We start from the raw sequence: 72,089 nt of genomic DNA, 5'->3' as shown, positions 1-72,089 counted from the left end.
TGCAGTATGGTCCAATTGTGACCTTGGATATTTTGAAAGCATTCAAATGACTCTCATAGGTAATCTAAAAACAGGAATGAGTCTGTCAAATGACTAGAATATTACTACGAAGTTTCTAGAAGAGCATCTGCTGCTACTTCATTGGAAAATGTTACCTGATTTTGATCATTCACAGGAATACATTTCAACATTTTCCTTATTTTGTTGAGCGGTCAGTCGTTCTCCTTTCATTAGTGCACTTAATACTTGAAATCTAGGCATACATTGAATATAGCATTCTAGGAGTTATCAGAGCAGTTCAATTTTCTCATGGACATCTTTTATGCTTGTAAGCTTTCATATAAAGATTACAATATAGCGCCACCGTTTTATTTTATGGTCCTGTTTGTCATTTGCATAAAGGTATGCTTGCATTTAGACATAACATATCTATTTCTCATTCGCCAAGAGTCTTACATAAAATGAGTAAGGTTCTGATTTCTCAGTCTCTATCAATGTGGTGCTCTAAGAACCACATGATTTGTCAATTTGTAACGGTGTTTCACTTTCAAACCTAAAGAATCTTATTGCATACCCGTATATCTTTTAGAAGCAGGGTTTTTAAAGGGTTTCCCAAACGAGAACATTTTTAAGCTTGTTATGGTCGGATATTGCTGTTTATTCTTCACAAATCAAAAAAGGTCATATACAGCAAGCATTCGCACATTATTACTCTTTAAAAATATTTTAAATTAGGTGTCACTCGAACGTATTTATCGTCAGGGGAGCTTAAACTATAGACTCTCGCTGTGTTGTGGAACTCAGATATTTGTTGTTACTTAAAACGCAGCAAGCGTTCTGTTTTAGTTTTCGCCTTTCAGATGTTAGAATTACATGCCATGACACCGCGATCTGTTGTGGCATCACATATTCAGGTTTCATTTGTTACGAGTATTCTAACATTTATCATTGTTTAATCGTCGCGTGGTACTGTAAATATAGTCGCTTTTAAGATTCGTTAACTTTAAATCAACATTATATTTAGATTTTCAGGTCGCATAAAAGCGTTCAAACTCACAAAAATTCCACATCTAATCTCAACTTACTTGTCAACACAGTCATTTGGCGTGGTATACAGGAGCCTCTGAGTCACGTGGGTGCCATACTCAACGTGACTTGCATCTGGTGTTGGTTTTAAAATACGTGACCCGGAAGTAAAGACTCATTCTTATTAGGCACTGTTTGGATGTTTAACGGCCATCTTTGATTGTTTCAAACATCATGTATATTAATACCATCAAAGATTCTGTTGTATTCGGACGTCGCAAAACGAGTCAAATACTCTATTTTCTTTTTAACAATATTGTCTGTACTGACATGGTAGTCTCTTTGCATTTTATTATAAAAGTATAGATGTCACATTGAGCCAAATGAATATTGTCGGCCATCTTGGACTATCTAAGTTGATCATGATTTCGATGTTTTTTTTATCAATTTCTTTGTATTTTTATTGAACATAGCAATAGGAAGTCATTGGTACAAAAAAGACATCTTTCCTTTCAAATTTTAACATTTAAACAACTTTCAGACAATTAACAAGAGATAAAAGAGGAGTAAAAGGAGAACGAGAAATTCATCAGGATTTTTTTTTTTTTTTAGTGTCCTCATAACCACCATGTAGACAAAGTACTGTAAGGTCTTACAAAAACAGTTGTCTCAGTTTATCTCATAAACTGGAAGGGAAACGAGTTATCTGGGGGCCATTTTCCCTCAGCCGTGATCTGTCTTCCAAACAGGCACAAGGTCCATGATTTACCAAAATTATGGCAAACATTGGTGTAGTTTAGCAGCCAATTGGGGCCGGGCATGAACCGGTTAACAGCTGTTCCAAAGGTACAAAATATTCAAGTACCTTAGGAGATGAATCATCGGACCCGGGGGGAAAAAAAAAAAACCCCGGGTGAATCAATGGAGCCAAGAAAGTAGATACCAAAACGCCCTTTTGCTATGATTGCCGGATCTAGCCAAGTCCATGCGAGAAGTCTGCAAGGCTGAAGATTGCAAATCCCTAAATGTAGGGGGAGAAGAGTCTTTCCATTTTCTGCATATCTCCCGTCTAGCAAGCAGCATAGCGTAGAATACTAAAGACTTGGCTTGGTTTTGCAGACCTTCAGATACCCCAAATATTACTACAGGCAGATCTATGATTATAGGGTTACCCAATGATGCTGTAAGATATTTACCGATGTCCTCCCAATAGGTAGTTAGAAGTGGACATTCGAAAAACATATGTGTGTCTGATGCGGCAGTCAAACCACATCTAGCACAGGATACTGACTCTCCTCCTACAAACTTAGATAACCTTAGAGGGGAGTAGTATGCCCTATGGAGGGTAAAGATATGGTTTCTGCGAAGCCAAGATGGTTTAACAATCTTCCATAATAAGTCAAAAGAGGTTTTCCAAAGATTTTGCAAGTCTTGATCCATCAAAACTGAGCCCCATGTGGTAACCGGAAGAATAAAGTCATCATCTGACTCCTCCAAAATGAGGTTGTACCATTTAGATACTTCCTTACTTGCTGGCTCGCAGACTACTAGATCAGAGACAAACTGACTATGCTCTCCGAGTTTCGGGGTATTCCTGTTAACGGTTGATGTTTTATAGGCCTCAGTCCAACTATGAATCTGTAGATATTTAAATCTTGAAAAATTGGGGCCGACCTTATCTTGTAAGTGTTCACATGAAAATAAATCCCCTTCAAAGAAGAGGTCTCCCCAGACTTCAAGACCTGCCTGTCTAAGTGGGATAGCTAGAGTGTCATCAAGCCATGTGGGATTTTCAGGTAGCCCCCACAATGGAGTTTTCTCACAAAGATAGTTTAGTTTTATACATTTGGTGACTTCAGCCCAAGTTTTAGCCAGACATTGTAGAGTCTTCAGCTTAACCTTTTTAAAGAATTTAGGATTGCCAAACTTAAAAAGAAAACCGGAGTGATTTATTTTTTCACCATCTAACATAGCTGTGTACATCAGGCCTACCCCAGAACCTTCAGCAACATGCGTGAATGGGATAGTTGAAAGGCCCATGCATAGATTTTAAGATCTGGTGCTGCTAATCCACCCTTATCACGTCGCCGTCTTAATTTTTTCCAAGCAATTCTAGAAAGATGGTTGTTCCAAATAAAGGATGAAATACTGGATTGAAATTTGTTTAAGATAGTATTATCAAAATGTAAAGGAATAGTATTAAATAAGAAAGAGATTTTAGGAAGGATAGACATTTTTACAAGGTTAATTCTGCCAAGTAAGGAAAGGGGCAAATGTGACCAAGATTGGAGGAGCTTACGACACTCTTTAAGGACTGAAGATAGATTTACTTGGACCAGTTTGTTAATGTCCTTTACTATCGTCAAGCCTAAATATCGGAGTGAATTGCCTGCTTGCAACTTTGTTATGGCATTCTCATCATTCCATATAAGCATTTCCGTCTTCGTGGCATTAATCTCATAGCCCGAGATTTGTCCAAATTCGTTGGCTAGTTTCAAAATTGCGAGAAAAGCAGTGGTAACCTCGGATGTTAATATAAGCACATCATCAGCATATAATGCTACCTTCCTCATCCAACCTTGATAGAAAAAGGGTTTAATGGCGGTCTCCTCCCTTAGGTATTGTGCAAAAGGCTCGATGTAAAAATCAAAGAGCAAGGGAGAGAGTGGACATCCATGGCGGGTGCCCCTAGAGATGGAAAAGGGGCTCGACAGGTCACCATTAACAAGAAGACAGGCAGATGGGTTACTATAGAGGAGACCTATTGTCTTACGGAACCTTTCCCCCACACCAAACTTGGCCAAGGCCTCCGACAGGTATCCCCAGTTAACCCTGTCGAAAGCCTTGGTTGCATCTAGAGTAAGGGCGGCCAATGGTAAATTATTTATTGTTACGATATCTATGGCTCCAATCAGATCGTAAGTTAGTTCATAAAGTTGCCTCCATTTCAGAAACCCCTTTTGATCCGAGTGTAGAATCGAGGGGGCTATAGAGGCCAATCTAGTAGATAAAACTGTGGTGAAGATTTTATAATCTACATTCAAGATGGAGATTGGCCTATAAGAACCGCAGGCTTCTTTAGGTTTACCAGGTTTTAGGATAAGAGTGATCGAGGCATTGTCCCATGATAACGGAGGGGAAACCCCTTCTACAGGGATTTGGTTGAACAAGGTCGTAAGGAAAGGGACAATTTCAACTTCTAAGATTTTATATAATTCGGATGGCAACCCATCCGGTCCAGAAGCCTTTCCTTTCTTACCTTTCCTAATGGCTAATCTCACCTCTTCTTCTGTGATGGGCTTATCCAGTTGTTGTGATTGCTCCAGAGAAAAAGAGGGTAAAGTGATGTTATTTAGCCAGCTCTTAATAGCCTCAGAAGGAATAATCTTATCTTCCTGGTATATTCCTTGGAAGAATTACCTAAAAGCTATCCTAATTTCATCATCTGAGGAGAAGATGTTGTCTCCTACTTTTATGGATGCAATGTTATTCCGGACCTGGTCCACTTTGGTCTTCCAAGCCAATAGTCTGCCCGCCCCTTCACTATATTCAAAATAGGCCAGCTTACTGGCTTCCCATCTTTGTTGAACTCTCAAATTTAACGTTGATGCAAGGTTCCCTTTTATAATCTGGAGTTGGTTTAGAAGAGAGTCTAACGTGGACCCCGAGGCTATGCTGTTAGTGTCAATATCTTGTTGGAGACGAACCATTTCTGCTTCAGTAGAGGAAATTTTCTCATTATAATATTTCCTACGATAGGCAACTTTAGAAGTTATAAGCCCTCTTAAACTGGCTTTATAAGAGTCCCAAATCGTTCTATATGAAGCTGAACCATTATTTGTTTAAAAAAAAGTTCTGTGTCTCCAACTTAAGATATAAAATATCTTCTTCATTGGTGAGAAAAGAGCGATCAAAAGACCATATATTTGATGATTTCTTAGAACGGAAACATAGGTCCAGTTTAATCGCCGAATGATCGGAGAGATGAGAAGGAAGGTAATCTATTGTATTGACAGCATCAGCCAGTCTTTGGGTGATTAAAATATAATCTATCCTAGATTTATGGTGATATTTTAGATTTCGAAAAGAGACCCCTTGTTGTTTACCAAACCTTTGTCGCCAGATATCAATAAAACCATATTGCCTCATAGCATCCAATAAGAAGGACCTAGTCTTAGATAAGACCAGAGATCTATTATTGGGGGATTTGTCCAGAACAGGGTCCAACACAATATTGAAGTCTCCGGCCAATATTATAGGTCCTGAGACATTCAATAACTGTGAAAAGACAATTTCTATACTAGATGGATCATCCTGGTTCGGACCATAATAACTAACAATAGTGACTAAGAGCCCAGCCATGAGAATCAAAGCCATAGCCCATCTTCCTGCAGAATCAACAGCCTGCCAGGTCAGCTTGGCTTTAGCTTTTTTCTTAACAATAATTGCAACCCCTCTAGTGTGAGATGTCTGAGTAGTCATACCGGCAAAGTCGATTCATCTGTTCTTTTTGGTCAATTTGGTCAGTTCGCTATGGTGTTAAGTGGGTTTCCTGCAGGACAATGACCTGCGCATCCAAGTCTCTTAAATATTGTAAGATTCTGTTAGCACGAGGGTTGGTGCGCAGGCCATTGACATTCCAGGAAAAAAGACCAATACTACTCATCCAAATTCCCAAATTCCCAAAGGAGTGATAATACTATAACAATCAACTATTTTAGAGATCCCCATCATATCCTCCTTACAGGGACTATAGATAATATAGATGTTACTATTCCCAAGTATGCTGGTTAGGTTATTGAGGACTTTTTTTAATGTTTTAGCCACCCCTTTGCACTCACCCCCCCCATGGTGGGTGCCCCTCCCCGTGAAGAAACCTTGCAATATCTAACCGGAACAAGTCCAGTAGATAGTGCCCCTTTTGGTTGACCTCCAGCAGGAAAAAATTAGCCGCCTATTCTAAAGTGAATCAGAAAAGAAAAATATAGAAAACTACAAAACTACAAAAAGGAAGAAAGAGAAGAGCTCGGTATATACTAAGGATGTGATCCTATGATCTGATGTACAAATTGCATACATTGTATAGATCAGGAGGGGAAACTCAGATTTCAACTTCAGATCGAGAGGAGTTGGAACTTAAATGGATAATCTCTTGAGTATTGGGGATCCGTTATCACTTAGAGGCTCCCCTACCCAACTCCATTAATAGTTCATCAGCCGCTTGTACTGATCGGATGTTAAACATCTTGTTGTTATGCATTACCCTAAGAGCCGCCGGAAACATAAGTTGAGCCGTTGCGCCCAATTTCCTAAATGCTTCTAGGCGCCTCCCAAACTCCCACTGCTTTTCAAGAGTCACCCTAGAAAGGTCCGATCTAATCAAAAAAGTAAATCCCTTCCCAGCCAGGGATTTTTGTTTCAAGGCCAGATTTAATATGCGCTCCTTTAAGGTATAAGTGTGAAAGTTTACCAGAATTTTGCGAGGTTTCAGCCTCTGAGGATTCAGTTTAAAGGGATCTCTATGAATCCTTTGAATATCATCAGACAATTCTGCAGGATTAAAAAGAGAAAACACAGCCGGTTCCATTATTAGGACTTTCGAGAGCCATGTGCAAAAACCGCAATTTTTAAGTAAACAATACCACTGCGACGTGCAAAACTGCAATAAAGTGCAACTGCAAAGTGTGATGCGATCCAATAAAGTGCAATTTTAAAGTGCTAGTGCAAAATAGTGCAAAAACAGTTAGTACAAATCTGCAATCATACAAATAAAGTACAATCTGACAAAGACCCTATTACATTCATTAATGAGCCGGCAGTTAAAAAAAAACTTTCCTTATCCAATCTCGACTATCTTTTCTTTTTCCTGATCATCCTCCCTTCAATAATTCCAGATTCTCAAAATATTTCCAATTTCTTTCAAATCTTACAATAGCTCCCACCCTACCTGCATATGCTTTTTCAAAATTACAAGTTCTCCTCATTTTATTAAACCATTTCAGCTGTGAAATAATCTCCCTGGATTTCCAATTTTGAAGTATCAAAGACCGAGCAACTGCAAAAGATATAAAAATAAATACTTCTTCAGTCTTGCTAAACCTGCTCCTGTCTTTGCATATGCCAAACAAGGCCACCTCAGCTACTGGCAAGAATGTTTTCCCAATTGTCAGCTCAATGTCTGCAAATATCCCCCTCCAAAAAGATTCTAACTTGGGGGCGAGCAAAAAAAATATGATGCTATCCTTCCTGGCCCATAGCTTTGCATCTAAAACACATGTTCTTGACTTCAGGGTACATTCTCTCCAGGGCCTCCGGTGTTTAGTACGCCAGCCAGCGTGATAGAAAGGACATTCTCTTATAGTTAGCTGCCCAAAGTGTTTTATTTCCCAGGTGGCACAATACCTCCCAGTCCTTAACAGAAAGAGTGCACTGTGTCGAGAAGCGTATTTTATCTAAATGTCTATCTACTACTGAGTATGATCTGGCGAAGTAGAGGATTTTATACCAGTGTCCTACACCTTTGTTTTTTCCTCCATACAGGGCTATTATCAGGGCAGTGGGAGAATTAAGCAAACCACTTATTTCCTTTCTAATAAAATAGACCATCTGTATATATTCAAAAAATGTGGAACGCCTAGGGTTATTCGTTCTAGCTAAAACCTCATACCAGCTGATTACCCTATTTTGAACTATCAGATGTCTCAGTTCGCAGTACCCACAAAGTTTCCAGTTCTTTATATGGTTCAAGCTTATTTGAAGACCCATGTTAGAGCATTCGATTAAGCTCAAGTAATTAGAACCATCAGAGCCATGTTTTTTAAAAAGGAGCAGCAATCTTGATGTATACCCTTTCAGCGTCTTATATCTTGCTTTCTTGGGGAGTTTTGCTGTTTTCAGAAAGATTGGAATTTGAGAACCTGCCTCCTGTACCATCAATTCAAGGAAAAAATTGTCTCTCATCTGTCTAGTCCTTAATAATCCTGCCACAATATAAAAAAAAGCTGCTTCATGATATGTCTTAAAATGGGGAAGAGCCAGGCCACCTTGATCAACAGATAGTTGAATAACCGGGAGCTTGACTCTTGAGGCCTTTTTGTTCCAGATAAATCCTCTCAACATAGTTTCGAGTTCTTTAAAATAAGCTAAATTGATTTTGATTGGGACGTTGCTAAACAAAAGAATAAGCAGCGGCAAAACTGACATTTTAAATGTAAATGTAAATGTAAATGTAAATGTAAATGTGCTGGACTTGTAAAGCGCACAGCTGCCCGTAAGCGTCCCGGCGCTTGCTTAGGGAACCCGTCCTGGTATTCCCCTGTGAGAAACCACAGCAGGGTGTCCACAAGGTGAAAGCCAGGCATCCCGCCGCGAGGGGCCGTAGTGGAGATTAAGCAAGCTATTGCCCAGAGTCGCAGAGTGTGACCCAGTGAGTTGAGTAGGCACCAGAGCGAGAATTGTCGAGTCCGTGGAATTTTGAGCCCGAGACCCGCCGAGGCGGGGAATCGAACCCTGGTCCACGGTCGATCTCAGCTTCCGGGTCTGCCGCCTCTAACCACTGAGCCACGCTTCTCCTTAACGCTTCACGCTTAACCAGTGAAACCCTGCCTATCAATGACAAAGGAAGTAAACGCCATTGATCTAAAAGATTCCTTATTTTGCTCTTCATTTTAATATAGTTCAGGGCAAATGTTTATCATAATCACAGGTCACAAAGATACCCAAGTATCGAATTGGGTCCCCTTTCGCAGCCTGAGCCTGTAAATAAATAGGAAGGAAATCTAGACTGGTGTTTAAAGCAAGAACCTCCGTTTTTTTTTCATTAACCTTATACCCCCTATCTTCTCATAATCCTTGAGCTCCCATATGAGGCTCTCAATATTCTCTTTTTCAGGTGCCAGATAGAGAATAATATCATCGGCAAATAATTTTAGTTTAGACATAACGATGATGGGGGGAAAAATAGCCACATTGTCCCTGATTCTTGTTACTAGAGGTTCAATAAAAAAAGTAAAAAGCAAGGAGGACAACAGGCAGCCCTGCCTTGTTCCACGATTTATTTTAATCATCCCGGCCTGTTTAGCATTGATAATTACCTGGGCCGATACTCCCTCATAAATATTATGTAGCATTCAAACTTCCAAAATTTCACCACTCTACCCCTCTTCTGAAATCTCTACACTGGCTCCCCATGCGAGCCAGAATCCAATTCAAGCTCGCCTCCATCACCTTCCTGGCCCGACTTGGCCTGGCACCAGCATTCATCTCCTCCGAGATCGTTCCATACGTTCCTACCAGGGAACTTCGCTCGTCTTCCCAGTCCCTCCTCACCATCCCACGCTACCGGAGAAAGAAGTGGGGAGGCTCTAAATTTGCCACCCTTGCCCCAACCCTCTGGAACTCCCTTCCCCTTGAACTTCGTACCATCACTCTCTACCCACAATTGCGTAAACACCTCAAGACCCACTTGTTCATGAAGTCTTTTGAATAACACTCCTTTAGCTCTCCCAGCCTTTTAGCCTCGGATCCTGTTAGCTATAGCGCCAAGAAACCGCTGGTATAGGTGCGCTCTAAAAGTAATTTTAAACTCAAACTCATTTGAATAATTGGAGCAGGGAATCCAAATTGACCAAGAGACAAAAAAAGCTCTGCCCAATTGACCAAATCAAACGCATTTTCTGCGTCAATCATTAAAATACATGCAGGGATTGAATTAATATTAAAATAGTCTAGTGCCTGTAATAAAAATTCAGTGTTAGCTGCCATATACCGACCCGCAATGAACCCCGTCTGATCTTGATGGATTACCTCCTGAGCTGCAAATATAAATCTTTGTGCCCAAATTTTCATAAGTATGTTATAGTTAGGCCCGGGCGTTGTGGGTGTAGTGGGGCTCCGCGGAGCTACGCGGAGTGGGCGAGAAGCTACGCCCACTCCCGCACTCCGCGTAGCCCCACTACGCACCTCCCTCCCGCTTTCCTCTACATACATTATTTAAGCAAAATAGCCCTAATAAAGCAAGTTTAAAGCACTTACCGTGTCCGGGGCTCGTCCGGGGCTCCCTCTAAGAATCGCGTCATCACGGCCGCCCGCGCATGCGCATTTCTCAGGAGAAATGCGCATGCGCGGGCGGCCGCGCATGCGCATTGGTATCTATGAAGGGACGCTATTCCAAAAGGGAGCCCCGGACGAGCCCCGGACACGGTAACTGCTTTAAACTTGTTTTATTAAGGGTATTTTGCTTAAATAATGTATGTAGGGGAGGGCGGGATGGAGGCGGGTGGCGGCCGACTCGGCTACGCACACGGAGTGGGCGTAGTGTTGCCGGCTACGCTGTCTACGCAAAATGCGTAGGAGGCAACACTACGCCTACTCCGTGGGCGTAGCCGATTCGGACGCCCAGGCCTAGTTATAGTCAAAGTTCAGTAAGCTGATTGGCCTATAAGAATTCACATCCTCTGGGTTTTTATCCTTTTTAACAAAACTTATAATTGTGGATTCTTTGAATTCAGCAGGGACCTTTCCACCTAATCTAATAAAATTAAATAGTTTTTTCAAGGGTGCTTCGAGTTCTTTAATGAAAACCTTATAAAATTCAATTGGGAATCCATCCTGTCCAGAAGCCTTTGCTCCCGATGTTGACTTTATGCTGTCCTGAATTTCAATAGAACTTATTTCGCACCCAATTTGATTGCTCCGAGTTTCCTAAATTTTAGGGATTTCTATATTAACAAAATATTCCTGAATCATTTCTTCCTGTATCTGATATTTCGTGGAGTAAATTCTCTCATAATGATCCAGGAAAATCTTTGACATTTTAGCACTCTGTACCTCCTCTACTCCACCTTGAGGATCTCGGATTGTCACTATGTTGGATGACTCCTGCCTCTTTCTCGTAGAATTAGCCAAAAGCTTTCCCACCAACTGGCTATCTTCATAAACCCTTTGCTGAAAGGCTTTTGAACTATTTATCTCCTCCAGAGTGAAAAAATCCCTCAGCAGAGCTTTGGCCTGCTCCCATTGATTCGGGTGCTGATGAAGCTTGAGGGCATATTCCTTCTCGGCAGCAGCCTGGAGTTCAAATATTTTTTACTTTTGTTCATTCGCCTTAGCACTGGAAAACGCGATGATCTGGCCACGGGCTCCTGCTTTAAATGCACCCCATACAGAAAAGGGCTCAGCTGTATCTTTATTCATTATAAAAAATTCTGTCACCCACTCTTTAAATCCAGAAACTCAATCCTCATTTTGGAGGAGGGTACGATCCAGCTGCCACCTGGGACGCTCCACATCCATTCCTGCTAGTACTAGCTTGACTTCAACCCTCCTATGATCAGAAAAAGGTTTACATCCTATCTGTGTTTTTGGGATCTGAAGAGATCTAGATATCAAAAAGAAATCTATTCTGGATGCAGATTGAAACCGATTGGAATAACATGTAAAGGCCTCCTTATCTACATTCATGCAGCACCAGGGATCCCGTAGTTGATATTCTACTAGAAGTATTTCAAACATGTGTTTTGTCTTGGGTTTTAATTGCTTCTTGTTCTTATTAGAAGTATCCCTCTTCAAATCCTGAATATAATTGAAGTCCCCTCCTAACATGATCTGTCCTGGGGCTCCCCTTAAAACATCACTAATTTCTATCAAACCAGAGATATCATCGAGGATGGGGCCATAATAATTCACAAAATTAAATATTTTCCCAAACTGCTTCACTGCAATCCATAACCACCTTCCTCTGGAATCTCTTTGAAGCTGTAGAATTTCCCATGGCAAATTCCTTGCAAAATAAATAGCTACTCCCCTCTGGGCTATCCCTGCTGAGGAAAAAAAACACATGAGAGAAATATCTCGGCCAAAACAACTTCGGGGCATTTGACTTCAAATGAGTCTCCTGGAAAAAGACCACCTGAGGATTTAGAGTTATTACCCATTTCCAGAGAGCTCCATACTTCTGCCTATTCAATAGTCCATTAGCATTAATAGACAGGATGTCGCATGGTTTACATATCATCTAAAAACATATACAATCTCATCCAAATTACATACCAACTATTAACGAATAACAAATTAATAATCCTATTGCACATGTTCCTTTTTACTGCATTTAGCCCCCCCACCCTGAACCCCCCGGGAATGTGGACCCCCCTTCCCTTCCACGCTTCCCACATTCCTCCCTCTTTTTTCTGCTCTGGATGTCCTCTTACTACACCCTGTTGTGACCCGTTTACCCAAGGCCACCCCAATTCTCGCCAAATTTTCTGCTTAACGGAAAAAGATGTCAGAAGGAAAAAAGGAAGAAACCATAGCATAGTTCTTTCAGCATTATCGGGCACTGGCCCCTGAAGAAATCTCTTTAAGAAGGGATTTTGCCTCTTCTATGTCGGTAAACACTTAGAATTTCCCTTTGACCAAGACCTTCAACTTTGATTGCTGTGCAATCGAGGCTTGGGCACCGTTGGCTTTAAATAAATGCAAAATTTTGACAAACTCCTTACGCCTTTTGGCAGCTGCCGCTGTCATATCCGAGAAAATCCTACACTTTATTGTTTCTGATACAGAGAACTGGCGTTGTTGATAAGCTTTGGACAAAATCATCTCCTTAATCCTGAAATCAGCAAAGTTCAGAAGAATCGTTCTTGGAAAGGGTGAATTTGCGAAGCGCTGTGCCGGAACCTGATGAGCCCTTGTAATAGTCAAATGACCCACTGGATAGTATTGGAGCCTTCTGTTCCCTCCGGAACCCCGATAATTCTGAGATTCAATCTTCTCGAATGATTTTCAAGCTCTTCAAGTTTGTTGTCAAACGAGATCGTCTTCTTAGCTGCCTCCCTATCTTCACCCTCAACCAAATTCACTTTATCTTCAAGGATGGAGATCCTAGTCTCCGCCTCCTGCAATCTACTGGGAAATACCAACATAGATTCCTCAAATTTGTCCATTCGTGAGTGTAGAGCGGCTATCTCTACTTGTTGGTTATGTTTTATCTCCCGAATTTCATCCAAAATCAGATTCAGCATCTCACAGATGTCCGATTGATATCTTGCTTCTGTCCCTGAGAGATTAATTTCATTTACTACTGGGTCAACATTTATATCCCTTGGGTTCCCATTAACACTCTGCTGAACATCCTCTTCTTCTACCACCAATACGCCCCCTTGTATATTCAGATTTTTGGAGGAATTTTGACCAAGTACTCCCACATCCACCAAATCGTTTAACATGGTTTGGGGGGATTGCAATGGAGATACGAGGAAGGATTCTGGTCTTTGGTCTTGGGACTGCATCATAAATGTATCAATTTGACTTATGTCCTTAGTCAGTAGGGAAGTAACTGGCTCAGCTGAAGAAATAGGAGCGAAGGGGATTGAAGGGGGACAGTTTTTGGGGTCGTTTTCCTAGTAAAAAGTGGAAACTCCTTCCTCTCCTTGCCTCCAGTGCCACCAGATAGACTCTTATTCTTCCCCTCTCCATCCGGAGTTAATTTCTCTGTAACTGCCGAGGTGGAAATGGCTATCGGTACTTCTGGCTTGGGAGATAGAGATAGAGGTACATTTAGAATGTTTACTTCGTCTGAAGCTGTTTTCTTTGACTCTGAAATATTCAAAGAGGAGGACGACAGGTGCACATCGTCATCCGAGGACTCCAGTGTGGTATCCTCCGCGGAATTCTCCGCTATGTTTTTTTTTTTAATTCTGACTCTGTCTCTGTCTTTGGCTGCTTTTTGAGCAGCCTTCCTGGCTAGGGCAATGCAAGTCTCTGTTTTCTGTTGGGGAGCCAATTCTGTTTTATTTGGCTTTAAGGGCTCTTCCCCCTCCTTCTGCGGTTTGCCCATTGTGCCTCTTAGAACAACAACCACTTATTCTCCTTCCCAGTACTTTTACACCTTCCCCCGTTTTTTTTTTTACTTAGTAGCCTTTGTCCCGTACTACTCACTGTGCACTTGAGTCTGGAGAATGAGAAGAAGCCGGATGGGTTGCCACCTTGAAGCTGCCCTGCGCAGCACAGCACTGCCATGGGGGATCACCCCCTGAGCTTCCTCCTTAAGAAATCCAGGAGCTTCAAAGCAGACTTGCCCCCGCAGCTCTCTTCATCGCTTTGATTTAATTCCACGATCCGGACATAACAGTAGCAGCTGAATCGGCCTTCTTTCTGGCTGACTGTTAATTACCTCCGGCGTTTTTGCCTTCTCTTAACCGCGGAATGCAGCGGCTGCTGTCTCCTAGCAGACCTCCTATCAGACCTCCGGCGTTTTGCTATCGAGAAGTTGAAACATTCCGATGATGTTTAACAGTTTTACAGACTGCTTTGCTTTTGCTTCTGCATTGCGTATCCGCACTCCGCACTTCAAAAAAAGACTTCAAGATAAGGAAAAGACGCAGCATCTCCAACTCGACTGCTTAGCATCTCACCCCATTGTCCACCCTTCCAGGGGGCGGGGATCCTTGATCACGGCTCACAGCTGGCTACACGGAGGCGTGGAACTCCATCATACGAGCCTCAGCCCATGACTTCGATGTTATCGGGCCAATATGGTAAATATTTTTTAAAAAGACAAAGTCTAAATTTTCACAAAAAACAGTCCAACTAAACAAAGGATGTTCCTTATTCGACTGTTTCACACATCCACATTGGGGATTGTTACAAGTGTGTCAGGTACACCTCCTTTGCAATTGTTATGTCCAAGTCAAATTTCAATAAGTCTAGAAAAGTCAAAATGGGCTTATTATTAGTGCAGCTCAATTGCCTATCTATAATTAGACAATATTTCTTATTGCTATAAAGGACTTTCAGCTATACATGTCACCAACATTAATGTCCATCTATCAGTTGTGTATTCAGCATAATCCTCAGTTGACCATTATATAGTCTACAACCCATACTGTCGCTTATGTTAATATTTCACGCTCAAAATCTTGCATATAGAGAAGCAGACAATATGCTATTCACATATATGACTTAAAATACAATTTGTTTTCTACATTGTTGATATTGATAATTATATATTTTTACAGATGGGAATTTACATAATCACATTCTCTTACATTCTCTTAGCTGTTCGAAAAAATAGGTATTCATCATCAACTCTGTGTTCAGAGCCTATTTTTCATTCAAATTGCTTCATTGCTTTGCAATCATTTCTGGATATGTTGATAGCTACACATCGTATATCGCATATGATTTTATACAGTACAAGTCTATTCAAGGTATAATATTTCTGCAATCATGATTTTCTCATACTACAAGCTATACATGCTAAAGTGTGCTATTCTGTCGCTGAATTAAGGCCAGGTTTCATACTATCAGCTCTGCACATCCAGCGATTTTCTTTTAATGCAATAATTTTATCTACATTATTTTGTCTGATAGTGGGCTTAACTACCTCAATCACCCATCATTTCCTTAGCTGGGTGTTTAGCCTGGTAGAAGTGGTGGATTCTTAGTTTTGCAACGAATCCTTGACTGGTGTTGTAAAATCCGTTTTTTCACCATCTGCGTGGTTTTCCCTATATATGGTAAACCACATGTACAAACTATGCTATACACCACATTGATGGTATTACAATTGGAAAAATGTTTGATTGCATTGGTTATGCCATTCAGTTCAAAGGATTTCTTATTGACTGTTGAGGAGCAGGCAGTACATCGGTTACATTTAAAGTGACCTATTACTGATGTGAGTTGTCTCATGCTATCGACAGCATTTGTCTCATGCATGTCGTAAGCATGTACTAACCGGTGCTTTAAGCTTGAGCCCCGTTTGAAGGTGAACATAGGTTTTTCAATCAATTCTGGTAATGCTGAAAGTAAGGGTCAATGTTGGTTTATTGAGTTCTTGATTTGGTAAGTGTCTGTGCCAAATGTTGTTACACATAACAGCCTTGATTGGTTTCTTTTCTGTTTAACCTCCAAAAGTGCATCTCGGTTGTTATACCATGCTCGCTTTAGTGATTTTTTTAGTGGTTTGTTTGGGTAACCTCTTTCATGCAGTTTTACTCTTGGCTTACACAGACAAGACCACACAATGTACCAACCGAGCTCATAGTGGACTGTATCAGAATCTCCCTCTGTGAAACTTCTTGTTGTTTGAAAAAACATTTTATCAACAACTAAAAGGAGTAGCAAATATCTATGTCTCCAATTTCGAACAAAAACACGTCTATAATTATTTAAATCAATTCGCAGCCAACATATCCTCTTGGCTGCGTTATATAGACAATGTTTTCCTAATCTGGAAGGGAACCAAAGAGTTGCTGTCTGAATTTCATGAGTGGCTGAATACCCGGAACCCTCATTTAAAATTCCCTTTGGAAAGTAACAATAAGGATATGAATTTTTTAGATATTACAATCAAAGCAGGAGAGGATAATACACTTTTCACCACCCTCTTCACCAAGCCAACAGCTAGAAACACTCTCCTTAAATACAGTAGCCATCACCCTCAGGCCCTTAGGGATGGTCTCCCTTTTGGGCAGTTTCTCCATTTACGGAGAAATTGCACCAGGAGATTGGACTATTTCCATGAGTTTAAACAACAAAGGGAGGGATGGTTGGCCTATTTTCCACTCAAGGAGGAGTGGGGAGGTCCAGCATAAAGGAGGCCTCAAATAAAGTACTGCAACAATGGGTTTTATGCTGTTTCTCTATCAAAGGTGCTGGTTGGAGTCTCAAGTGACTTGGTCCCACTGTGCCCTAGAAAGGGTATAGGTGGGGATCCATATGTTGGATCATAATGCCCTCACACACCCTTGCAGGTGTCATGCTTCATCATCTGGGCTGCTCCTCATTGGGTCTGCGGTGCAATACCCGACGCGCCCCCTAAAAAGGGGCTCCTTGTTGGAGATCTTCTATCCAACTGCTGTGTGGTGAAGTACGGGTATGGGGCCTGGACTGTGTAGCTGCAGTGTAGTGATGTAAAATAGGACTGGGAGTACCTAGAAGGACACATTTTATTCTGGGGGTCTCCTCTCCTAATTAAAAACGGTGTACAATGCACTCGCCCGTGGTGGTGTCCTTGTTAAAATATGTGGGTCAACATGTTTCTTGCTAATAGTATAGTAACCCTGCGAATCTGCACGACCTTAGAAAAAGAAAGCTATCTACAGGCATATAGTATTGCACACTCGGGTAATGTCTGTAACCAAAATTACCTTTAACCTGCCTGGATCTACCTGTTGAGGGAGAAATAAAGCGTTAAAGGAGAGAAATGTGATATTGTTTTTTATCACATGTACCAACAGTGTCTCATAGTGACTCACACGGGGTTACAACCGTGAAAGGAAGATGCATTTAACGAAAATCCCTAAACCATGGAAAGGCGCTCTAAGGCTAATCCATGTCCGGGCAGGGAACGGCACGGTAATAAACCCGTAAACTCACTAACGCTGATATATTCCAAAATGGTTTTTAACACTTGGCGATTAAATGACACACTGCGGGTTCATGGACTACAGCTCTCCCCGCTGACCACATTACTCAAGGCACCATTGCTAATGTATTTTCTCTCTTAGACCGACGGCACACCCCTGCCTCCGGTTCATGGACGGCATAGTAAAATATAGAGACGTAATACTTATAACCGCTGGTTGTCAATACAAGCCCACAGGGTATTTTCCAAGCATACATATAAATGTAACAGCGCAACGGCACTCCGACTAACTGTGCCTTTCCATGGTTTAGGGATTTTTGCTAAATGCATCTTCCTTTCACGGATTTAATCCTGTGTGCGTCCTTGCTGCCTAAGCTAAATACTTCCCAATAGCCACCATAAGGACAGTCCAGCTGAATTAAATTAACCACACGCTTTGCCTTTCCGCATGCCAGCCTATAACTCCATCAAGCGATAGGGGTAACAGTGTACTGGGTATCATGTGCTACACCCACAGGCAAACTCTGATGAAGCATAGGACTTACCAGGAATCACTGACAGAATATCAACCTACAAAATATCGACCTACAGAAATATCGACGCTGGAATATCGAAGGCAAGAATATCGACATCCAATCTACAACATGGTAAGTACAAAAATATAGGAAAAAAATATTGATGTTAAAAATATCGTAATTACAAATATCGTTTTTTTCTGTTAAAAGAAAATGTGTAAAATAAAGTACATTATACTTATAAATAAAATAAACATAGTTAAAATATTTAATAATGTTTAAAATTAATAAATAATACATATATAATAATAAAACATTAATTAAACATATACATAAAAATTATAATATATACCTACTTAATAATAAGTTTTAATAAATATGTTAATAACTTATAATTTATTAAAAAATATTATAAATTTCAAATACAACTACACACATAAAACAATAACATAAATATAAAGTAAATAATTATGTTTAATACATTTAAAAATTAAATATACTTTCAATATTTTTAAAATTAGTTATATACTACATTATGTAAAATAATACAAAAAATATTAAATAGCTAAAGAAATAAAACTACTAAATAAAACTACAGGACGGTCCTGTGGAGCTCAGGGCTGCACAGGACAGGAACAAAAATCAGCCAAAAATGACCGCAGGCAACGCCTACAATCACGCCATTTGAATATGCTGAGGCATCGGAAGGTTAGCACACCGGAAATATGCTGCAGGGAGCGGTGCCCGATCCTGAAATCGCTCCAAAAATGACTTTGTAGCTGACGGACGTGGAGCCTGATTTGCAAATCAAGATGGCGGTTTCCACTATCCCCTGAACGCGAATCCGATCCGCAGACCGGAGATTTAATCGCTGCATCGATAGGGGCTCTGCAGCGCCTGCCCGCGTTTGACAAGCCTTCGAAGCGCTCTGCAGGCATCATCTGGGAGATGCTGCCATTCGAGCGATGCTCCTGCTGTGGCAATGAAAAACAGAATGGCGGCATGCAGTAACAGACCACGTCGATCCACGTGATATCACAAGGTACGCCTAGGGTACTGAAGACACGGGGTACGCTATCCTCTTAGCACAATAGACTTTTATAGCAAGATTGGCACATTGGTTTTCTCCTGGGGACTGGGACTTTTTTCATACCTGCTACTCCCTGAAGCCTAGATGCACGCCATGCCTGACCCTAAGATGGCAGATGCGAGGGGCTCGAATCTTGAAGCGGGAGCCCTGATATATTCCAAGTGAGCCCTAGCTACGGTCGCTATCACAGAGGTGCACTGTTGCAGAGGGATACACAGCGGGAGACAAAGCGAGGGCACTGCTCAAGTCTGGCAGGTGGATTGGGTGATGCTCCTTACGCCACACCATTCCCTTTTTAACCACGTCCGCCATTGCTGGCTTCCACCGCGCGACGGAGGACGGTGAGCTGGGCGCTTTTCTTGGTTTATCACCAGAAGCACCGAGAGACTCGTTGGTGTGGCGGGGGGTCCTGATTATTTTTTACCAAAACCCTCTGGTCTTAGCCAGCAATTTTTATTCCTAGAGTGTCCCTACGGAAACGCGCCTGACTTCAAAATGGTGCCTGCCGCCGAATGTCACCAGGGAGCTAAGTTACACCACAATGGGATGCCCTGTGTCTGTTTCCTCAACTTAAAGGCTGCAATAAAAGACTGTAACAGTATTCATGGGTCTCAGACCTACTGGGATGAACCCGATCAGCCTGAGGAATATTGCAAGAAGAAATTTGCCTGACCACAAGATGGCCGCCACTGTTGACCTGACCATGATGTACTTATACCCCTGGACTATCAAACATTTGGTCATCAACCAGACCTTGATCTTAGCCCTCATCCAATCTGGATCCTGCGCGCCATTCATGACACTTACCCTGTGATCTGTCCCTAGACTGCTGAGACCTTGCTACCTGACCGATGCCCGGTGGAGCTACCCCGATAGCTATAGGGGAGATGGGCTGTGGATTCCCTCCTCAGCCTTCACCTACCGAGCCTGACATTGGGCAGACCTTCCTTCATCTCTCCAGCCGTCATCTCCCTCCTTCCCCTACACCCTTCCCTCTTCTCTCTTACCCCTCCCCGACCCGGAACCTGCACACCCTTAAGGACATTTACCCTGTGAACTTTCCCTCGAACGTGGAGACCTTGATACCTGACCGACGACCGGTGAAGCTACCCTGATAGCTATAGGGGAGATGGGCTGTGGATTCCCTCCTCGGCCGTCACCTACCCAGCTGGACAATTGGGCAGACCTTCCTTCGTCTCTCCTGCCATTATCTCCCTCCTTCCCCCTTACCCCTATCCGCCCAATTTTATCCTTCCTCCATACTCCTTAATTGTGTTTTTGTTTAACCAATGTAAACTATAACTGTTCTGTTTTTAACTGTGTAATAATGTGTTTACTAATGTAAAGCGCTCTGATACCCACGGGTCTAGCCAGCACTATATAAAACTCTTTAAATAAATACTATTCAAAGTCCCAAAAAAACTTCAGTAATGAAAATGTTGGTTAGCGTAGGGCTTAAAACTATTCCTACTTCATAAAATGCAACAGTAGGGAAAGCGTTGGATAGCTTAGGGGTAAAAATTACTATTCCAACTCCAGAGAGGGAAACATTAGGGAAAGCGTTGGATAGCGTAGGGGTAAATATTACTATTCCAACTCCAAAGAGTGCACCAGTAGGGAAAGTGTTAGATAGCGTAGGGGTAAAAATTACTATACCCACTATTGAATGTGCAACAGTAGGGAAAGCGTTGGATAGCGTAGGGGTTAAAATTACTATTCCCACTGAACAGAGTGCAACAGTAGAGAAAGCGTTGGATAGCGTAGGGGTAAAAATTACTATTCCCACTATAGAATGTGCAACAGTAGGGGAAGCATTGGATAGCATAGGGGTAAAAATTACTATTCCAACTCCAGAAAGTGCAACAGTAGGGAAATCGTTGGATAGCGTAGGGGTAAACATTAATATTCCCACTCCAGAGAGTGCAACAGTAGGGAAAGCGTTGGATAGCGTAGGGGAAAAAATTACTATTCCAACTCCAGAGAGTGCAACACTAGGGAAAGCGTTGGATAGTGTAGGGGTAAAAATTACTATTCCCACTCCACAGAGTGCAACAGTAGGGAAAGCATTGGATAGCGTAGGGGTAAAAATTACTATTCCCACTCCAGAGAATGCAACACTAGGGAAAGCGTTGGATAGTGTAGGGGTAAAAATTACTATTCCTTCTCCAGAGAGTGCAATAGTAGGGAAAGCATTGGATAGCGTAGTGGTAAAAATTACTATTCCAACTCCAGAGAGTGAAACAGTGGGGAAAGCGTTGGATAGCGTAGGGGTAAAAATTACTATTCCAACTCCGAAGAGTGCAACAGTAGGAAAAGCGTTGGATAGCATAGGGGTAAAAATTACTATTCCCACTATAGAATGTGCAACAGTAGGGAAAGGGTTGGATAGCATAGGGTAAAAATTACTATTCCAACTCCAGAAAGTGCAATAGTAAGGAAAGCGTTGGATAGCGTAGGGGTAAAAATTAATATTCCCACTCCAGAGAGTGCAACAGTAGGGAAAGAGTTGGATAGCGTAGGGGTAAAAGTTACTATTCCAACTCCAGAGAGTGCAACCGTAGGGACAGCGTTGGATAGCATAGGGGTATAAATTACTATTCCAACTCCAGAGAGTGCAACAGTAGGGAAAGCGTTGGATAGCATAGGGGTAAAAATAACTATTCCAACTCCAGAGAGTGCTACAGTAGGGAAAGCGTTGGATAGCGTAAAAGTTAAATTTAACATACTTATAAATAATGTATTTATTTAAAATAATTAATTTTTAAATAACTCCACATCATTTACAAATACCCATTAATAATTATTAAAAACCAAATTACAATTGAATAATTAATTAACAATGAATTATCAATAAAAAACAATAACTATTAATTAATTAATTTTAATTACGAAATAATAAATATTGAAAAATAAAATCTTTCATGACAAAAAACATATTAAATATAAAAAATTGATGAAGAATTAAAAAAAAAATTAGACAATAAAATGATGTTTAATACCAAAAAATAATTTTTATAAACATTAATAACCAATTATTAACAAAAATCAATCAATACAAATTAATTATCAATTAAAATATTAATTGTCAATTAAATAAATGAATCACCAATTATAAAAATTATTTACCAGTTACAAAAATTAATTACCAATTAAAAAAAATAATTGCCAAATAAAAACATTATTTACCAATTAGAAAAATTAATTACCAATTTAAAAAATGAACTGCCAAATAAATCATTAATTACCAATTAAAAAAAATTAATTACAAAGAAAAAAATTAATTACCAATTAATAATTAATACAAAAATATATATATCAATACCAATAAATAAAAATAAAGTATTACTTAATTACAATGAAATTACTTCCCACCCAATTCCCCTATAAACCCACAACCCACTACAGAACTTAAATGCAACAATTAACTGAAATTCATTTATAATTCCTAAAAATAATAATGAATTTAGTATAATTAAATTACTTCCCACCCTATTCCACTATAAACCCACATCCCGCTCCGGTACTAAAACACAAACTTGACTTAAAAATAACATTATTAACATATAAAAATAACACATACATATTAAATACATATTAAAAAAGCATAAAAATAATGCAAACATGGATATTAGTAACATCGAGATTAGTAACATCGATATATTTGATATCGATATTACTAACTTCGATATTACATACATCGATATAAAAATATCGATATTACTTACCTTAGAGTCGATATTCTGTCCAACGATATTCTTAACGTCAATATTCTTTACCTTTGATATTTCCAACTCGATATTTGTGTGGGTCGATATTTTCGAATCGATATTTAGACTGTGCACCCTTACAATGAAAATTAGGCTCTGAACACAGAGTTGATGATGAACACCTATTTTTCGAAAAGCTAAGAGAATGTAATTCTGTAAATTCCCATCTGTAAAAATATATAATTATCAATATCAACAATGTAGAAAACAAATTGTATTTTAATTCATATATGTGAATAGCATATTGTCTGCCTCTCCATATCCAAGATTGTGAGCGCGAAATATTAACATAAGCAACAGTATGGGTTGTAGACTATATAATGGTCAACTGAGGATTAGGCTGAATACACAACTGATAGATGGACATTAATGTTGGTGACATGTCTAGCTGAAAGTCCTTTATAGCAAAAAGAAACATTGTCTAATTATAGATAGGCAATTAAGCTGCACTAATAATAAGCCCATTTTGAGTTTGCTAGACTTATTGAAATTTGACTTGGACATGACAATTGCAAAGGAGGTGCACCTGACACACTTGTAACAATCCCCGATGTGGATGTGTGAAAACAATCGAATAAGGAACATCCTTTGTTTAGTTGGACTGTTTTGTGTTAAAATTTAGACTTTGTCTTTGAAAAAAGTATTTACCATATTGGTCCGATAACATCGAAATCATGATCAACTTAGATAGTGTAAGATGGCCGACAATATTCACTCGGCTCAATGTGACATCTATACTTTTAGAATAAAATGCAAAGAGACTACCATGTTAGTACAGACAATATTGTAAAAAGAAAATGGAGTATTTGACTAGTTTTGCGACGTCCGAATTCAACAGAATCTTTGATGTCAATAATATACTTGACGTTTGAAACAATCAAAGATGGCCGTCAAACATCCAAACAGTGCCTAATAAGAATCAGTCTTTACTTCCGGGTCACGTATTCTAAAACCAACACCGGATGCAAGTCACGTTTATGCTGGCACCCACGTGACTCAGAGGCTCCTGTATACCACGCCAAACGACTGTGTTGACAAGTAAGTTGAGATTAGATGTGGAATTTTTGTGAGTTTGAACGATTTTATGTGACCTGATAATCTAAGTATAACGTTGATTTAAAGATAACGAATCTTAAAAGTGACTATATTTACAGTACCACGCGACGATTAAACAATGATAAACGTTAGAATGCTCGTAACAAACTAAACCTGAATATGTGATGCCACAACAGATCGGGGTGTTATGGCATGTAATTCTAACATCCGAAATGCGAAAACTAAAACAGAACGCTTGCTGCGTTTTAAGTAACAACAAATATCAGAGCTCTACAATACAGCGAGAGTCCATAGTTTAAGCTCCCCTGACGATAAATACATTCGAGTGACACCTAATTTAAAATATTTTTAAAGAGTATTAATGTGCGAATGCTTGCTGTATATGATTTGTGAAGAATACACAGCAATATCCGACCATAACAAGCTTAAAAATGTTCTCGTTTGGGAAACCCTTTATTTACCCTGCTTCTAAAAGATATACAGGTATGCAATAAGATTCTTCAACTTTAAAAGTGAATCACCGTTACAAATTGACATTCCATGTGGTTCTTAGAGCACCACATTGATAGAGACTGAGTCATCAGAACCGTACTCATTTTGTGTAAGACTCTTGACGAATGAGAAATAGATATGTTATGTCTGAATGCAAGCATACCTTTATGTATTTGTAAATGACAAACAGGACCATAAAATAAAACGATGGCGCTATATTGTAATCTTTATATGAAAGCTTACAAGTATAAAAGATGTTCATGAGAAAATTGAACTGCTCTGATAACACCTAGAATGCTATATTCAATTTATGCCTAGATTTGAAGCATTAAGTGCACTAATGAAAGGAGGACGACTGACCGCTCAACAAAAGAAGGAAAATTTTGAAATGTAGTCCTGTTAATGATCAAAATCAGGTAAACTTTTCCAATAACGTAGCAGCAGATGCTCTTCTAGAATCTTTAGAGTAATATTCTAGTAATTTGACAGACTTCTTCCTGTTTTTAGATCAACACCATGAATATCTAAGAGAGTCATTTGAATGCTTTCAAAATATCCAAGGTCACGATTTGACCATACTGCAAAGTAAGCTGTTATAAATTAATCAAGACACTTTGTATGAGTTATGTTTGAATAATTTCAACTCTCTATGGATATGATTTATGATAAATACAGCAGAATAACCTTTACTTGAACAATTTGATTTTAATAAAACTGATGTGAGAACAGTATGCTTTAGAGATGGAAGGATGTTCTCTAACAGACGGATAATCTGTAATTTTCTAGATACTGAAAATTTCTATTGACATAAATGTAATATGTTGCATTATGTTTTTAGGGGTCACTGCTATATGCACACTGTGTTGTCCTGGAGAAGGTCTTATGGATTAACACGTTTGAAGACCAAAACGTCGACTATCTAGTTTATTTCTTTGTTTGTGAACATTTGTATAGGTGATTTTTTAATTTAAGAAAGCTAAATGTCACCTTCTGTTTGATCCAGAATTGGACTTTTTTTGTGATGAAATATAGGAATAATTATGAAATTACTTGTTCATTTGTAATACATTGTAATCAATGTGAACTGTTGATATGTACCCTATAAATCAAATAATGATATAAATAAGAAATATTTTTCCCAAAAAAGATTATTCTGTGTTGTTTCTCATCTCTACTTTGACTATATCATTTGACTAGTCTTGTTGCTATATTGATTGTCAGAAAATTACAATCTGATTTAAACTGAAACAGGTATTGATTCAATCGATTAGATTTTGTTAGTATTTACAACACAAATCTTAATCTGAAAAACATCTTGAAAAATAAATTCCCTTGCTGGCGCCACAAACTATATTCTGATAAAATCTGCACAAGCTCACAAGGGTTTATTGGGTTGGCTCACCCCCTCTTCTCTCTATGCCTGTATTTGAGCATGGGCTATGCCTAAATAAGGGCTTGATTTGTATGCCTATATAAGGGCAACGTGAATTGTACCTATATAAGGGCATGAATCGGGAAAATTCAATCCGAACCTAAAATGCCACACAACACCCACTCCACTTTCTTATGTACAACTTCTACTAAGTTATAAACATGTTACACATATCTAAGTATGATGTGTTAAAACCCACCCCAAAATACATTTAAAATGCTTTGATACTGGTTGTACACAAAAAGAGCATTTGTGCTGTACGCCTTGAAAGCAATGTCTCATTCAAAGCATATAGTTTAACATTTGAAAATGCTTTCCGAATGAATCATGAAAATACATTTTATGGAATGACTTGTAAATACAGAAGAAAAAGCCAAAACCATTCCATGTCATAATACATATAACTGTTGGTATGAGGGCAAGGTCAAATATTGTCTCTGGAGTTTTTCAAAGAATTCTAGTTCTCTCTGAATAGTTCTACTTAAGCAGATTACTTTGTGCCAAAAAATGAAAAATACAAATTTGGAAAAAAACAAAATAATAATCATAGAAAAAAAGAGTTCCAAAGTTAGAACTTCGTTTTGAAAAAATGAAGGTCGAATTCAGAGTCTCTCAGAACACTGTGTGCTAATTTCAAAGGTCAGTGTTATTGGTTGGAGAAAACATCAAATATTCTAAGTCTGTAAAAAATGCATCTACCATTGTAGGTGAAAGTTGGATTATCTTGTGAAGAAGATCAATCGTACATAGATCTGAAGCATCGCCGTCAGCATTGGTCGCATTAGCAATGTTCGAATCAGATGGTACCTGTGAGCCTGTCGCATCTCGTACCTCACAGTCAGCATTTTGCATCTGTGAGATCTCAATGAATGCCGTCATCAGAATTGGTATCCACTGGGGACAACACAGTACATGAGCCGTCACTGGTCCAAGCAAAGTAGCAACATCCATTGACATGACTCATAGGAGCGTCAGACAGATGTCTAGCACGCATTCTTCTCCGCATAGCAAGCAGCACAGAACAGGTAAGATGCAATCTTGGCAAATTGGTCTGAATGACATAAACAATGTGGTATTCAATTCTCTCCATCGAGTTAGTTCCAAAATTTGGACGATGCGCTCACGACACTTCATCGCCAGTAGAGTTGCCTCTACGGTGATCTGGGTGTCGCTTGTGGATTGGCTTGCCATATCAAAGCAGTAGGAGTAAAAATAGAATCTTTGCAGCGAGTCCCAAAATGAGAGGCAGTCCGACAAACACAGAGTGCATGAAGTTTGGAAATATTCCTAGGACTGCTTCAAAAGGTGCTAACAGTCCAGAAAAAAATGTCTGAAATATATGTACGATACCACTCATATCAGACATGTTTAGGATACGACCTTACATTTCTGAGAAATGTATAGGGCAATTTGTAGTTAAGAGGGGATGTATCTCTGCAGAAGTCCTTGCGACTTGCAGATCATACGTCTCTTTGGCCAAGGTCAGTGGCACAGTTGTTTGTAAAAGAATGGCTTTCATTCTGCTTAAAGTATCAATTCGTATAGGAGAGATCGTCAGTGAAGGCCAAAGTGGCAACTCCTGGTCTGTCTTGGTTTTAGGAAGAGTACTTGCATACAGCAAGTGACCCTGGCTGACACAGTTACTAGATAGGTTAAACCTGGCAACATGCCACAGCAGCTGTAATCATTCAACATGAGGTAACTTCCATTTGAAAGTTGTCAAAAAATTGGATCAATCACCGCAGCTGGTGAACCTTTCAGGTGGTAGGATAAGTTGTTAGAGGAAACATCGCAGGCCCCGTGTACATTAATACCCTGGCAAAGGAGAGAACCGCTTAGTGCGTTTTCACAATTATTACCACTAAGAAACACTTTTTTCCCCCACTCCAACATCTGTGTGTGTATGGTAATTCCCAGAATGTCTTGGTGTATTCTTTACCCAGCCTTTCATATATGCCTGTTAGTATATGTTTTAAGCAATACTGAAAATGTAAAATTGTAACAGGCAGAGTGATTGTTCCATGTTTAATCCATTCTGTTGCTGGCTTTTCAGCGACAGTTAATGGCAATCTTTCCAGTTTTTCAATGTTGAGCACCGTATTGTCTGCTCCCCTCTGTACCAGTTTCATCTGTTTATCAGTGAGATTGAATTCTGAAAACAGTGACATAGTATTGAATAAACGCCAAGGCACATAGCCCGAACATAGATTTTGTAACCTCCAGCCTAATAGCATTATAGAACGTAATTGCTACTGACCATGTTGCAACATGACCAAGTCCTGTTCCATGATGTCTATGGCAGAGGATACTATGCAGTCCAAAGAATATATCCTGGACGACAGAGTCCTTAACCCACTGCAACTTCAGAGAGAGATTTCTCTAAGTTAATACAATCAATTTCTCGTATTCCTTCTGCAGTCTCTGCTTGCGTAATCTTCCATGCTTCATTATACATGGCATAGATACCGGCGTATATAAAATGTTTATGACGCGGTGTTCTTGGACCTAGCAAGAATTCGCTAAGATCAGAGCCATCAAGTAAAGATAAGTGTTGTTTTACATCCTTAAGTGTAGATCCATGTAGCCATTCAAGGCATAGCTTCCCTCCACTGTATGATGTTACTATTCCTGGATGCTGTCTCTGAACATATCTTGGATCTGGCCTAGTGAATGTGAACCCCCGTGTTTTATTCAGGAACCTATCTTGACAAGTGTTTGTGTCTGTGGGCCAGATTAACCATTTTTTCCAATCGTGATCTGTTCTGTCGTGATACAAAATAGTATGTACGTCGACCTCCCCCTCTGAAGTGTTACCACTAACAGGTGTAGGTGTAGGTATTGATGGATTGTTTAAATCTTTTATCTCGGCTAACCCAAGACAAGATGTCTGTTGGACAGTGTCATTCAAAAACATTGTTTGTTCTGGGATGATGCACGATCTAAACGAAGCTTCTATCCCCTGTACTTGCCAATCTTTTGGACCCAGACAGTTTTCATCTCAATGTTGTCTTTCCAAAAGTCAAAAACTAATGTAGACAGCTGAGCATAAAAGGCAGCAGAATAAATGTGCTTGGTGTTCGTCAACATACTTTTCTTTCCTGTCTTATTAACATTTTTAAAGTAAAACGATTCTGGATTAGAAGTATTAAAACCAAAAGTATGGAAATTGGCCATAAAATCTTTTTGAGATATCCTTTGGTTGCGTAGGACAATGTTCCCATTGGTTATAAGTTAGAACATTTCTAGGATTTGCAGATTTATGCAAGAAATTATGACCATAGTGATTTTAACAATATATTTGCTCATAATCTGACGAACCTTCTAAATACTCATGACTCGTAAATTTTGCAGACATTTCTAAGTCTGATATCATATAATTAAGTCTCGAAGTCTCAATCATCAGAAAAGGTACTAGATGAAACAAAGTAAATCAAGGACATCTTGAACTGATGTGGAATCTTCAACAGCTCTGACCGGACCAAAACTGTCATGATCAGTTCTGTCCCAAGCTATACCCCCAGGTATAGGAACGGCTGTGATGTTCACTGATGACAAGTCTCTTTGTTCACAATGAGATGATTTGTGTGGCTTGAGGAGTAAATTGATGTTCTTACTTGCTGTGTCCTTTTTAACATATCTTCCATTTATCAGCATTCCCAAAGTTATCACCAGAGTCAATCAAAGTAGAAGAAAAAACACACCCAACACAATCCAAAGTTCAATCCATGGTGAAACCAGATAGGTCTTTTCCAGGTGTTGAAAAAGGTCTGTTGCTTGTTCTTTACAAGTAATTTTTACTGGTGTTGTTTCAGGTTCACAGGGATCCTCGGAAAACGTATCAAAGTTAATGAAATGGCCAGAGGCAGTTCTGTCAATTGTAGGGATTACATCAGGATTCGTAGAAATCACGGGAACCATTTGTTCACTTGTTACATTTGTATAGTCAGATGCTATTTCATTGTAGACAGGCTATTCTTGACAAACTGTTATTTGGGTTTCAAGAGGTACTAGTTCCATAGCTTTGTTGCTTAGTCCTTTATGTCGCACTGCAGATTCTTCAAAAGTCTCTCAGTTTGAACTTCTTGGATAGTAGCCAGATTGGGGCATCTGCTACATCTTTGGAGTCCACTTGGCCTACTGCTTATGATCGGCCACATGATGTGGTTTCACCAGTTCAATGGACACAAACCTGTTCTCCTTCTTTCCAGCAGTAAAATTGTTCTTGATCCGTGGATGGCTAGGACAGGTACTGGTTGTCTGTAAGAAGGCCCAAATTCCTTCTTGTCCGCGATCTTTTCTCTGACTAGATCCCCAATCTTTGGAATCCAGACAGGCCTTGCTGGTATGGTCGGTTTCTCTTCAGTGGTTGTTGTCTTCAGGAGGTATCTTACTTTGTCTTTTCCTTATTTCATTTAGGTCCTGCAAAACAGCCAAACGATCTTTGATATCAAGGGGTTTTTGTTCTACCACTGATGTCTGACAATCGAGGGCCGAAATTATCATTCTGGTCCCAAAAAGGACTTCATATGGAGTGATTCCCCCTAGAGAACTTCTTGGCAGATTATTAAGACTACGTTGGACCCACCCATCACCCGAACCTAATATCCTAGCTGTTATAGATTGCTTTATGTCCCGTTTTTTTCTCTCCACTACCGAATTTCCCTCAGGATGGAATGCACTGGAGTACCGCAATGCAACACCCAGATTGGCCATGGCCTCCTTGTAAGATCGAGATCTTAACGCAGGACCCTGGTCAGAATGTAGCGTGCCGACTGCGTACGTGCCTATAAAGACTCACAAATCTTTTATAATAGATGGAGTATCAGCAGAGCGCTGAGGCCACATCCAAATTAATATTGTACACGAATCCACTGCGACCATGATATATTTATAGTTACCATCCCTTTCTAAGGGACCGCAGTGGTCTAGGTAAACACAAGCTAATGGTTTATCTGGGATTAACAGGGACGTCTGCGCAGGACGTTTCACTGTAGAGACTTTCATCTTTTGGCAGATTTCACATTCCAAAACATAGTTTCTGGTCTGTTTCCTCATGCGCGGCCACCAGTATCTCTGTTTTAATAATGATACTGTGGCGGAAACACCTGCACGTGCAGAGGCAAGCCCTTCATGTGCTGCTAAGATTGGTCCTAATCTATGTTCCATGTTCGGAATTACTCTATCCCCCAGTCCAGGGATTCGAGCAAACAGAACATTATTTGCATCAGTTATATACGAGTGGAAAGCCTGTTGGTAATGTTTTACCATTGTCTTTGCTTGAAGCATTGACAGCTTGCATTATTTCGCCGCCTATTTTCGTTTTTGAACAAGTGATTGCAGCTACGAAAGCCGTTTGCACAGCTGCCTTCTCGGCTTCATCAGCCAATAAATTCCCTGCAACGTGAAGGCCATCACGTTGATGATTCAGTGTATGTATCACTTGAGTGTTTTGTAGTTCTTGTGGTAACTGAGCTACCTGTTCCCAAAGCAATTTATGCTTGATTGTGCCACCTTTTGCATCTTTGAAGCCGTTTGAATCCAGTTCTGCAAGTATTCATTGCAAGATTGAACACAGTAATACGAATCGCACACTATAAGTGTGGGGAATTCGCGATCAGTATTTTCAAGCGCCATCCTAAATGCTTGCAGTTCATCTCGCTGAGCTGTACAATCTCCTAGAGATTGAGTTTTAGTGACCATCGGTCCGAATTTTCCATCTTGCCAACAACCTTTAACGATCGCGAATGCAGCACTGTAAGCTTGTTTACCCCCCGTAGCGGGCTGTGCTGATCCATCAGTATAAATTATACATTCATATTTCTCTAGAGGCAGAATTTCAGCAGGCAGAGGACATTCTTGTTCATATTGTAGAAATTCTTGTGTTTTCAAATATGGATCGAAAAAGTATTCAACGTCTGTTGCAGCAAGAGAATTAACCCATTGTATCCATCTTGGATGTAATGCTTTGGCATTCGGAATGCTCGCTTTAGCCACTGCCTCTAAGGCAGGCACAGGTTTAACGACCATAATGCTTTTACCCTGTGCGAGGGCTCTCTCTTTTGCTACTGCAGTTTGAACCACTGTCAGAATTTTTTTCTGTAGAAGTGAATTTCATTTCTGCTTGTGTGTACGAGTGGGATTTGTAAGCTATTGGTACTTTTTCTCCTTTGTTAAAGGTTAAGTACGTGAATCCACATCGTCCTGGAATGATACGGATCGCTAAGTTGCGTACGTTTACACGTGTTTGTAGATGTTTAAATGCTAAAATGTCTGTTTGGACTGAACATAAAATTTCAGTGTGTTTTTGTGTCCAATTATTTATTTTAAAATCAGGTTTGATTAATTCGTAGAGAGGTTTAACCCTTTCTGCGTAAATCAGAATGTATGTTCTTTCGAAATGTAGGAAACCTAGAATCGATTGTAAGTTTTTCAGCGTTTTTGGAGGTTGGAGCAGCGCACACTTTTCTAAAAAGTTGGCTGTCAGGCTTATGCCTTCACTTGATAACTCATATCCCAGAAAAAAGGACGTTAAGGTGGGCAATTCTTGATTTCTAAAAGTTTTATTTATACCCTTCAGAGGCGCATCCCAATATAATTGTGTTCACTCTGTTCAAGTGCTTGTCCAACTCATCGTCTGCCAGATAGATGTCATCTACACATGATATTGCTTTATCATCATACGATTGTAGTAACTCTGTTACTCTAGCTGAAAATTACCCATGACTATTCTTGAATCCCTGAGGTTGACGACAGAAGTGACGCTGTGTCCCCATAATGGAGAAAGCGGTCAAATACCTACTTTCTGGTGCAATGTTTTGATAGTGGTTTTGTATTTTTTACGCATAATGTTATTCATTAATGCTGTTCTGTGTGCATTTTGTACTGCAAAACATTTGCAACAAGAGTTTAAGTGTCTGTAATCCAAAACTAGACGATATGTATTGCCTGGTTTGGAGACAGGAAACATAAGATTGTTCATGGACGAGGTGCATATTTCAATAACCCCTTAATATTCAAGTTGATCTAAGATCTCCCTGACCTGTTTTTTAGCTTCTTGCTAAACTGGATACTGTCTTTGTGCAGTTGGTTGAGTTTTCAATTTGATTTTATGGTGAGAAGAATCCTCATCTCATCCTACATGATTTTTGTATATTGCTGGAGCCTGGGCTACTGCCCATTTCTGCCCATTTCCTGGCATATGTATATTTTAAATGAATTGGAATGTGATTGGAGAAGGCTGGCATAATGATGGCTTTGCCATGTGGGCACTCCCTTACAAATTCTGGTGGCCAGTCTTGTTCAGCGAGAAGAATGTCATTACCCTGAGAGAGTCGCTCCCAAAAGAGTGGTCTTATTTTTCTTGTTATATCTCCCTCCATCCGGAGTGTTACTTCATATAACTTATGTGGATTACTAACCCTGGTTTCTGCAGTTTAAACTTGAATGTATTCATTAAGTCCACTGTCTCCAGATGATCCTTCAAGTTCTTGCGAGCTATGATGACTTCTGCTGCGCTGTCCAACATTGTCTGAGCCCATTCTCCGTTCTTGAGTTGTGTCCTCAAGATCCTCGTTATGTCTTTTTTTTTGTGAATTGAGTTTTCTTGCTTTTTGGAACGTGTTGATCGTCTTTGGACTTCACACGTTCTTCCTTATGTTCTGACCATCCTCTTATTTCGGATTTCTGTGACGAAGTCTGAAAGGTACGAGAGGAACGTGTATCAGTATCTTGGTATCTATCAGGTTTTCTCAAATTATCCCTGTTCCTGAGGTTATAACTCCTTTCAGAGGGCTACTTTTGAGGAGACTTACCCCTGGAATGAAAACGCTTATCTTTAGAAGTTTGTTTGCTATTTTCCCACTTCTTTTTAATAGGAGTAGGAGTGTTTTTGGTAAAGACCTTTTCAGGACTTCCAGTCAGTTGGGGTTTCACTGGTTTCCCACCCAAGCTGTCTCTTCCTAGTTCTTCATAGGATTTTTCAATTATTCTGGCTAGTTCTTGAGTTTGCTCAGTTACACCAAATTCCCTTAGCTTTTGGCGGATCGCCACTTGTGGGGCTTCTCCTTTAATATTAGCTAATATTATTGTTGAGACCTTTCAGTAATTTCATATCTAAATTTAAAGCAGGCTCTGTTTTGGGCCATGCTAATATGGCTGGCGGTGTCTAATAGACACCTCCACCATATTAAATCTTTTCCATCCCGGCCGCAAGGCGACTGGGGCGGAAAAGCGGCGGACGGTCTTACCGTCCGCCGCGATCCCCCCACCATCCTAATAGGGCGGGTGGAAATTTAGGTGCGGAGGACGGGTGGATTGCCCCCGCCAGGCTGGCGGTGGCTACCGCCAGCCTGCCGGGGGCAATCCGCCCGCCATCCTAATGGGCCCCCATGTGTTTTAGTGTAGATTGCAGCACAGACTGTACACCAAGTGTCGCAGTCCTCCAGATGTGGTGCGACCCCATTGGTAAAAAGATTGTTAGAATGCTGTGTTTCTCATGAGGGGTAGTATCAGTAAATACTGCCTTGATTTGAGTATTTTTTTTAGCTATCCAGAATGGAATTTGTTCCCGTTTTGAGGGTAATTTACCAACGACTGAATGTAGAGTCTGTGGTGTTATTTTATTTATGTTCCCCTGAGAAGGGGCGTGTTGTAGAATTCTAATTACCGGTTGGACTGTCAATGTCCGCATGACATATTGGACCAATTGTCTATAGATTTTAATTAGCTCTTTGAGTTGAACTAATAGTTCCGCATCTGAAATTATATTAATTTCAGGATGTGGTGTATAGCTGGCTAATACCAGCCATGTTACTCCTGGTCTTACTAGTGGACCGAGCCTGGTAATGTGATTTATATGTTTTAGGGTGCCTTTAAACCAGAGCGCATGCTCTTAGTAAGTTAGTGGAATATCAATATCCTCAAAAAGAATGTATTCCTCTGGTGAATCATCTTCTTTGTAGAAGTGAAACATTTTAGTTGCTAGATTTGCTTCAGGGAAGATTATCCATAAATATAATACCTCTGTCTGGTGATATTCATGTGCCTCTGTCACAAATACTACCCTACCACCTCTTGCTGATAGGCCATTTCGTATACGTTTTATGGTGATGGCTTTTCTTTCATTTTCCTGAATGCTTATAGCACCCTCGTCGATCTCTTGGAGACCTGTAAAGTTTTAAGCTTGTACGGCGTCGTCGCCTGTAGCTCCACCTGCCTCGGTAATATTATTGAGGGACATTTTGCTGACTGAAAGTTTGCAGAGCAAGTTTCAAGGAAACAAAGATAAGGTGCAAAATATTTTGGAACACTGTATCCTTCAACATTGAACAAACCAAAAATTAATATATAGGATTTTAGTCCTACTCAGCTATGGTGAATATTATTCCTTTACCCACTCCAGATGTCTATTGGAGTATTATGGAAAAAGGGGTCTCTGAGAAAAGCAAGACGTTGGGCTCCATGTAGTGTAGTTCCTATATTCCCAATAGGCTCTGTGCATTGGAATAATATATCCTATAGATTTGACGTAGGACTTAGGTCAACTAGGTCTCTATCGAATATACTACATATAATTGTGTGAGCCAGCTACCTCAGAGGTCACTTGAAACTTTCTAGAATTCACAAGAAGGGATTAGTTTCTGACAACCGCATAAACATGACAACTTTGTTTCCCAAGAATACGAATATATCTCTCAAAGTCGTGGAAACAATAGATAAGTATTTCACTCAGTCAATCGTACATGCTTTGTTTCTACAGAGTTGCAGAGAAATAGAGAGACGGGCATTTTCAATAAAAGGGTTTATTGAACAGTCTTCTTTCTCATGCAAGAGAAGTGAACTGCTACAATCGTTAGGGAGAGTGAAAAGTATAATGCGTACAGCGAGAATAGTATTATAAAATAATACTGTAAGAGCCTTGTATGGTTTCTAAGCCATATAAAAATACATACATAAATAAACAGGCTAAAATACTCAATTGGTGCTTCTACAATACGCCTACCCCAATGTACCTAACCTAAGTCTAGTACGTGGAAAGAAGTAAGCATTGTCTTTTGCATAGGTTTAGTTTTTGCCAAGAATCTACCAAAGGTTTCTTTAGGTTCTAATCAGCTCCATACCTTAGAATGAAGGAGGTCTGGTATCTCAGTCTCGGAGCTCGATTTCCCAACACCCCGCAAGGGGAGTCAGAAACACTGGAGCTTGATTTCTCGGCAGAGGAGGGCAGATTCCTGATAAGTGCGTCAAATGGAGAGTCGGCTTTCTTCGGCACTTGCTGTAGCGAGCTGTGTCGGGCAAGTACGCTGTTGATCTGCTCCGAACCACCGTAGTTTGCTATAGCAAGTGAAGGTATATTTATACCTTGAAGGTGTTTAGGAATGCCATGTTTGACGTAAAGTCGGGCAAATTAACGTCATGAATGACCCCCTTTAGAATAGTTGTTTATTGTAAAACTAACTGAGTTCTTGGAGAGATCAATATTCAAGCAAGGTGAAGTCCCTAACAGCTTAAGCTGGTTTTCCAAGAATTTGTTGTGACATTTGGTGAACGGATGGAACAACCATGCCTGCATTTGGGTAGCATGGGCTATGCCTAAATAAGGGCTTGATTTCTATGCCTATATAAGGGCAACGTGAATTGTACCTATATAAGGGCATGAATCTGGAAAATTCAATCGGAAGCTAAACCGCCACACAACACCTCTGCGTCAATACCTCATGGTTCACTGTGTCGAACGCAGCTGATAGGTCAAGCAGGATGAGGACGCCCCCCCAAATCCATCACTCTGCGAATCTCTTCCGTGGCCATGATGAGGGCTGACTCAGTAGTGTGTTGGGATCTAAAACCATATTGGGTATGTCTTGTGTCTGCTGGAGGACACCAGAGCACCGGGGCAGGGCCGGACTGGGAACTGAAAGCAGCCCTGGCAAATTTTGGCAGACCAGTCCCCGTCCGGCACATAGTGAGCGAGCACAGCGAGGGAGCCCAACCGCTACTAGGGGGGTTTGGGAGGCTTCTCCCCCAAGAAAACTTTGGAAAACGACAGACTAAAATTGTGAATTTTACAGCACATTTTTAGTTACATATTCAATTGTATCAACTTTCAAAGCACAGTAAATAGTAGATGATGACCTTAAAGAGCACCAGGTTACCCACCCAGTCATATGTACCCATAGACATTCTTTCAGAGAGCACCAAAAATAGACACAAGTAGTGAATCAGAGAGAACAAAGTAAAAGTGAGACCAGCCCCCCCACATGGTGTGTAGCGAGCAAGCGCAGTGAGCAACCACTACTAGGGGGAGTTTCGGGGATTGAACTTTTCCACCCAAGAAAATTTGGAAAGCATTTTTCAACACATTTTTCAATACATATTAGATTGTATTAACTTTTAAAGCATAGTAAATGATTACCTTTTGGAGCACCAGGATACCTGGCTGCTCAGCTTCCAGATAAATGGGAGGCCACAATGATTTACAGTAGACATGAAAGACGACAGACATGAAAGTATGACGGTCTGTCTTTGAACAAGGATCTGACGAGCAGAGCAATGTGCGAAGAAGAGAAGACAGCCTGTCTATTAAAATCGTTTCTCAATAGAATCCAGGCCATTCTTGAGCTGAGTGAGAGTGGTGAATAAAGTATGTGTAGGACTTGTCTGTTCTGATCACTCTGCATATGTAACGGGTCCCTGAGCCCAGAGCCCACTCCACCTGGGACAGCAGGTATACAAGGCACAGAGGGAGTGGGGGCTCTTTAAAGAAAATCTTCCCTATCCAGCCTCATCGCTCATATCAGGTTTTATCTTCTGTGAGGAAAATGCCAATATATTAGCAGACATATATGATACACAAGGTGACCCAAGCAACTTACTTACAGACATACTTAATGAAGTCAGTATCTTTTCTTTTAGCTGTCTGTCTATTGGGGTGATTAATTGCAGTGTCATTAAAGTTAGCTCTCTTTTCCTTTTTGCTTGACAAGTTGCATAAAACTAATGGTCTTAGTTATCAGCCAGTGGAACGGGAAGAAGGGGATGCTGGATGGCAGGGGGAGCACCCACAGCCGACGGTGAGTGGCGCGCCCTTTTCAGTGACATGGTAGAGTCGAGGCCGGGAGTGTTAAAGCATCTTCCGGGTTTAATTGTAAGCCATCTGAGCACAAAGGGCAGTGGGATGCCTTGTGAACAAGCCCTTTTTTTTAGGTGTGGAGATTATGCTCTTTTATTCCATATTCTACTAGGGTAAATCTAGACAATACACACTGTCACAATACACACATTGTGTCTCAAAAAATAGAATAGACTGTCAAGAAATCAGGAAAATACTTCTGCAGAATCAAGCCTGTTTAGATGATCAAATAATTTAGAAAATGTCGCTGTGGAATCTAGAATATACATATTTAGATAATCTGGAATATACAGATATGGGTGACATATGCTGTATATAGAGAGACTGGCTGAATTTAGATTACACAAATTATCATAGGATAGAGAATGACACAAAATGTAGAATATACAAAGGTGAATAAGATGGAATGTACAGATTATTGGAAGTCTTACTTAACCTAGAGAAGCAGACTTTCTATGGGTTGAAGAAAGTATAAAAAAGAAATTTGACTTGGACATGACAATTGCAAAGGAGGTGCACCTGACACACTTGTAACAATCCCCGATGTGGATGTGTGAAAACAATTGAATAAGGAACATCCTTTGTTTAGTTGGACGGTTTTGTGTTAAAATTTAGACTTTGTCTTTGTAAAAAGTATTTACCATATTGGTCCGATAACATCGAAATCATGATCAACTTAGATAGTGTAAGATGGCCGACAATATTCACTCGGCTCAATGTGACATCTATACTTTTAGAATAAAATGCAAAGAGACTACCATGTTAGTACAGACAATATCGTAAAAAGAACATGGAGTATTTGACTAGTTTTGCGACGTCCGAATTCAACAGAATCTTTGATGTCATTAATATACTTGACGATTGAAACAATCAAAGATGGCCGTCAAACATCCAAACCGTGCCTAATAAGAATCAGTCTTTACTTCCGGGTCACGTATTCTAAAACCAACACCGGATGCAAGTCACGTTTATGCTGGCACCCACGTGACTCAGAGGCTCCTGTATACCACGCCAAACGACTGTGTTGACAAGTAAGTTGAGATTAGATGTGGAATTTTTGTGAGATTGAACGATTTTATGTGACCTGATAATCTAAGTATAACGTTGATTTAAAGATAACGAATCTTAAAAGTGACTATATTTACAGTACCACGCGACGATTAAACAATGATAAACGTTAGAATACTCGTAACAAACTAAACCTGAATATGTGATGCCACAACAGATCGGGGTGTTATGGCATGTAATTCTAACATCCGAAATGCGAAAACTAAAACAGAACGCTTGCTGCGTTTTAAGTAACAACAAATATCAGAGCTCTACAATACAGCGAGAGTCCATAGTTTAAGCTCCCCTGACGATAAATACATTCGAGTGACACCTTATTTAAAATATTTTTAAAGAGTATTAATGTGCGAATGCTTGCTGTATATGATTTGTGAAGAATACACAGCAATATCCGACCATAACAAGCTTAAAAATGTTCTCGTTTGGGAAACCCTTCAATTACCCTGCTTCTAAAAGATATACAGGTATGCAATAAGATTCTTCAACTTTAAAAGTGAATCACCGTTACAAATTGACATTCCATGTGGTTCTTAGAGCACCACATTGATAGAGACTGAGTCATCAGAACCGTACTCATTTTGTGTAAGACTCTTGACGAATGAGAAATAGATATGTTATGTCTGAATGCAAGCATACCTTTATGTATTTGTAAATGACAAACAGGACCATAAAATAAAACGATGGCACTATATTGTAATCTTTATATGAAAGCTTACAAGTATAAAAGATGTTCATGAGAAAATTGAACTGCTCTGATAACACCTAGAATGCTATATTCAATTTATGCCTAGATTTGAAGCATTAAGTGCACTAATGAAAGGAGGACGACTGACCGCTCAACAAAAGAAGGAAAATTTTGAAATGTAGTCCTGTTAATGATCAAAATCAGGTAAACTTTTCCAATAACGTAGCAGCAGATGCTCTTCTAGAATCTTTAGAGTAATATTCTAGTAATTTGACAGACTTCTTCCTGTTTTTAGATTAACACCATGAATATCTAAGAGAGTCATTTGAATGCTTTCAAAATATCCAAGGTCACGATTTGACCATACTGCAAAGTAAGCTGTTATAAATTAATCAAGACACTTTGTATGAGTTATGTTTGAATAATTTCAACTCTCTATGGATATGATTTATGATAAATACAGCAGAATAACCTTTACTTGAACAATTTGATTTTAATAAAACTGATGTGAGAACAGTATGCTTTAGAGATGGAAGGATGTTCTCTAACAGACGGATAATCTGTAATTTTCTAGATACTGAAAATTTCTATTGACATAAATGTAATATGTTGCATTATGTTTTTAGGGGTCACTGCTATATGCACACTGTGTTGTCCTGGAGAAGGTCTTATGGATTAACACGTTTGAAGACCAAAACGTCGACTATCTAGTTTATTTCTTTGTTTGTGAACATTTGTATAGGTGATTTTTTAATTTAAGAAAGCTAAATGTCACCTTCTGTTTTATCCAGAATTGGACTTTTTTCTGATGAAATATAGGAATAATTATGAAATTACTTGTTCATTTGTAATACATTGTAATCAATGTGAACTGTTGATATGTACCCTATAAATCAAATAATGATATAAATAAGAAATATTTTTCCCAAAAAAGATTATTCTGTGTTGTTTCTCATCTCTACTTTGACTATATCATTTGACTAGTCTTGTTGCTATATTGATTGTCAGAAAATTACAATCTGATTTAAACTGAAACAGGTATTGATTCAATCGATTCGATTTTGTTAGTATTTACAACACAAATCTTAATCTGAAAAACATCTTGAAAAATAAATTCCCTTGCTGGCGCCACAAACTATATTCTGATAAAATCTGCACAAGCTCACAAGGGTTTATTGGGTTGGCTCACCCCCTCTTCTCTCTATGCCTGTATTTGAGCATGGGCTATGCCTAAATAAGGGCTTGATTTGTATGCCTATGTAAGGGCAACGTGAATTGTACCTATATAAGGGCATGAATCGGGAAAATTCAATCAGAACCTAAAATGCCACACAACACCCACTCCACTTTCTTATGTACAACTTCTACTAAGTTATAAACATGTTACACATATCTAAGTATGATGTGTTAAAACCCACCCCAAAATACATTTAAAATGCTTTGATACTGGTTGTACACAAAAATAGCATTTGTGCTGTACGCCTTGAAAGCAATGTCTCATTCAAAGCATATAGTTTAACATTTGAAAATGCTTTCCGAATGAATCATGAAAATACATTTTATGGAATGACTTGTAAATACAGAAGAAAAAGCCAAAACCATTCCATGTCATAATACATATAACTGTTGGTATGAGGGCAAGGTCAAATATTGTCTCTGGAGTTTTTCAAAGAATTCTAGTTCTCTCTGAATAGTTCTACTTAAGCAGATTACTTTGTGCCAAAAAATGAAAAATACAAATTTGGAAAAAAACAAAATAATAATCATAGAAAAAAAGAGTTCCAAAGTTAGAACTTCGTTTTGAAAAAATGAAGGTCGAATTCAGAGTCTCTCAGAACACTGTGTGCTAATTTCAAAGGTCAGTGTTATTGGTTGGAGAAAACATCAAATATTCTAAGTCTGTAAAAAATGCATCTACCATTGTAGGTGAAAGTTGGATTATCTTGTGAAGAAGATCAATCGTACATAGATCTGAAGCATCGCCGTCAGCATTGGTCGCATTAGCAATGTTCGAATCAGATGGTACCTGTGAGCCTGTCGCATCTCGTACCTCACAGTCAGCATTTTGCATCTGTGAGATCTCAATGAATGCCGTCATCAGAATTGGTATCCACTGGGGACAACACAGTACATGAGCCGTCACTGGTCCAAGCAAAGTAGCAACATCCATTGACATGACTCATAGGAGCGTCAGACAGATGTCTAGCACGCATTCTTCTCCGCATAGCAAGCAGCACAGAACAGGTAAGATGCAATCTTGGCAAATTGGTCTGAATGACATAAACAATGTGGTATTCAATTCTCTCCATCGAGTTAGTTCCAAAATTTGGACGATGCGCTCACGACACTTCATCGCCAGTAGAGTTGCCTCTACGGTGATCTGGGTGTCGCTTGTGGATTGGCTTGCCATATCAAAGCAGTAGGAGTAAAAATAGAATCTTTGCAGCGAGTCCCAAAATGAGAGGCAGTCCGACAAACACAGAGTGCATGAAGTTTGGAAATATTCCTAGGACTGCTTCAAAAGGTGCTAACAGTCCAGAAAAAAATGTCTGAAATATATGTACGATACCACTCATATCAGACATGTTTAGGATACGACCTTACATTTCTGAGAAATGTATAGGGCAATTTGTAGTTAAGAGGGGATGTATCTCTGCAGAAGTCCTTGCGACTTGCAGATCATACGTCTCTTTGGCCAAGGTCAGTGGCACAGTTGTTTGTAAAAGAATGGCTTTCATTCTGCTTAAAGTATCAATTCGTATAGGAGAGATCGTCAGTGAAGGCCAAAGTGGCAACTCCTGGTCTGTCTTGGTTTTAGGAAGAGTACTTGCATACAGCAAGTGACCCTGGCTGACACAGTTACTAGATAGGTTAAACCTGGCAACATGCCACAGCAGCTGTAATCATTCAACATGAGGTAACTTCCATTTGAAAGTTGTCAAAAAATTGGATCAATCACCGCAGCTGGTGAACCTTTCAGGTGGTAGGATAAGTTGTTAGAGGAAACATCGCAGGCCCCGTGTACATTAATACCCTGGCAAAGGAGAGAACCGCTTAGTGCGTTTTCACAATTATTACCACTAAGAAACACTTTTTTCCCCCACTCCAACATCTGTGTGTGTATGGTAATTCCCAGAATGTCTTGGTGTATTCTTTACCCAGCCTTTCATATATGCCTGTTAGTATATGTTTTAAGCAATACTGAAAATGTAAAATTGTAACAGGCAGAGTGATTGTTCCATGTTTAATCCATTCTGTTGCTGGCTTTTCAGCGACAGTTAATGGCAATCTTTCCAGTTTTTCAATGTTGAGCACCGTATTGTCTGCTCCCCTCTGTACCAGTTTCATCTGTTTATCAGTGAGATTGAATTCTGAAAACAGTGACATAGTATTGAATAAACGCCAAGGCACATAGCCCGAACATAGATTTTGTAACCTCCAGCCTAATAGCATTATAGAACGTAATTGCTACTGACCATGTTGCAACATGACCAAGTCCTGTTCCATGATGTCTATGGCAGAGGATACTATGCAGTCCAAAGAATATATCCTGGACGACAGAGTCCTTAACCCACTGCAACTTCAGAGAGAGATTTCTCTAAGTTAATACGATCAATTTCTCGTATTCCTTCTGCAGTCTCTGCTTGCGTAATCTTCCATGCTTCATTATACATGGCATAGATACCGGCGTATATAAAATGTTTATGACGCGGTGTTCTTGGACCTAGCAAGAATTCGCTAAGATCAGAGCCATCAAGTAAAGATAAGTGTTGTTTTACATCCTTAAGTGTAGATCCATGTAGCCATTCAAGGCATAGCTTCCCTCCACTGTATGATGTTACTATTCCTGGATGCTGTCTCTGAACATATCTTGGATCTGGCCTAGTGAATGTGAACCCCCGTGTTTTATTCAGGAACCTATCTTGACAAGTGTTTGTGTCTGTGGGCCAGATTAACCATTTTTTCCAATCGTGATCTGTTCTGTCGTGATACAAAATAGTATGTACGTCGACCTCCCCCTCTGAAGTGTTACCACTAACAGGTGTAGGTGTAGGTATTGATGGATTGTTTAAATCTTTTATCTCGGCTAACCCAAGACAAGATGTCTGTTGGACAGTGTCATTCAAAAACATTGTTTGTTCTGGGATGATGCACGATCTAAACGAAGCTTCTATCCCCTGTACTTGCCAATCTTTTGGACCCAGACAGTTTTCATCTCAATGTTGTCTTTCCAAAAGTCAAAAACTAATGTAGACAGCTGAGCATAAAAGGCAGCAGAATAAATGTGCTTGGTGTTCGTCAACATACTTTTCTTTCCTGTCTTATTAACATTCTTAAAGTAAAACGATTCTGGATTAGAAGTATTAAAACCAAAAGTATGGAAATTGGCCATAAAATCTTTTTGAGATATCCTTTGGTTGCGTAGGACAATGTTCCCATTGGTTATAAGTTAAAACATTTCTAGGATTTGCAGATTTATGCAAGAAATTATGACCATAGTGATTTTAACAATATATTTGCTCATAATCTGACGAACCTTCTAAATACTCATGACTCGTAAATTTTGCAGACATTTCTAAGTCTGATATCATATAATTAAGTCTCGAAGTCTCAATCATCAGAAAAGGTACTAGATGAAACAAAGTAAATCAAGGACATCTTGAACTGATGTGGAATCTTCAACAGCTCTGACCGGACCAAAACTGTCATGATCAGTTCTGTCCCAAGCTATACCCCCAGGTATAGGAACGGCTGTGATGTTCACTGATGACAAGTCTCTTTGTTCACAATGAGATGATTTGTGTGGCTTGAGGAGTAAATTGATGTTCTTACTTGCTGTGTCCTTTTTAACATATCTTCCATTTATCAGCATTCCCAAAGTTATCACCAGAGTCAATCAAAGTAGAAGAAAAAACACACCCAACACAATCCAAAGTTCAATCCATGGTGAAACCAGATAGGTCTTTTCCAGGTGTTGAAAAAGGTCTGTTGCTTGTTCTTTAAAAGTAATTTTTACTGGTGTTGTTTCAGGTTCACAGGGATCCTCGGAAAACGTATCAAAGTTAATGAAATAGCCAGAGGCAGTTCTGTCAATTGTAGGGATTACATCAGGATTCGTAGAAATCACGGGAACCATTTGTTCACTTGTTACATTTGTATAGTCAGATGCTATTTCATTGTAGACAGGCTATTCTTGACAAACTGTTATTTGGGTTTCAAGAGGTACTAGTTCCATAGCTTTGTTGCTTAGTCCTTTATGTCGCACTGCAGATTCTTCAAAAGTCTCTCAGTTTGAACTTCTTGGATAGTAGCCAGATTGGGGCATCTGCTACATCTTTGGAGTCCACTTGGCCTACTGCTTATGATCGGCCACATAATGTGGTTTCACCAGTTCAATGGACACAAACCTGTTCTCCTTCTTTCCAGCAGTAAAATTGTTCTTGATCCGTGGATGGCTAGGACAGGTACTGGTTGTCTGTAAGAAGGCCCAAATTCCTTCTTGTCCACGATCTTTTCTCTGACTAGATCCCCAATCTTTGGAATCCAGACAGGCCTTACTGGTATGGTCGGTTTCTCCTCAGTGGTTGTTGTCTTCAGGAGGTATCTTACTTTGTCTTTTCCTTATTTCATTTAGGTCCTGCAAAACAGCCAAACGATCTTTGATATCAAGGGGTTTTTGTTCTACCACTGATGTCTGACAATCGAGGGCCGAAATTATCATTCTGGTCCCAAAAAGGACTTCATATGGAGTGATTCCCCCTAGAGAACTTCTTGGCAGATTATTAAGACTACGTTGGACCCACCCATCACCCGAACCTAATATCCTAGCTGTTATAGATTGCTTTATGTCCCGTTTTTTTCTCTCCACTACCGAATTTCCCTCAGGATGGAATGCACTGGAGTACCGCAATGCAACACCCAGATTGGCCATGGCCTCCTTGTAAGATCGAGATCTTAACGCAGGACCCTGGTCAGAATGTAGCGTGCCGACTGCGTACGTGCCTATAAAGACTCACAAATCTTTTATAATAGATGGAGTGTCAGCAGAGCGCTGAGGCCACATCCAAATTATTATTGTACACGAATCCACTGCGACCATGATATATTTATAGTTACCATCCCTTTCTAAGGGACCGCAGTGGTCTAGGTAAACACAAGCTAATGGTTTATCTGGGATTAACAGGGACGTCTGCGCAGGACGTTTCACTGTAGAGACTTTCATCTTTTGGCAGATTTCACATTCCAAAACATAGTTTCTGGTCTGTTTCCTCATGCGCGGCCACCAGTATCTCTGTTTTATTAATGATACTGTGGCGGAAACACCTGCACGTGCAGAGGCAAGCCCTTCATGTGCTGCTAAGATTGGTCCTAATCTATGTTCCATGTTCGGAATTACTCTATCCCCCAGTCCAGGGATTCGAGCAAACAGAACATTATTTGCATCAGTTATATACGAGTGGAAAGCCTGTTGGTAATGTTTTACCATTGTCTTTGCTTGAAGCATTGACAGCTTGCATTATTTCGCCGCCTATTTTCGTTTTTGAACAAGTGATTGCAGCTACGAAAGCCGTTTGCACAGCTGCCTTCTCGGCTTCATCAGCCAATAAATTCCCTGCAACGTGAAGGCCATCACGTTGATGATTCAGTGTATGTATCACTTGAGTGTTTTGTAGTTCTTGTGGTAACTGAGCTACCTGTTCCCAAAGCAATTTATGCTTGATTGTGCCACCTTTTGCATCTTTGAAGCCGTTTGAATCCAGTTCTGCAAGTATTCATTGCAAGATTGAACACAGTAATACGAATCGCACACTATAAGTGTGTGGAATTCGCGATCAGTATTTTCAAGCGCCATCTTAAATGCTTGCAGTTCATCTCGCTGAGCTGTACAATCTCCTAGAGATTGAGTTTTAGTGACCATCGGTCCGAATTTTCCATCTTGCCAACAACCTTTAACGATCGCGAATGCAGCACTGTAAGCTTGTTTACCCCCCGTAGCGGGCTGTGCTGATCCATCAGTATAAATTATACATTCATATTTCTCTAGAGGCAGAATTTCAGCAGGCAGAGGACATTCTTGTTCATATTGTAGAAATTCTTGTGTTTTCAAATATGGATCGAAAAAGTATTCAACGTCTGTTGCAGCAAGAGAATTAACCCATTGTATCCATCTTGGATGTAATGCTTTGGCATTCGGAATGCTCGCTTTAGCCACTGCCTCTAAGGCAGGCACAGGCTTAATGACCATAATGCTTTTACCCTGTGCGAGGGCTCTCTCTTTTGCTACTGCAGTTTGAACCACTGTCAGAATTTTTTTCTGTAGAAGTGAATTTCATTTCTGCTTGTGTGTACGAGTGGGATTTGTAAGCTATTGGTACTTTTTCTCCTTTGTTAAAGGTTAAGTACGTGAATCCACATCGTCCTGGAATGATACGGATCGCTAAGTTGCGTACGTTTACACGTGTTTGTAGATGTTTAAATGCTAAAATGTCTGTTTGGACTGAACATAAAATTTCAGTGTGTTTTTGTGTCCAATTATTTATTTTAAAATCAGGTTTGATTAATTCGTAGAGAGGTTTAACCCTTTCTGCGTAAATCAGAATGTATGTTCTTTCGAAATGTAGGAAACCTAGAATCGATTGTAAGTTTTTCAGCGTTTTTGGAGGTTGGAGCAGCGCACACTTTTCTAAAAAGTTGGCTGCCAGGCTTATGCCTTCACTTGATAACTCATATCCCAGAAAAAAGGACGTTGAGGTGGGCAATTCTTGATTTCTATAAGTTTTATTTATACCCTTCAGAGGCGCATCCCAATATAATTGTGTTCACTCTGTTCAAGTGCTTGTCCAACTCATCGTCTGCCAGATAGATGTCATCTACACATGATATTGCTTTATCATCATACGATTGTAGTAACTCTGTTACTCTAGCTGAAAATTACCCAGGACTATTCTTGAATCCCTGAGGTTGACGACAGAAGTGATGCTGTGTCCCCATAATGGAGAAAGCGGTCAAATACCTACTTTCTGGTGCAATGTTTTGATAGTGGTTTTGTATTTTTTACGCATAATGTTATTCATTAATGCTGTTCTGTGTGCATTTTGTACTGCAAAACATTTGCAACAAGAGTTTAAGTGTCTGTAATCCAAAACTAGACGATATGTATTGCCTGGTTTGGAGACAGGAAACATAAGATTGTTCATGGACGAGGTGCATATTTCAATAACCCCTTAATATTCAAGTTGATCTAAGATCTCCCTGACCTGTTTTTTAGCTTCTTGCTAAACTGGATACTGTCTTTGTGCAGTTGGTCGAGTTTTCAATTTGATTTTATGGTGAGAAGAATCCTCATCTCATCCTACATGATTTTTGTATATTGCTGGAGCCTGGGCTACTGCCCATTTCTGCCCATTTCCTGGCATATGTATATTTTAAATGAATTGGAATGTGATTGGAGAAGGCTGGCATAATGATGGCTTTGCCATGTGGGCACTCCCTTACAAATTCTGGTGGCCAGTCTTGTTCAGCGAGAAGAATGTCATTACCCTGAGAGAGTCGCTCCCAAAAGAGTGGTCTTATTTTTCTTGTTATATCTCCCTCCATCCGGAGTGTTACTTCATATAACTTATGTGGATTACTAACCCTGGTTTCTGCAGTTTAAACTTGAATGTATTCATTAAGTCCACTGTCTCCAGATGATCCTTCAAGTTCTTGCGAGCTATGATGACTTCTGCTGCGCTGTCCAACATTGTCTGAGCCCATTCTCCGTTCTTGAGTTGTGTCCTCAAGATCCTCGTTATGTCTTTTTTTTTGTGAATTGAGTTTTCTTGCTCTTTGGAACGTGTTGATCGTCTTTGGACTTCACACGTTCTTCCTTATGTTCTGACCATCCTCTTATTTCGGATTTCTGTGACGAAGTCTGAAAGGTACGAGAGGAACGTGTATCAGTATCTTGGTATCTATCAGGTTTTCTCAAATTATCCCTGTTCCTGAGGTTATAACTCCTTTCAGAGGGCTACTTTTGAGGAGACTTACCCCTGGAATGAAAACGCTTATCTTTAGAAGTTTGTTTGCTATTTTCCCACTTCTTTTTAATAGGAGTAGGAGTGTTTTTGGTAAAGACCTTTTCAGGACTTCCAGTCAGTTGGGGTTTCACTGGTTTCCCACCCAAGCTGTCTCTTCCTAGTTCTTCATAGGATTTTTCAATTATTCTGGCTAGTTCTTGAGTTTGCTCAGTTACACCAAATTCCCTTAGCTTTTGGCGGATCGCCACTTGTGGGGCTTCTCCTTTAATATTAGCTAATATTATTGTTGAGACCTTTCAGTAATTTCATATCTAAATTTAAAGCAGGCTCTGTTTTGGGCCATGCTAATATGGCTGGCGGTGTCTAATAGACACCTCCACCATATTAAATCTTTTCCATCCCGGCCGCAAGGCGACTGGGGCGGAAAAGCGGCGGACGGTCTTACCGTCCGCCGCGATCCCCCCACCATCCTAATAGGGCGGGTGGAAATTTAGGTGCGGATGACGGGTGGATTGCCCCCGCCAGGCTGGCGGTGGCTACCGCCAGCCTGCCGGGGGCAATCCGCCCGCCATCCTAATGGGCCCCCATGTGTTTTAGTGTAGATTGCAGCACAGACTGTACACCAAGTGTCGCAGTCCTCCAGATGTGGTGCGACCCCATTGGTAAAAAGATTGTTAGAATTCTGTGTTTCTCATGAGGGGTAGTATCAGTAAATACTGCCTTGATTTGAGTATTTTTTTTAGCTATCCAGAATGGAATTTGTTCCCGTTTTGAGGGTAATTTACCAACGACTGAATGTAGAGTCTGTGGTGTTATTTTATTTATGTTCCCCTGAGAAGGGGCGTGTTGTAGAATTCTAATTACCGGTTGGACTGTCAATGTCCGCATGACATATTGGACCAATTGTCTATAGATTTTAATTAGCTCTTTGAGTTGAACTAATAGTTCCGCATCTGAAATTATATTAATTTCAGGATGTGGTGTATAGCTGGCTAATACCAGCCATGTTACTCCTGGTCTTACTAGTGGACCGAGCCTGGTAATGTGATTTATATGTTTTAGGGTGCCTTTAAACCAGAGCGCATGCTCTTAGTAAGTTAGTGGAATATCAATATCCTCAAAAAGAATGTATTCCTCTGGTGAATCATCTTCTTTGTAGAAGTGAAACATTTTAGTTGCTAGATTTGCTTCAGGGAAGATTATCCATAAATATAATACCTCTGTCTGGTGATATTCATGTGCCTCTGTCACAAATACTACCCTACCACCTCTTGCTGATAGGCCATTTCGTATACGTTTTATGGTGATGGCTTTTCTTTCATTTTCCTGAATGCTTATAGCACCCTCGTCGATCTCTTGGAGACCTGTAAAGTTTTAAGCTTGTACGGCGTTGTCGCCTGTAGCTCCACCTGCCTCGGTAATATTATTGAGGGACATTTTGCTGACTGAAAGTTTGCAGAGCAAGTTTCAAGGAAACAAAGATAAGGTGCAAAATATTTTGGAACACTGTATCCTTCAACATTGAACAAACCAAAAATTAATATATAGGATTTTAGTCCTACTCAGCTATGGTGAATATTATTCCTTTACCCACTCCAGATGTCTATTGGAGTATTATGGAAAAAGGGGTCTCTGAGAAAAGCAAGACGTTGGGCTCCATGTAGTGTAGTTCCTATATTCCCAATAGGCTCTGTGCATTGGAATAATATATCCTATAGATTTGACGTGGGACTTAGGTCAACTAGGTCTCTATCGAATATACTACATATAATTGTGTGAGCCAGCTACCTCAGAGGTCACTTGAAACTTTCTAGAATTCACAAGAAGGGATTAGTTTCTGACAACCGCATAAACATGACAACTTTGTTTCCCAAGAATACGAAAATATCTCTCAAAGTCGTGGAAACAATAGATAAGTATTTCACTCAGTCAATCGTACATGCTTTGTTTCTACAGAGTTGCAGAGAAATAGAGAGACGGGCATTTTCAATAAAAGGGTTTATTGAACAGTCTTCTTTCTCATGCAAGAGAAGTGAACTGCTACAATCGTTAGGGAGAGTGAAAAGTATAATGCGTACAGCGAGAATAGTATTATAAAATAATACTGTAAGAGCCTTGTATGGTTTCTAAGCCATATAAAAATACATACATAAATAAACAGGCTAAAATACTCAATTGGTGCTTCTACAATACGCCTACCCCAATGTACCTAACCTAAGTCTAGTACGTGGAAAGAAGTAAGCATTGTCTTTTGCATAGGTTTAGTTTTTGCCAAGAATCTACCAAAGGTTTCTTTAGGTTCTAATCAGCTCCATACCTTAGAATGAAGGAGGTCTGGTATCTCAGTCTCGGAGCTCGATTTCCCAACACCCCGCAAGGGGAGTCAGAAACACTGGAGCTTGATTTCTCGGCAGAGGAGGGCAGATTCCTGATAAGTGCGTCAAATGGAGAGTCGGCTTTCTTCGGCACTTGCTGTAGCGAGCTGTGTCGGGCAAGTACGCTGTTGATCTGCTCCGAACCACCGTAGTTTGCTATAGCTAGTGAAGGTATATTTATACCTTGAAGGTGTTTAGGAATGCCATGTTTGACGTAAAGTCGGGCAAATTAACGTCATGAATGACCCCCTTTAGAATAGTTGTTTATTGTAAAACTAACTGAGTTCTTGGAGAGATCAATATTCAAGCAAGGTGAAGTCCCTAACAGCTTAAGCTGGTTTTCCAAGAATTTGTTGTGACATTTGGTGAACGGATGGAACAACCATGCCTGCATTTGGGTAGCATGGGCTATGCCTAAATAAGGGCTTGATTTCTATGCCTATATAAGGACAACGTGAATTGTACCTATATAAGGGCATGAATCTGGAAAATTCAATCGGAAGCTAAACCGCCACACAACACCTCTGCGTCAATACCTCATGGTTCACTGTGTCGAACGCAGCTGATAGGTCAAGCAGGATGAGGACGCCCCCCCAAATCCATCACTCTGCGAATCTCTTCCGTGGCCATGATGAGGGCTGACTCAGTAGTGTGTTGGGATCTAAAACCATATTGAGTATGTCTTGTGTCTGCTGGAGGACACCAGAGCACCGGGCAGGGCCGGACTGGGAACTGAAAGCAGCCCTGGCAAATTTTGGCAGACCAGTCCCCGTCCGGCACATAGTGAGCGAGCACAGCGAGGGAGCCCAACCGCTACTAGGGGGGTTTGGGAGGCTTCTCCCCCAAGAAAACTTTGGAAAACGACAGACTAAAATTGTGAATTTTACAGCACATTTTTAGTTACATATTCAATTGTATCAACTTTCAAAGCACAGTAAATAGTAGATGATGACCTTAAAGAGCACCAGGTTACCCACCCAGTCATATGTACCCATAGACATTCTTTCAGAGAGCACCAAAAATAGACACAAGTAGTGAATCAGAGAGAACAAAGTAAAAGTGAGACCAGCCCCCCCACATGGTGTGTAGCGAGCAAGCGCAGTGAGCAACCACTACTAGGGGGAGTTTCGGGGATTGAACTTTTCCACCCAAGAAAATTTGGAAAGCATTTTTCAACACATTTTTCAATACATATTAGATTGTATTAACTTTTAAAGCATAGTAAATGATTACCTTTTGGAGCACCAGGATACCTGGCTGCTCAGCTTCCAGATAAATGGGAGGCCACAATGATTTACAGTAGACATGAAAGACGACAGACATGAAAGTATGACGGTCTGTCTTTGAACAAGGATCTGACGAGCAGAGCAATGCGCGAAGAAGAGAAGACAGCCCGTCTATTAAAATCGTTTCTCAATAGAATCCAGGCCATTCTTGAGCTGAGTGAGAGTGGTGAATAAAGTATGTGTAGGACTTGTCTGTTCCGATCACTCTGCATATGTAACGGGTCCCTGAGCCCAGAGCCCACTCCACCTGGGACAGCAGGTATACAAGGCACAGAGGGAGTGGGGGCTCTTTAAAGAAAATCTTCCCTATCCAGCCTCATCGCTCATATCAGGTTTTATCTTCTGTGAGGAAAATGCCAATATATTAGCAGACATATATGATACACAAGGTGACCCAAGCAACTTACTTACAGACATACTTAATGAAGTCAGTATCTTTTCTTTTAGCTGTCTGTCTATTGGGGTGATTAATTGCAGTGTCATTAAAGTTAGCTCTCTTTTCCTTTTTGCTTGACAAGTTGCATAAAACTAATGGTCTTAGTTATCAGCCAGTGGAACGGGAAGAAGGGGATGCTGGATGGCAGGGGGAGCACCCACAGCCGACGGTGAGTGGCGCGCCCTTTTCAGTGACATGGTAGAGTCGAGGCCGGGAGTGTTAAAGCATCTTCCGGGTTTAATTGTAAGCCATCTGAGCACAAAGGGCAGTGGGATGCCTTGTGAACAAGCCCTTTTTTTTAGGTGTGGAGATTATGCTCTTTTATTCCATATTCTACTAGGGTAAATCTAGACAATACACACTGTCACAATACACACATTGTGTCTCAAAAAATAGAATAGACTGTCAAGAAATCAGGAAAATACTTCTGCAGAATCAAGCCTGTTTAGATGATCAAATAATTTAGAAAATGTCGCTGTGGAATCTAGAATATACATATTTAGATAATCTGGAATATACAGATATGGGTGACATATGCTGTATATAGAGAGACTGGCTGAATTTAGATTACACAAATTATCATAGGATAGAGAATGACACAAAATGTAGAATATACAAAGGTGAATAAGATGGAATGTACAGATTATTGGAAGTCTTACTTAACCTAGAGACGCAGACTTTCTATGGGTTGAAGAAAGTATAAAAAAGAATGCACAGACTTGGCTGACATCCAGCATCAATACAGGGAGTCAGAACAAACCCAGTATTACAGAATGCAGTTAAGTAGACTTACTTTCATCACAGTATGGCATCTGGAGGAAGTCTTCTTGGGCAGAAGACTCTGCCTTAGTTCTGTAGTCCAAAGCCAAAAACTCTTTGTATGTTCAAAACTAGCCTAAGCACTTTGAGCTCAGTGCAGTACTGGCATAGACCCATTTGAGGGAGCAGAGGGCACATTCCAGAGCTAAGACCACAGTGCCCTCTGCAGGTTCTGCTGTTTGTTCTGATGGACCCAACGCTCCATGGCTTTAAAATAATCTCATAATATACACCATAACTGCACCAATATGCTCAGAATGTCCAACTCTCCCGCCTTCTAGGTGCATTGGGCTTTATTTAGAGGTTCTTTCACAAAATCTGGTTGATGTTTCTCAAATAATGAGACAAAAAGTCCACAGGTTTTGCACAAACTCGTTAATTTATTTACTTTTGTTAAATCTGAGTATTGTAGGGGCCAGGTGTTTGCGTGGCCACAGAGCAGTGATTGGTGTCAGTAGCAAAAGATGATGGGGAACCCTTGCAGGATGTGGTGAGGGGTCTTTAACTCTCACTGTGATGGGTAGCCCCCCCTGCACTGTGCAGGCCTAAGCTACACCCTTGTGTGGTGGCACAGCGGAGTTCTGATGCACGCCTTTCTGTGTGAGTCGCAGGCAAATCTGCACTGCTCCATTTTTGAGTTTTGTGAAGCAAACATAGTTTAGTTGAGCCCAGGGATGTGGGAGCCCTGAACCACCAATGATCAGCATTTGTATCAATGTCTGTTGAAGGATTCCTGATGGATCGGGTCAGAAGAGCTGGATTTGTGGCCTATGTTGACTGTCATCTAAAATGTCTTGGCACCTACCTCAATTGAGGATTTCTTTCCGACTGATGTAGTTCTGAAAAGGGACTCCTGTCCTTTGGGCAGTTCTAGTACCTCTCAGCTACAGTTACTAATGTATTTATTCATATTATAATTTATTTCATTTATACTTGATTTTCACGCTTCAACCCTTGTGGTACCAAATCTTTTGCAAAGAGCTGCTACTCTTTAGTGCGACCAAAAGTAACACTTCTAAAGAGGATTGATTTCCTTTCTTGGTGCAGCACGTCACTGACAGGGAGTAATAACTGTGATAGGTCAGTGACTGCACTTCTGAGGAGAACGCAGCAATATGGGACAGTGAGCACCCACTTTATTTATTTTAAACATTTTCTTACCCATTTGCAGCAATGCTGTGTGTGGACTGAGGCATTTTTGTTTGCTTTTTGTACAGAATGACTGATCCTTGTAGTGGTCTCGTCGCAACTGCAAGATTTGGGTGCTCTTTGGGGTGAGTTGCTCTGCCATAAGTGTGCACTCACTGAATAGTTCTTGAAAAGGGAAGTGTCTGAATTTTTCAGTTCATTGTGGAAAAAAATGCCCATAATAATAGTATATTTTTTTTAAAGTGACAGAAGACCAGTTAGGTTTCCCCTTAGTTAGGCAATGTACGTTTAGCCAATTAGTTGTGCTGTGTATGTATTCTCTAATGAGTTCTGGAAAAGGCCTGAGTGATGCTTTGGCTCATGGCTGGCTAAGTTACATAGAGGATCAGGGTCCGGGATAGCCGCTCCTCGAGTCATCAATCAGAGCCTACCTGGACTAGAACCTGAGGACAGCCACCACCTCGCTCCGCCCCTGCTCACAACGAACAAAACCACTACGCTGCGGAACCAGGCCAGGGCCTAGCCCTGCTGCCCTTTGCCCCTTTAGGCCCCTTTAGGCCCCTTTTACTCCCTTTTGCTTTTAATTCATTCCTGGCCTGGTCGCGACGCCCCCATACAGTGCCGCCCAGCATCCACCACCGATGAATCATTATCAGATCATCTTCAGAACTCAGATCAGGCCAGGAGGAGCGGGAGGATCGCATGCAATTTAAACAAATAGATTCACCTGCGAGCGGCACGACAGACAGAGTGTTAGACCTGTCTGGCTTTTTGCGTAGTCTCTCCAATTTATTATTTATTTTGTCCCCTTTTTGCCCCTCATACACTTAATAATTTTTGTCCACTGACTTTTTCTAGGTGTTGGTCAAGGGGATAGGTGTTCTTTTTCCCCTCATAGATTTTCACCTCAGGCCCAGAGGCCTGTTCTGACAGGAAAATAGTTGGAACCACACAAAATGGTGGCTACCAACTGCCCTAACTGCCAAACCCAGAACTTGCCCATAGACTAGTATAGGGCGTTCCAGAACCTTCTGGTCCATTCTGGACCACTGAGGGTCAGCCTATATAAGACAGAATGCTGGGCAGCCATTTTGTCTGTCAGTGAGGAGCAGCTAGAGTGAAGGCTGAGGTCTGGTAGGGTTAGAATCCTGAAGGGTGGTTTTCTCTACAAGGGTAGCCCTCTGTCAAGGCTTTTCCACCTCCCATTTCCTGTTGTCCTAGCCAAGTTAGTTCATCCTGCTGATCCTGGACAGATAGGTGAAGGGGTTAATTCCAATAGTCTTGGGAGCTGAGAAGAACCCTGCCCTGGGCCCCTAGTCTGTCCAGTAAGGAGGAATAGGGGATTAGTGCTGAAGAAGAGCTCTGTGGCTTTATTCTGAAGGAGCCCCCCTTTTTATCCCCCCTCCTCGCTATAGTGTGGAAAGGAAGTACTTCCACTGAACAATTTCAAGATTTCCTTATCACTGACTGGTCCTGTGGCGTGTGGCAAGCCTCCCCGCCTGTTAGGTGGAAAGTGTGGGGTGAGGAACTTGTTCTCTACCTTGAACTGGGAGCGGGACCCCTGGGGCACCGATCGCGCTCCGTGGCAGCGCCCTCGCAGGATCCACTGAGCCTGAGAAGCCTTGCGAGGCTTTCCCTTGTGAGCGGGACCCCGGGGCGCCTTCCGCGCTTCAGTCGCGTTGCTGTGTAGCGCCCCGGTTGCCAGGGGAAAGTCAGGGCGAGACACTACCAAAAGGCGCCTTCGCGCATGCCCAGTCCGTTATAGTCATCCCCTCAGGAGGGGCCTAGGACCGAGCAGGCCAGTGTGTAGCGCGTCCTTCCTGAGAGCGGGCGCAGTGAGAGGAGGCACCAGCGTGAGCGCTTCCGCGCATGTCTGCGGGAATAGTGGCCCCGCCGATCAACACAGAGGAGGAGCACCGGCTGCAGCCAGAGTGAGTGTCCCGCCTTTTCCCTCTGCTCGCGCGCCACGCAGAGGAGCTGGCCGAGCAGGGAGAGGGAGCTGAGGGACCTGGTGGCTCTCTGGGGGTATTGTGACATCGGGCCTGCCCTCCGCTCGAGCGCCAAGCAGAGGAGCTGGCCCGAGTGGGGAGAGAGAGCAGGGGAGCTTCGAGAGAGCCTTTGCCACACTCGATTTCTTGGCCATATCGGCGGTGAATTCCCCCTTGCTACTGGCACAGAAAAGGACCCAGCAACGTGGTATTTACAAGTAAGGAGGTGAACTGCAGGGGGAAGTGGCGCTAGTGCCTACAGTGGAGCAAATTAGACACTGGTCGTTTCCATCCCTGCTCAACACAGGTTGGGGAGTAGCATAAAGGAACCTGCTGGTTAAGTGAAGGCATAAGTTCCTTACAGAGATTGCTGGTCGCTAACTAATCTTCTGGTTAAACTGGAATTCCTCATTGAAGTCAAATCTGGTCAATGTTGTGATCTGTTAAAATGTATTATTAATGATAAATACTGAGATAAGTTAACATCTCTGAAAGTAGAGCTACTGATTACAAGTCATCTAAATGTAATGTGATGATAATTTAAGAGTAATGTGTTTTTGACATTATTTGGCAATTTTAAACGTACTGGTTCTTTCCCTGACAGAATGCATTACATTGAACTGTAAATTTTAGTACCAAGGGAGTAAAGAGATTATTTTTATAAACAGCTCATATTTTCCTAACAAATTGGTGTAGTGTCCTTTTTAAGTGTTATTGTGTGTATTTACTGCTGGGTGGTTTGCAACCTTCACACTGTGCCTCTAGAATTGCATGTCTTACCCCTAGGCCAGGCTACCCTAGGTGACCTGACATCCCAGGTTCTAACACAGAGGAATTAAATTATCCTGGGTGCCTCTCTTTCCGAGTTCCTGTCTGTCTCGGGCTTCTAAGATGCTTGCCTCGCCTCAGAGTCACGCGCAATTTTTAGTGCGCGAGACCCAATGCGCATGAGCAGCAGCTGCCCCCACCCTAAGCTAAGGCTGAACTAACTGTAAAACTGTGGCGCGTGGAGGCGGAGACATTAGACTGGGCGCTGCACGCTGCGCGCGTCTATGACTCTACTATGTCATCATGGTCAGGTCAGGTGGTTTTTATTTAAATTATAGTGGAGAAGTATGGCTCACTGGTTAGAGGAGGCAGACCCTGAAGCAGAGGTCAGACCCGGGACAAGGGTTCAATTCCCGACGCGGCAGGGTCTTGAGCCCAAATGTCCACGGACTCGATAATTCTCGCTTCGGTGGCTACTTGAATCATGGGTTCACACTCTGCAACTCCGGGCAATAGCTTGCTTAATCTCCACTACGGCCCCCCGCGGCGGGATGCCTGGCTTTCACCTTGGGGATGCCCAGTACGGGTTATCTCACAGGGAAAAAGCCAGGACGGGTTCCCAAAGCAAGCGCCGAGATGCCAGCTGGGAGTTCCTCTTCTTGGGGCCCTGCATGGGTCTGGTGCATTTTGACTTGAAGTGCATCTGCCAATGGTTTGAGTTCTGTCTTCCTGAGGGGGGTGAAGGGGCACATGCGTAAATACGAACTTTTCCTGCAGAAGACAGCCCGGCTGGGTCATGGTCTGAGAAAGAGGTAGCTGTGCTGCACTACACACTAGACTAGGAAAGGAGGTGGCAACTATGCCCAGGGAGGCAGAGGGCTACTGGGTTTGCCTCTGCAGGCTGACTGTTTATCAGATCATTGGTCAGACTGGTTCTCAAGATGCCACAATTTCAAACATATACCCTAATTCAATTGGACGATATGCATTATCTCTGAAAGCAAAAACCGGGTGGGACCCCAGAGTGGGCAGAGACATATTGCTATTGGAATCAGGCCTGAGTAAAGTGGCTGTTGTCTGCAGGTTCCTGCTAGCGCACCTCCTGTCTGGATGAGGCCTTGCTTCCAGTTCTCACCTGGTTCTCCTCCGTGGACCTGCGGCGGGGTCCAGCTCGCCATTCGTCTGGCCGTTGACTGAGCGGGGGCAGCAGATCTGAAGGTTCTTCAGGAGCTCCTGCTCCTTCTGGAGGATTTTGGAGCCGACCCTGCTGGGCAAAGCCCCCACACTGCTGGAGCGGTTCATGGCACGCGACTGGTTGAACGGCCAGGGTAACTCTGCTTCTTCCTTCAAAACTGAATGCAGAGAAACAAGCCAAGAGTCAACTCCTGTTACACCCAAGGACTGTGCATCTCACAATACCTGCTGTTAACGAGTCACAAAAAGGTGTGGGCAGAGATGCGGTGATCTGAGGTCCTGAAGAGGGGACACAGAGGAGATCTGAGCACTAGAAAGACAACTATCAGAGCGACCAACGAGGACTTGGGTAGATCCCACACTCTGCACATCTAGCAAAGAGCCCCATCTGGAGGACTGAGGGAGATCTCGGCATGTGTGCATTTACTGAAGTCTTTATTAGAATGTTACTGAAAGCTGATCTCAACATATAGATAATTTCAGTACTGATGGAGATCTGAACATGACTAGCAAAGTGGCTTATCAAGAGGAGGGAGCTCTCACCTTGTACATATCTTCTGACTAGACCTGGGCATGAAAAACTTCGCTCCACATAGTTTTTTCCACGCCTGCGCTCGCCAATATTACGCTAGCGAGAAAGGAGAATCTTACACCAGACCACTTCCCGGTGAGATTTCCCAAAGTGGGCGGTCGTGGATGGCCGCTACCGCTCACATAGAGAAACCTTCCGTTCGCGTTGAGGAAGCTGCTGCTTGAGTAGAACTTCTGCTCAGGCGGCAGAAAGAAGCAGCGCCCTCTTGCGCTGCGCATGGTGCCGTTCGCACTGATTTTGCAGCGCAGGATAAACAGCACAACCTAACGCCTTCCGCTGCGTGCGGAACTGAGCGAAGCACGGTGGAATTTTTGGGTCACTTCGAGGAGTTCTGCGAACTGGAACTCCACCCATTCCTAGTCCTGACAATCAGAACACGGCGATCAGAACTCTTCAAAGATCTCACATTTAACACATCCTCAATGGGTTTTACCAGGAAGAGTAATTGATATCTGTGCGCCCTAAGAAAGTGATAAACTCAACCTTGTACACTTCTATTGTCACAATCTGAAAATAGTAATCAAAACCCTGAGTGACGACGGAGGGATATCTGACACTAAACACACTGAACAAAACGTTTTGCCAAGAAGACGGAAGGAAATACGAGTGTACTGTACGTGTCAGAGCCGGAGGTGATCGCATGGAGCTATCACCCTGCACACGTCTTCTTGACAACTGATGGATCTCACAATGTACACATCGATTGAATCCTAAAGAGGACTAAAGGAGAGCGCATCTTATAAGTGTATGGAAAGCTTTATCAGGAAGAAGGACATTCTGACCCAATATATGTCAATCAAAAACCATACCATGAGGATTAGAGGGGAGAGCTATTCATATGTACTTCTATCAAATCATTTTACCAGGACAGAAGGAGTTGTCACTCAATATATGGCTAACGAAAGACCCAACCCGAGACTGAGAGAAATCTCACCATATATGTCTATAAAAGACTCTTATCGAGGACTGGTGGAGAAATCAAAAGACACATCGATCGCTATCATTGGTCAGACCATCAGATGATGTACCTGGACATCACAACAGCCCTTCACTTCATCTAGTGGGTCGGCAGCGCCCTCTCATGATATATTTCTTCTCACCAGCTGTAGTCATTATTTTGTGACCAATGGATCATCCCCTTGTGCAGCCCTTTAGAAGCTTTGAACGCTGCAGTCTTCGAGGATTGTACATTAGCGCGCTCCATACCCAAGACCGGTCAGCACCGCTGTATACAATGTCCACTTACATTCACGCTCACTCAATGAGTAGGGTTTGATCTCCCCCTCTGGTCGCCGCTTTGGAGGAACCTTCCTCACTGGAGCTGTAACGAGACACAAGGATTTGGTTCCTGAGTGTTTGAGGGGAACTTCTCCTCACTGGAAAGCAGACAACAGAGGAGGCACTGACCAGGAACTGGCTTTTCTAAGTAACAGTATCAAATGATAGAGCGCAGGCTGTCACAGTCTGACATCTACAAGAGGCTCAGACCACGAGTGGCTTCTGTTAGAGTTGTGCTTCCGGCATCAGTGACCGCTGTCCATGTCATACTGTGAGGTCTGCACCCTACTGGCAAGTTCTGTATTTTATAATCGCAATAGAAACCACATGCTGTGCAGCAAGAACAACGTGAACATCTGAAAAGAACGATCAGAATGAGACGTTTAAGTACAGGATGCAGAATGTCAGGGGGAAGGCGTAAAATACATTCTCATTAGTGGTCTGTGTGTTTTATGGACGAGTCCACGGGTTGCGATCTGCATGTTTATAGCTGAGCACGCAGCTGATTTCAATATGTTAGCAATATGGTCGTTAGCGATCCATGTGCATTATAACGTAGCCCGTAGGTTGATAACAATCTGTGTATTTTATGACTGGGCCCTTAGGTTGTTAGTGATCTGTGTTTATAGTGACTGAGCTCGTGGGTTATTCACGATCAGTGTGTTTAAGGCTGTGCCCTTAGGTTGTTAGTGATCTGTGTTTATAGTGACTGAGCTCGTGGGTTATTCACGATCAGTGTGTTTAAGGCTGTGCCCTTAGGTTGTTAGTGATCTGTGTTTATAGTGACTGAGCTCGTGGGTTATTCACGAACAGTGTGTTTAAGGCTGTGCCCTTAGGTTGTTAGTGATCTGTGTTTATAGTCACTGAGCTCGTGGGTTATTCACGATCAGTGTGTTTAAGGATGTGCCCTTAGGTTGTTAGTGATCTGTGTTTATAGTGACTGAGCTCGTGGGTTATTCACGATCAGTGTGTTTAAGGATGTGCCCGTAGGTTGTTAGTGATCTGTGTTTATAGTGACTGAGCTCCTTGGTTATTCACGATCAGTGTGTTTAAGGCTGTGCCCTTAGGTTGTTAGTGATGTGTGTTTATAGTGACTGAGCTTGTGGGTTATTCACGATCAGTGTGTTTAAGGCTGTGCCCTTAGGTTGTTAGTGATCTGTGTTTATATTGACTGAGCTCGTGGGTTATTCACGATCAGTGTGTTTAAGGCTGTGCCCTTAGGTTGTTAGTGATGTGTGTTTATAGTGACTGAGCTCGTTGGTTATTCACGATCAGTGTGTTTAAGGCTGTGCCCTTAGGTTGTTAGTGATGTGTGTTTATAGTGACTGAGCTCGTGGGTTATTCACGATTAGTGTGTTTAAGGCTGTGCCCTTAGGTTGTTAGTGATCTGTGTGTATTGTGACTGAGCTCGTGGGTTATTCATGATCAGTGTGTTTAAGGCTGTGCCCTTAGGTTGTTAGTGATCTGTGTTTATAGTGACTGAGCTCGTGGGTTATTCACGATCAGTGTGTTTAAGGCTGTGCCCTTAGGTTGTTAGTGATCTGTGTGTATTGTGACTGAGCTCGTGGGTTATTCATGATCAGTGTGTTTAAGGCTGTGCCCTTAGGTTGTTAGTGATCTGTGTTTATAGTCACTGAGCTCGTGGGTTATTCACGATCGGTGTGTTTAAGGCTGTGCCCTTAGGTTGTTAGTGATGTGTGTTTATAGTGACTGAGCTCGTGGGTTATTCACGAGCAGTGTGTTTAAGGCTGTGCCCTTAGGTTGTTAGCGATGTGTGTTTATAGTCACTGAGCTCGTGGGTTATTCACGATCGGTGTGTTTAAGGCTGTGCCCTTAGGTTGTTAGTGATCTGTGTTTATAGTGACTGAGCTTGTGGGTTATTCACGATCAGTGTGTTTAAGGCTGTGCCCTTAGGTTGTTAGTGATCTGTGTTTATAGTCACTGAGCTCGTGGGTTATTCACGATCGGTGTGTTTAAGGCTGTGCCCTTAGGTTGTTAGTGATGTGTGTTTATAGTGACTGAGCTCGTGGGTTATTCACGAGCAGTGTGTTTAAGGCTGTGCCCTTAGGTTGTTAGTGATCTGTGTTTATAGTCACTGAGCTCGTGGGTTATTCGCGATCGGTGTGTTTAAGGCTGTGCCCTTAGGTTGTTAGTGATCTGTGTTTATAGTGACTGAGCTTGTGGGTTATTCACGATCAGTGTGTTTAAGGCTGGGCCCTTAGGTTGTTAGTGATCTGTGTTTATAGTGACTGAGCTCGTTGGTTATTCACGATCAGTGTGTTTAAGGGTGTGCCGTTAGGTTGTTAGTGATCTGTGTTTATAGTGACTGAGCTCGTGGGTTATTCACGAACATTGTGTTTAAGGATGTGCCCTTAGGTTGTTAGTGATCTGTGTTTATAGTGACTGAGCTCGTGGGTTATTCACGATCAGTGTGTTTAAGGCTGTGCCCTTAGGTTGTTAGTGATCTTTGTTTATAGTGACTGAGCTCGTGGGTTATTCACGATCAGTGTGTTTAAGGCTGTGCCCTTAGGTTGTTAGTGATGTGTGTTTATAGTGACTGAGCTCCTTGGTTATTCAGGATCAGTGTGTTTAAGGCTGTGCCCTTAGGTTGTTAGTGATGTGTGTTTATAGTGACTGAGCTCGTATGTTATTCACGATCAGTGTGTTTAAGGATGTGCCCTTAGGTTGTTAGTGATGTGTGTTTATAGTGACTGAGCTCGTGGGTTATTCACGATCAGTGTGTTTAAGGATGTGCCCTTAGGTTGTTAGTGATCTGTGTTTATAGTGACTGAGCTCGTGGGTTATTCACGATCAGTGTGTTTAAGGCTGGGCCCTTAGGTTGTTAGTGATGTGTGTTTATAGTGACTGAGCTCGTGGGTTATTCACGATCAGTGTGTTTAAGGATGTGCCCTTAGGTTGTTAGTGATCTGTGTTTATAGTGACTGAGCTCGTGGGTTATTCACGATCAGTGTGTTTAAGGCTGTGCCCTTAGGTTGTTAGTGATCTGTGTTTATAGTGACTGAGCTCGTGGGTTATTCACGATCAGTGTGTTTAAGGCTGTGCCCTTAGGTTGTTAGTGATCTGTGTTTATAGTGACTGAGCTCGTGGGTTATTCACGATCAGTGTGTTTGAGGATGTGCCCTTAGGTTGTTAGTGATCTGTGTTTATAGTGACTGAGCTCGTGGGTTATTCACGATCAGTGTGTTTGAGGATGTGCCCTTAGGTTATTAGTGATCTGTGTTTATAGTGACTGAGCTCGTGGGTTATTCACGATCAGTGCGTTTAAGGATGTGCCCTTAGGTTGTTAGTGATCTGTGTTTATAGTGACTGAGCTCGTGGGTTATTCAGGATCAGTGCGTTTAAGGCTGTGCCCTTAGGTTGTTAGTGATCTGTGTTTATAGTGACTGAGCTCCTGGGTTATTCACGATCAGTGTGTTTAAGGATGTGCCCTTAGGTTGTTAGTGATCTGTGTTTATAGTGACTGAGCTCGTGGGTTATTCACAATCAGTGTGTTTAAGGCTGTGCCCTTAGGTTGTTAGTGATCTGTGTTTATAGTGACTGAGCTCGTGGGTTATTCACGATCAGTGTGTTAAAGGATGTGCCCTTAGGTTGCTCGTGATCTGTGTTTATAGTGACTGAGCTAGTGGGTTATTCACGATCAGTGTGTTTAAGGATGTGCCCTTCGGTTGTTAGTGATCTGTGTTTATAGTGACTGAGCTTGTGGGTTATTCACGATCAGTGTGTTTAAGGATGTGCCCGTAGGTTGTTAGTGATCTGTGTTTATAGTGACTGAGCTCGTGGGTTATTCACGATCAGTGTGTTTAAGGCTGTGCCCTTAGGTTGTTAGTGATCTGTGTTTATAGTGACTGAGCTCGTGGGTTATTCACGATCAGTGTGTTTAAGGCTGTGCCCTTAGGTTGTTAGTGATCTGTGTTTATAGTGACTGAGCTCCTTGGTTATTCACGATCAGTGTGTTTAAGGCTGTGCCCTTAGGTTGTTAGTGATGTGTGTTTATAGTGACTGAGCTCGTATGTTATTCACGATCAGTGTGTTTAAGGCTGTGCCCTTAGGTTGTTAGTGATGTGTGTTTATAGTGACTGAGCTCGTGGGTTATTCACGATCAGTGTGTTTAAGGATGTGCCCTTAGGTTGTTAGTGATCTGTGTTTATAGTGACTGAGCTCGTGGGTTATTCACGATCAGTGTGTTTAAGGATGTGCCCTTAGGTTGTTAATGATCTGTGTTTATAGTGACTGAGCTCGTGGGTTATTCACGATCAGTGTATTTAAGGCTGGGCCCTTAGGTTGTTAGTGATGTGTGTTTATAGTGACTGAGCTCGTGGGTTATTCACGATCAGTGTGTTTAAGGATGTGCCCTTAAGGTTGTTAGTGATCTGTGTTTATAGTGACTGAGCTCGTGGGTTATTCACGATCAGTGTGTTTAAGGCTGTGCCCTTAGGTTGTTAGTGATCTGTGTTTATAGTGACTGAGCTCGTGGGTTATTCACGATCAGTGTGTTTAAGGCTGTGCCCTTAGGTTGTTAGTGATCTGTGTTTATAGTGACTGAGCTCGTGGGTTATTCACAATCAGTGTGTTTAAGGATGTGCCCTTAGGTTGTTAGTGATCTGTGTTTATAGTGACTGAGCTCGTGGGTTATTCACGATCAGTGTGTTTAAGGATGTGCCCTTAGGTTGTTAGTGATCTGTGTTTATAGTGACTGAGCTCGTGGGTTATTCACGATCAGTGTGTTTAAGGCTGTGCCCTTAGGTTGTTAGTGATCTGTGCTTATAGTGACTGAGCTCCTGGGTTATTCACGATCAGTGTGTTTAAGGCTGTGCCCTTAGGTTGTTAGTGATCTGTGTTTATAGTGACTGAGCTCGTGGGTTATTCACGATCAGTGTGTTTAAGGCTGTGCCCTTAGGTTGTTAGTGATCTGTGTTTATAGTGACTGAGCTCGTGGGTTATTCACGATCAGTGTGTTTAAGGGTGTGCCCTTATGTTGTTAGTGATCTGTGTTTATAGTGACTGAGCTCGTGGGTTATTCACGATCAGTGTGTTTAAGGATGTGCCCTTAGGTTGTTAGTGATCTGTGTTTATAGTGACAGAGCTCGTGGGTTATTCACGATCAGTGTGTTTAAGGATGTGCCCTTAGGTTGTTAGTGATCTGTGTTTATAGTGACTGAGCTCGTGGGTTATTCACGATCAGTGTGTTTAAGGCTGTGCCCTTAGGTTGTTAGTGATCTGTGTTTATAGTGACTGAGCTCGTGGGTTATTCACGATCAGAGTGTTTAAGGCTGTGCCCTTAGGTTGTTAGTGATCTGTGTGTATTGTGACTGAGCTCGTGGGTTATTCACGATCAGTGTGTTTAATGCTCCGCTTGTGGGTTGTTCATGATGGTGTGTTTTAAGTCTGTGATCTTGGGCTGTTAGTTAACTGTGTGTATAATGGGTTTGTCATTGGGTTGTTAGCGATCTGTGTGCATTGTGACTGAGGCCACTGGTTGTGCTTGAACTATGGGCTTTACTACTCAGCCCAGGAGGCAGAGCGTGGCAATGAGTAAGATGTCTGTCACTCATTAGACACTGGTTCTGTCAATAACTCACCCCATTCTGTTCACTGGGAATGATCCACACCCATCACACTAGATTGTTAGAGGGGAAGCAATAGAAGCCACCAGTGTCAGTCTGGTGACCTTAGGATCGGTGGTGCCAACAACAGCGAAACAGTGGATGAGCAACCGACCCCGTTCAACACACCCACTGTGCCTCGAATCCATGTCCACGATTTCGGATATTAGTTGTGTGGAGTGATAACATGTTGAATTGCTTGTGACTCACTAAACAGATATCCCACTGGGAATAGCCAAGAAACTAGTCAACTTGTCTTTCTGGACGCACTGAAGAAGCCAGATACGGGCGAAACGCGTTGGCTGTTTTCAAGTGTCCCTATTTGTCATGAATATGACATAAAGGTTCAAATACTTGAAGATATCACATCTCTCGATTCATCTGTTTGTACCTGGCAATTTTGCAGCAAATCCAGTGTATGTTGGTTTGGTTGCCTCTCAGATCTTAGTGATTAATGTTGAATTATTTGTGGTTCAAATATGGGGCAAGGAAAAACCAAAGGAAATGATGGACGGAGCGTTGACAATACAAGCACTCACCCCCAGTCAAGTGATCTGTGTTTAATCAATCAACGTTCTTTAGCCCACTATGCCACCCAGTTCAGACATGGCCATATGCAAATCAGTCTGACCCTGTGCCTCATGGGAACAGTCCAGCCCGAACTGCCAAGCCATGTCTTCCCTGGACCGGAAACAAGCTACCGAGGACCGGTTTCTGGCATTACAGCCGTCTTCAGCCGGGCTTGCTTGACTCCAGTGGCAAAGTGAGCAAGGGACTCACGTCTGAGCATACCCTGCCAACTTATGGCGAACAAAGAAAAACCAAAGGAAATGATGGACGGAGCATTGACAATACAAGCACTCACCCCCAGTCAAGTGATCTGGGTTTAATCCATCACCGTTCTTTAGCGCTCTCTGCCACCCCAGTTCAGACATGGCCATATGCAAATCAGTCTGACCCTGTGCCTCATGGGAACAGTCCAGCCCGAACTGCCAAGCCATGGCTTCCCAGATCAGTTGACTGGGGGTGAGTGCTTGTATTGTCAACGCTCCGTCCATCATTTCCTTTGGTTTTTCTCAAATTGGGGGCAAACCACTTCTTGAGGTGGGCAACTGTGAGTTTTGTGTATGATCAGACACTCAAAGCAACAAGTGATTTGTGCGACAAAGGGGTCCCCTAACCTCCTTTGTGTATTTTGAAACTGTAATATTAGACGTCAATCATCACAGTGGTGAAGGTCTCCTGTGATTAGCTGTGAGATTGTTTCCCGGGACCTTGGTGTATGGTGTCGCCCCTGTGACACACAGGGCAGTGCCCTTCGCTACATATATAAACCAGCTGCTCTCTGTGCTTTCTACTGACCCGTCCTTCACTCATGCTCATGTTGCACTCAGCTCCTCATCCAGGGATCATGTCGGGGTACCACGCGGGTGGACGGCATCCCCCCACTTATTTTACTGGGAGCTCGATAACTGGAGCAAATGGATGTTGACAGAAGCAACCGGACAAAAAGACCAAGGTTTAGCACAACCAAAACAACAGTTCACATAGGAATAAGGGCACTAACACAATACAAAGAATTAGAAACACAATGGAAGGCGCACTCAAAGAAATTGCATAGATGCTTGTATTCTTGATTTTTCTTTTTCTTTATTTGGGTAATTATACCAAAAAGAACATACACAGCCAACGTGTTTCGTTACGTGTTGTAACTTCGTCAGGGCTAGATCTGTGATGTGAATATACAAAGGTGGAGTAGGCGTAAAGTTGGACAGGCACCATGTAGTTGACGTGGGGTCTAGAGGGACTCGGTGAAGCCGATCTGGATGCCTGTTTACAACGAATGAGAACTGGCCTGTAGCCGTAATAGTGGATCGATAGTGGTGTATACAGAGATCATATAACGGTGGTTTTTGTATCAAAGATTACTCTGCAACAAGTAAAGGAGCTCCTACTAGTGTGGAGAGATTAGTTCTCAAAGACCGCGTCGGAGATCAAGACATCGGTCCAGTAAATATGGTATGCTCCGCAATAGGAGTAAAACGGTCTTCCGGCAGAATGACACGGATTCCGAACAGGATACACCGTATATCCTGTTTTTGGTATAATTACCCAAATAAAGAAAAAGAAAAATCAAGAATACAAGCATCTACGCAATTTCTTTGAGTGCGCCTTCCATTGTGTTTCTAACTGGAGCAAATGGAGCCACACATTCACTCTTTGGCCTCTCTGGGGCGAGACCGGAGCTCATTCAGAACGCTGCTCACGCGCTGGCTTCTCTGATGCAATCGCATCCTAAGGGGTAAGCGAGGGGAGACAATGAGTCTGATAGTGCAAATCACCTTTCCTGGCATCACTTCCTGTCCTGACATCAGCGTCCCGCCACTTCTTTGTTTAGGACTTGTGCCCTGTCCTCATCCATCATGCTCTGAACGACTTTGCTGTGATCTGAGCCGAGCGTCTTACACAGTGACACAGACAGCCCAGTGTTTATGCCTCCAGACTTCCGAAAACCTAGGTTTGAATTTGTACTTGATGGGGATCTGGCTGCCTTGTGCTCTTTTGCAAAAATCAGGAATATACTCAGTGTTTATCGCTCCAGGGGTACAGAAGATTCCAAGATGAATAATACTTACATGTTCTTTTCATAGCCCACAAAAGTTAGAAATCAAGAAAATCGAAAAACACTCAAAAGGAGAATAGTGGTGCGTACTCTGTGTACAGCGGTTTTCAAACATGAGGTCAGCCTCCTCATGGGATGGAATACTTCTGCTGTATGTGTGTGCATGTAAGTAAGTATATTATACTGAAATAGCACGCGCCTAGGTGGACACAAACCAATGTAAGCGTGTATGTACAGGGTACTAGTATACGACAAACCTAGCCAGGGCGTAACAGAGCTGCTCTCTCTGCAGTGACCGAACCTGTTAGCAGAAGAAAAAGGATTCTTGGACTCTGCAAAGAACTACTCGCCTTCATGAGGAGGCTTTTTGCAAACACTCCCACTGTCAAGTCCCACAAGAAACAATGTATAAGAAAACCAAGCGCGCCTTTCCAACCCAAACAAGTGTACAGGACATGAATCTACATCAGGTTCAAATGATGGTGGCACAGACCCTATGCATGCAACGAGCAAGCAGGAATGACCACACCCCCAGCGCACATATCAAGAGCAAGACGACAATGACCGGGCCCCTCAGGGCTCGAAAAATACACGTGTCCACTCGCTATGGCAAAGACAAGCTATTTTTAGGTCCTACTTGCCCTTTCTGGCGAGTAGGAAGACAGACTGACTTTTGACCTCTGACTCAGAAAGCAGGGCAGATGTGACAAGATAGCAAGATTTGAAGGCATTTTTTTTAAAGGCATTTTCATTGCTCACAAAGTGAATGAGCAATAAAGATGCCTTTAAATCTTGCTATCTGTTAGATTTGCTCCGCTTTCAGAGACAGAGCTCAAGTACAATACAGTTAGGTCGAGCAGATTTTTCAAGTTACTAGACCTGCAGGACTAGTAACATTTTGAGGATTTTTCAAGCCCTGCCCCTGTGCTTGCACTAAGAGTGAGGCCAGACTAACTCAAACCTGCCTCCATGCATTAATAATGAGGTGAGTCTGCCCAAAGCCCCTGCACACATCGCTGGGGGCGGCGATTCAGTGGAGGGACGGAAAGGGGAGGAAAGGTTTATGAAACAGAACTTACCATTTCTATCTCGGAAGAAGCCCTCGAACACCACAAAGTTGTTCACCTGCAGAACATGAAGAACAGAAATGATGCTATAAATACATGGAATGGGTAACCTAAATCTATGCTATTTTCCAGTAAAACGATGGCCCAGCACCAAATGAAAAGCACAAGCATTGTCAGTCTGTGAAGGTCACCTGGCACTGCCAAACGTCCTTTGCTTGCTGCACAGATCACTGGCATGTGCAACCTTTCAGAGGTAACCATGCGTCTGGTGACCCCCAGGCATGGTTACAGCAATAGCAGCATTACACCCCCACGTCACGGCAGCCATACTATGCCCCTTGCCCTCTTACCTGGGGGCAGACGAGCAAGCCCTTCTGCTGCAACACTTTGTGAGTGCCACGTAAGGCATCATGCCCTCACGCCAGGCTCTCTGAAATCATGGCATCCGCTCAGACAAACACACATGAGCAAGCACCCCTCACCTGCGGGATGGTGGACTGGAGGTTGTAATGCTTCCGCAGAAAGCACAGGAACTTCTCTGATGGACGGTCCACCGCCAAGTGCTGCGGGTCCACCTGCTCTTGCTGGAACAGACGAGAGAGGAAAACAGGAAAAAATAACATAGTTTTAATGGAACATGAAACAGGAGAAACAAGATGCACGTGCGGGGTGCAGAGTCACGCGCTGATCAACCTGTGACAGGCTGAGAACAGGCACAAAACTACAAACATGTAACGCTCCTGTCATTAGAACCTCCTATGCGTCAAATAAACCCTTTTGTAATTACAATACATGCGAGTCTGATAGAGCACTGCATTCCTAACCTCCGGATGTAGCTACTATCACAATCGAGAATGACTAAAATGCTGGAGTGCGTGATTATCCACACTCTCTACGCTCTCACCATTAAAAGCCTTCCTGAGGTTCTCTGTCTGATCAGAAATACAGTGAAGAGGGCGTATCACCCCTTTGATACACACCCAAGCACTCCACCAGTATACACCAAACACTCCACCAACACACATCAACCACTCCACCAACACATGCCAACCACTCTAACAATACATACCCAACCACTCCACCAACACACCCAGCCACTCTGCCATTACACACAAAACACTCCACCAACACACATCAACCACTCCACCAACACACGCCAACCACTCTAACAATACATACCCAACCACTCCACCAACACACCCAGCCACTCTTCCAATACACACCAAACACTCCACCAACACACATCAACCACTCAACCAACACACGCCAACCACTCTAACAATACATACCCAACCACTCCACCAACACACCCAGCCACTCTGCCAATACACACCAAACACTCCACCAACACACATCAACCACTCAACAAACACACGCCAACCACTCCACCAACACACCCAGCCACTCTGCCAATACACACCAAACACTCCACCAACACACATCAACCACTCAACCAATACACGCCAACCACTCTAACAATACATACCCAACCACTCCACCAACACACCCAGCCACTCTGCCAATACACACCAAACACTCCACCAACACACATCAACCACTCAACAAACACACGCCAACCACTCCACCAACACACCCAGCCACTCTGCCAATACACACCAAACACTCCACCAACACACATCAACCACTCAACAAACACACGCCAACCACTCTAACAATACATACCCACCGACTCCACCAACACACCCAGCCACTATGCCAATACACACAAAACACTCCACCAACACGCATCAAACACTCCACCAATACACACCTGTGAGAAAGTGGCTCTATATATACTGGACAATAATGAAGTACAGTGTGTATAGAGTCCACCAACCCCAGAGGTATAACAGAGATTAAAGCCAGGTGTGGCCTTACTCTCTAAAGTGGTAGCTTGGTCGAGCAGTAAGGCAGTACCAGAGGGCAGTGCAAAGCATTTGTTGTACACAATCAGTCAGCAAAGAATTTCACCCACTCAAAGACTGAACCCCAGGCCAATGGTTGTTAAATCCAAAGATATCGTTGTTTTATTTTTAGAACCAACAGACATAAAAATATACTTTGCTAGATATGAGTACTCTCATGTAATTAATTTGCAAGGAAGCAATAAAGTTTGTGAACACAATAGGTACAGGATTTGCTGAAGGCAACTCAAGTCTAGACACACTTTAGCATTGAGCTCAATGGATTGTTACCATACAAGTACAGTTGATTACAGTACAGATTACTTTTATAGTTCCAGG

At 41.8% G+C, this 72,089-nt stretch overlaps 1 protein-coding gene across 1 annotated transcript; it reads right to left on the bottom strand.

The window, feature by feature from the left end:
• Positions 1–14,713: 14,713 nt before the first annotated feature.
• On the bottom strand, positions 14,714–70,469 carry LOC147710043 (alpha-tubulin N-acetyltransferase 1-like). The gene is made up of 5 exons (XM_086919311.1): positions 70,329–70,469; positions 69,859–69,904; positions 60,501–60,575; positions 58,604–58,820; positions 14,714–14,729 (listed from the first exon to the last, which is right to left on the bottom strand). The coding sequence occupies exons 1-5, from the start codon at positions 70,467–70,469 to the stop codon at positions 14,714–14,716; spliced, it is 495 nt and encodes a 164-aa protein (XP_086775437.1).
• Positions 70,470–72,089: the final 1,620 nt, after the last annotated feature.

This window comes from Lissotriton vulgaris, chromosome 5 (assembly GCF_964263255.1).
Source record: "Lissotriton vulgaris chromosome 5, aLisVul1.2, whole genome shotgun sequence".
Classification (NCBI taxonomy): Eukaryota; Metazoa; Chordata; class Amphibia; order Caudata; family Salamandridae; genus Lissotriton; species Lissotriton vulgaris.
This window is presented reverse-complemented; position numbering and strand designations above follow the sequence as displayed.

Excerpts from the sequence above, each read along its gene's own strand:
- LOC147710043 (XM_086919311.1), bottom strand. The coding sequence starts at position 70,469 with ATGTTATTTTTTCCTGTTTTCCTCTCTCGTCTGTTCCAGCAAGAGCAG. Across the intron at positions 69,905-70,328 it reads TCCAGTCCACCATCCCGCAG|GTGAACAACTTTGTGGTGTT; the intron begins GTGAGGGGTGCT and ends CATGTTCTGCAG. Across the intron at positions 58,821-60,500 it reads CTCATTGAGTGAGCGTGAAT|TTTTGAAGGAAGAAGCAGAG; the intron begins GTAAGTGGACAT and ends CTCTGCATTCAG.